This window comes from Zea mays, chromosome 4, assembly GCF_902167145.1.
Source record: "Zea mays cultivar B73 chromosome 4, Zm-B73-REFERENCE-NAM-5.0, whole genome shotgun sequence".
In the NCBI taxonomy this organism is placed as follows: Eukaryota; Viridiplantae; Streptophyta; class Magnoliopsida; order Poales; family Poaceae; genus Zea; species Zea mays.
In genome coordinates this window covers 26,385,222-26,457,310 of record NC_050099.1, presented here as the reverse complement: position 1 = coordinate 26,457,310, position 72,089 = coordinate 26,385,222, and the positions used below count along the sequence as shown (strand labels likewise).

General features: G+C 44.2%; 2 protein-coding genes across 5 annotated transcripts; both read left to right on the top strand.

Moving 5' to 3' along the window:
• The first annotated feature begins 1,101 nt into the window (after nucleotides 1–1,101).
• On the top strand, nucleotides 1,102–2,362 carry LOC109946005 (uncharacterized). The gene has a single exon (XM_020552487.3). The coding sequence runs from the start codon at nucleotides 1,357–1,359 to the stop codon at nucleotides 1,858–1,860; it is 504 nt and encodes a 167-aa protein (XP_020408076.1). The 5' UTR covers nucleotides 1,102–1,356; the 3' UTR covers nucleotides 1,861–2,362.
• Nucleotides 2,363–29,114: 26,752 nt separating this feature from the next.
• LOC100279356 (NOL1/NOP2/sun family protein) lies at nucleotides 29,115–60,326 on the top strand. 4 transcript variants are annotated; one of them, XR_564964.3, is made up of 12 exons: nucleotides 29,115–29,432; nucleotides 30,275–30,599; nucleotides 31,781–31,928; nucleotides 32,141–32,278; nucleotides 32,931–32,993; nucleotides 34,364–34,485; nucleotides 43,109–43,340; nucleotides 50,007–50,210; nucleotides 51,776–51,876; nucleotides 58,419–58,500; nucleotides 58,922–58,986; nucleotides 59,852–60,252. XR_564964.3 is itself a non-coding variant. In NM_001152373.1 (12 exon segments), coding segments are annotated over 12 exon segments (1,758 nt in total). In that variant the 5' UTR covers nucleotides 29,253–29,274; the 3' UTR covers nucleotides 59,967–60,326.
• The last annotated feature ends 11,763 nt before the right edge of the window (nucleotides 60,327–72,089 follow it).

The window sequence follows — 72,089 nt, the reverse complement described above, 5'->3', positions numbered from 1 at the left end:
ATGGGCTCCATCTATCTGTGCTATGTGAATTTCTTATTGGTTGCGTTGGTAATGATGTCATGACTAACGACCGATGGTGCCGCGACGAAACCGAGAGCCTCCTGTGGGCGCGCACACAAGGATGAGCTGCTCGGCACGCGCTGGTGTCATGGTTAATAGTTGTGATCCATTACGAGGCTATACCGATGTACTATCTTTTGTGGACACTCTCTCAGAATGATCACTGCATTTCGTCTCAATATGTCGTGATATTCTCTCAAATCCATCTTCAGTATCTTGTCAGATCCCATCTCATGAATTTGCATCTATCTCCAGTCTGGGAGTTACATGCTTCTCCACCCTTAAAGATCCTCATTCGAATCTCGGGACGAGATTCTTTTTAAGGGGGGAAGGCTGTGACACCCCAGGTGTCAGTTTCGGGTTATGTCAGAAGAATTTTCCTAATCTCGGATGCTCAGTGAAAATTTCTATTTCTCGATCGTGTCTATCTCTGTCTATCAGGCTTTCTCTTGGAAGTTCACCGAATTCAGAGTTAATCGATCGCGAGAAACAACCCATTTCGGAGCGTGTTAAAAACTTTTATCTCTCGAAACGAATGCAAACTCGATGATCAGTCTCGAATTATAAATCTCGTCTAAAGCTCATATTAATCAAACGCTCGACCGTTGCTGGTCGCGCTGTGTCCGAATCCAATTTCTCGATGTTCGATCGACGTCCAACTATTTTAATCCGAGTCCGTACACTCAGACGGGATACTCAATTTGTCGTCCTCTAATCAATTTTATCCGACTCGGCCAAATATATTATGTTCGAACCAAACTCAAAACCCCGTATCGACAGCAATTTTAAAATATCACGATTCGCCTTCTCCGAATAAAAATCCGAAGCCGATCAGAAGTCTGAGAGAAACATTTATTTCTAAAATAGTGCGCGAGGAATTATTTCCGAGCAACGTTCAATTCAGACTCTCGGCCGAATTAATCGCTCAATCGTCCGTTCGTCCGAACTCTAGTCGCTCTGTTTTGCGTACAGACGAAATTCGCAGGAACATTTTTATTCCGCAAAATAAATTAACGCAGCCCGATTTCGTGTTTGGGCCAGCCCAACCCAGCCCAATTAGGCCCATTTGAAACCCTAACCCTAGGGCTTCTCTATAAATACAAACCTCTCTCCCTTGCACTTGGCTTTTATTCACTCCCACCCCTATCTTTTTTCAGCCGCCACCAGCAGGCAGCAGCTTCTCCCTCGCGCGTGTCTTCTTCCCTTGGAGCTGAGCTCCTTCTCCCATGGCGCCTCCACACTCCCAGCCGCCCTCCTCTGCCCAGCAGCCGAGCGCCCAGCTCCCTCCCTGGATCCATGGCGTCCAAGCCCCTGTGCCCTCTCTCCCATGGCGTGAGGCCCCTACTCCCATCTCTCTACCAGCGCCCAGCCATGGTGGTCGCCGACCTCCCTGCTCCCTGCTGTTGCTCGCCTTGCTTGGATGAGAAGCAGCCGAGCGCCCTCCCTGTCCATGGCGTGGAGCAGCAGCTCCCATTCCCCGGCGACATCCTCCTCGCCGTCGTCCATGGCGCCCCTGCGAACCTCCCTGTCCATGGCCACAAATCCTTGCGCCCTTCCTGCGCAGCGCCGCTGCTCCACCCCTCCCTCAGCGCCCCCTCTCTCCCATGGCCGAGCAGCAGCTCTGCTCGCCTCCCCCTCCTTCTTTTTCCCTTGCGCAGCAGCAAGAAGCCCCTGCTCGCAGTCTTGGCGTCCAACTTCGCTGCGCAGCGGTGCCGATCCAAAACAGCAGCCCCGAATCCCCCGCATCGCGTGCTCGCTCGATCTGCGCAGCCCCAACATCGACGCCGTTCACCCCGGTGAGACGACGATGATCTTTGTTTGATTCCACATCGGCATTGTTCTCCGGTGATTAAATTGTGTATATGTGCTGTTTTGTTTTATTTTGTGGAGGCGAGGAACCCCTGGTGTTGCGTGGAGAAGGCAAGTCGTTCAACGCTCGTCGGATGCTCGGAGCGATGCACAAATCGGAATCGCCATCGTCCTTACAAACACCGATTGGGTTTGTTTATGGTGAGCCGATGTATGTCGCTCTCGGTCGACTCGACTAATTATTTTGAATGGATGTGTGTAAAATGTTTCGGTTATGCGCATTGGTAGGATCGCGTTTGCGATTGGAGAACAAGAGGTTATTTGATGTGTGCGAATTGTAGTGAGTCTAATTAGGTTTTGATCGATGATGTGCAAGTGTGATTATGTGTGTGAAAATACTTTTGTATGAATGGAAGCGTGTAGAGAGGAAAATGAAGTAGAAAAGAACTCTAATGTTTTTATATCTTGGTAGGAAAAATATGTGATGTGTGGTTTGATGCGAAAAACTAAGTTACAAAATGCGGGTTAAGTTTTGAGAAATGTATCGATATGCGTTTATGTGAAAAGTATAATTGTTTTATGCATTGTGATGGGATTCATGATTATCTAGGGAGTATATTTATTGATGTGACGAGTAGTTTAGAAAATGCTAGTTGCGTAGAGGATAAATTATTAAAACATGAGTGTCGGAGTTTATATATTAGTGGTCGCGCCACGTTGATTGAAGTGTCTCGAGTGCACGCCACCATATGGTTGTACGCGAGACAAGGTTATGCGCATGGTGAGTTTAGTAAAAATCCATCGGTGTCACTTGTGCTAAGTCGAGGTTTATTTGCGCATAGAAAGTAATAACGTGCTTAATATCTATAAGTCTTAGTCAAAGTAGGAAATTGTGTTTGCTTAATTAGAGAGGTGGTGACATGCCGAAGTAGTCATCGCTTTCTCAATATTTATAAGTCGAATCGAGTCAATGCGTATTTTGTGTTCGTTAAATTATGCCTCGCATATAATGTGTGATTGTGCTCACGGATTCGAGTAGACACTTCAAGCAAGTCAAGTAGGTTTGTGTATGAGTTGTGTAATGGAGTTAATTGTTTTAGGATAATTATAGAAGGTTCGTATGATAAACATGTATGTGTTCATGATTGGGGAGTAAATGCATGGTGATTGTGAGTTGGAGACTAGTAGTTTACGATTCGTATGAATTGGTCAGTGTGCGAATATACTTGTGAATCTGTGGGTTTATAAAAATGTTGTAGTATATGTTGTGTCTCGGATTGCGGCAATAAAAGGCAAGTTGACGTGTACGTTATCTAGCGGCGGTGTCGTTGCTCTAGTTAACCGAATGGTTAGGTAACTTGGTTAAGCTCGTAATCACAGCGAATGGCTTGTTGTGGTCTAAATGTGTATGGTTATGGGCACGGGTAAAAAGTAGTAGTGCTCATGTGGGGTCTAATTGAAACCGCAAATGGTTGGGTGATTATCAGGGAGAATGCGTCGTTGATTGGTTGTAGTAGTTTTAGTGCACTAAATGATTTGATGAAAATTTGTGAGTCTACTTGTTAGTCCTCATTTGATTATTTTAACTCTAACAATTGGTAAGGTGTTAGAATAATTCAAGTCTCTAGAGCAAGGCGATTCTTGAATTATATAGGAGCTGAAATTTGTTGATTGCTGTTTGGGCTGCACGTACTGTTTTCAGTGTGTTGTATGTTTGATGAACTAAATTGTGTTTTCTGTAGATATGTGCTATAGAAAAGTGGTAGATAACCTTATTATATTGCTGGTGTTAAAATTTGACAGCCATAGGTCTGACGGTTTAGGAGTTAGGATTTTTACAAATTCAGTAACTGAATCTGTCCAAATTCTGTACAGATTTCAGAAACTGCATTGTTTGCTCAATTTAATGTTGCAATCTGTTCATGGTCCTTATATGAAAGTTGTAGATGCTTTTCTGATCTTGCTTGTGTTAAAATTTCATAACTATAGGCCTGACGGTTTAAGAGTTATGAATTTTACAAACTGCTTGCTGTGTTCTGTCCACCGTCAGAACAGATTTCGAAAAACTGTAATGTTTGATTTGAATAAACCTGGAATCACTTCTTGGTGATTATAAAAGTTATGTAGTGCTTTTGCCAAGCTTTCCAAAAAGTCTTGGATCACTATTTTTGGTGGTCTGAAGATTTAGTTACATGTGTTTTAAGTGTGAAGACTGAATCTGTCCAGTTTTGGACAGCACAGCCTTCATAGTATGTTTTCCCCTTGATACATGCCAAACCAGCCAGGGATGTTTATAAATAATTTGTAGAACATTTAATTAGCTTTCCAGAAAGTCTAGGATCACTTTGTTTGGATGCCTGAATCTTCAGTTGTGAATTTATGAAGTTGCAAGTCAGAATCTGTCCAAATCTGGACAGTGCTGCTGTAATTGCACTTTTTGACCTTGCTAACAGCTGAATCCTGTGGAGGTAAAAATACCAAAGTTGTAGTTCACTTTGTAAGCTTTCCAGAAAGTCCTAGTTTGCTAGTTTTGGATTAATATTTGAAAAGTTATGATTAAAACAAACAACTGCTGTATTGCTGTCCTAAAATTCTGCTAGTGCTCATTTGATCGTTAGTTCACCCGTTTGGCTAAAAATGTTTGGTTTGCTCTTAAGTAATGTAGACTTGTCATGGTTAAGCTAGAGATGACATGTGTGTCTTGTTTTATATGTTTCTTCTCTAAGTTGATTGTGATATAGGAGTTTCCATAGACATTGATGCCTATGTCCTCTAGTGAACTTGTGTGCTCGATGATGCTTTTGCGCGATCAATAGGAGAACTAATGAAAAGCCGTGTCCAAATAAATAAAATGCGCGTACTTGTGATGTTGTTATTGTGTTGCGTAAATAAACAAACATGTTATCGTCTTTTTAATGGTGTTAATGCTGAACGTCGATAATGTGTAGATAACTAAAGCGAACATGTGGTTGTTACGGTGTCTTCCATTTTATTGTTTAGTTCGCCACTGTGTCCTTGTATGTCTTGTGCTACTTTTGTGCTACTTTCATTATATTCATACATATGCATCTTGCACCTCATATAGGACCGAGAGATGATGATCGAGCAGTGATGTGGTGCCACCCACAAGATGCCGTTGGTGGACGACCTGAAGAATGGACATAATCAGTGGATGCTCGCCAAGCGAGTGCCACCCAGCAAACACTGTCTAAGTGTTAAATTAAAGGCAAGCCCCGGTTTTATGCATAACCTGTTCTATATGCTATTTTACCGCACTTAATGTTTGTAGGATTGTACTGTGCACTTAAGTGTAGGAGTTGATTGAAACCCTAGTTGCATGAACTCAGGATTCCTTTTTGAGATGGATACTAGTATGCTAGGTCGAGTAGCTGCTTTACTAATTAGGATCTCGGTAGAAGTCGAGTGATTTTTCTAGCACTCGCGCGAGGTCAGGAATTGATTGTATCCACTTTGATAACATAATGGTGATGGTCTGTGGACACGGATCCATGGGGATGCGTGGTCTACGAGATGAAATTGGAATAAGGATTAACGTGCGGATACCTGTGTCAAGCGTTTGAACGTACTAAACACATACCGAGAAATATGGTAAATCGGTAAGCCTAGTACCTGATTGAACCTGGCAGTAGATTTACCCCTCATGCGACCTGAGACGTGGTCTCCCATTCCGGTTATGGTGGGTACAAGTGCGGTCACTGCACGACGGCAGTCGGGGTCAGTGAGGCATTGTACGCCAAGGCGGTGAGCCCTGATCTGCTGACGGGGAATCGATGGGGACGGTTGATGTGTGTGGGGACGGAGTGCCCCTGCATGTCGTGTGTTTAGGTTTACCTTGCAAGGATAAAAACTCGATTCGAATCGTCTGCTTCTCGCAGCTAATGAGACTGCTTGATCCATTGTACTGCATTGAGTAATAAGTGGAAATGAGGTGACTGGCAAAAGATGTTGATTGATAAAATGTTTGATACCATGTATGATTAGCTAGGTACACATCTAGTCTAAAGGATTCTACTAAAACTTGAAAAGCTAAAACTTGTTTTTAGACTCAGCTAGTGCTTTTGGCAAACCAAACCCCTCAGCCAAACAGCTGCATGTCTAGAGGTAGAGTAGACTCCTCACACCGGGTAAGTCTAGCTGAGTATTAGTATACTCAGCCTTGCTTGTGGCATAATTTTTGCAGGTACTTCTTAGGTCGATTGGTTGATGGTGTGACTTGGCCTTCATCCCTGCCACCGGGATAGACGGTCGAGTGGGTTATTGCTTCCGCAGGAGAGGACCAGGAGGAGTAGCGTGGCTAGGCTTCGCCATGTTACTCGGTTTTCTCCGTTAGTTATTTCCGCTGCATTAAAATTTATGGTTATTATTTCTGAAACTCCGATAATGTAATCACTAATGATACTTATTAAATTGTGGTATTATGTTTTATTGTATTTCTCTGTGCCTCACCTTCGAGTGAGCTAGTGGTATTCGATCCTGGTAAGTGGCTTTATCGGACTAGATCCGAGGGACTGACGGGTTATTCCTGTTTAAGTGTGTTGCTGCCCTTAAGGGTGCGACTTGGGCACTTAAGCTGGAATAATTCGGGCGGTTCCGCCACACATTCCCTTAGGAACGACTTTTGAGCTTCGGCAATTTTTGAGCTTCGTAAGTCTGTGAAGAAGATATATTCCATTCTGATAGAAGCAAAATCATTACAAGAAATTAAAAATAAATTTACATTGCTTGTTCCTTATTAAAAACAAAATGACATAGAACATAAAAGTATTTCAGAGGCAGGATATCGCTCAATAAATGTGATTTGATTCTGGCACAGTAATGTTGATTGTACGAGCTTCGGATTCCTCCCTGAATTCACGTTGTTGTTGGGAGTGTTGTCGCCCTTCTGGCTGCTGGCTTCGGGAATAGGTAGGTTGCAGTGGTGGTGCCGGTGGGAGCTAAGACCAAGAAGCCTGTGAATGGCTATCCGAAGCAACAGAAGCTGCAGGATGATTGCCCACATATTCTGGTATGTAAGGAGAGTGGCACGAAGCAGTGTGCAAGACCTGCTTCGGCTGATTCTACCGAGCTTCGGCTTCTGCGGTCTCCTTTTGCTTCAGGATAGTGATTTGGCACATTCTTGTAGTATGGCCTTTGTCCTCACCACAAAATAAGCAATAGATTTTCTTGGGTTGATCCCCATATCTTCCTCCGAAGCCCCTGTTGGGGGTCTGCTTCATCGCCGAAGGTCCTATAAGAAGAAACACCTTCAAAAGATGGACACAAAGCCGAAGCATCGATCAGAAAGCTTCGGAGTATATTTCCAGATGCACCGACTTAAAGATGAAATGACCAATCAGCCCATGATAGCTTGTATTATGATTGTAATCATTTGTAAAGGGCAAGAATGTAATTTCTCACAGGTTGCATCCTGTGCCTATAAATAGATGAACAGTACCCATGTACTGTTCACGCTATCTTGTACTTGTTGGTGCGCAACGCCCGGATTTTCACCTTCTATCAAAGCCAAAGCAGTTGAGAACAAGTTCCCAACATTGGCGGCCACCTCCGGTGAACTCACTTCCACTTTTGAGCTCATGGCTTCGTTCAACAATCAAGCTGAAGTTGCTTCGGCTATGAAGCTGGTGCTCCCGATAATAGGTGGTTCATGCTCAGAACCGGCCAACAAAAAGCAGAAGAAGGAGGCTCAGAAAAGGGTACAACATGTTGGGGTGCAGGGACCCTGTTGGGGGCCTTCGGCTTCCGAAGGTCCTCAAAAAACGTAATTTGACTATGTTTTCCAAGAGAAATATGTGAACAGGTACCTTCGAAGTCAGATTGCGAGTATACAAGAGCATGGTTAAGACGAAGCTTGACTGGGACGGCGATCACGACGAAGGATAAGACGATCACGAAGCTATGTGCAGAAGAGCTTCGGCATAACGGCGGGAAAGGGAAACCGACTTAAAGATGAAAAGCCAAATTAGACCTCGAAGAATTACTATAGAGTTATTGATAAATGTAAATGGCATTAATGTAATTTTGCATGGGCTGCGACCCATGCCTATAAATAGGTGAACAGTATTCCCGTACTGTTCACGCTGACTTGGCATTCACTTTTGTGTCATGCCTGTATTCTCATTCCTTCAAGCTGAAGGTACATTTGTAATTTACTATTGTTTACACAAGTAACATAAATGGAAATAGATTAATAATAAGGTTTACAAAAATTATGTTACTTTCTGTCTTTTGTATGAATGTTCTCCATCTTTTATCATGATCATGAAGGTATGTCCTTCATGACCTTCGTCCTAGATTCATTATATCCGAAGGGAAATAATGATCCAAAGGACGAAGGGCTTTGATATTTAACATTTTATGTTGCCTTGTTCTTGATTCATAGCATTTGAGAACAAGTCCCCAACAGACCCTTCATCAAGTCAAAATGGTCCCACATCCCAATCACCTTCTCCTAGGAGGACCTTCAGCTCAAGGATTACCCTCACAATGATGCTATGGTTATATCTTGTGTCATCAAGGGATTTCTGGTCCACAATGTTCTGGTTGATACAGGCAGTGCAGCGGATATCATATTTGTCAAGGCCTTCAGACAGATGCAAGAGCCAGAGGACAAGATTCATGATGCTACACACCCTCTTTGTGGCTTTGGAGGAAGGCAGATTGTAGCACTTGGTAAGATCACAATGCCAGTGACCTTCGGATTTGTCCACAATACAAGGACTGAACAGGTTGTGTTTGATATTGTTGACATAGAATACCCCTACAATGCAATCATCGGTCGTGGGACACTTAATGCTTTCGAAGCAATTCTTCATCCAGCATATCTATGCATGAAGATACCTTCAGAACAAGGAAGCTGCTAGAAAGGCTGAGAGAAATTGGACAGACTCAAAAGCCATCCACAACATAGATGGAGCTGAAGCTTGTGAACAGTACAAGTACAGAAGAGAGAAGGCTGCTTCGGCTAATCAGCCGAAGCCCATGCTTCTATGTGAAGACATAGCAGAGCAGAAGGTATTACTGGGTCTCAGTTATCTGAAGAGCAGGAGAAAACTTTGATAAGGTTTTTATTCAACAACAAAGATGTTTTTGCATGGTCGGCCAATGATCTCTGTGGGGTCAACAGGGACGTCATTGAACATTCACTCAATGTCGATCCATCCTTCAGGCCAAGAAAGCAAAGGCTTCGGAAAATGTCTGACGATAAAGCCGAAGGTGCTCGGAATGAAGTAAAAAGACTTCTCAGTGCTGACGTTATCAGAGAGGTAAAATATCCAGAGTGGCTAGCCAATACTGTTATGGTGAAGAAGGCCAATGGCAAATGGAGAATGTGCATTGACTTCACAGATCTTAACAAGGCTTGTCCAAATGACGAGTTTCCATTACCAAGAATAGACTCTCTTGTAGATGCAGTAGCTTCTTCAGAGCTTATGAGTCTGCTAGATTGCTACTCTGGATATCATCAGATATGGATGAAGAAGGAGGATGAGCCGAAGACTAGCTTCATAACTCCTAGTGGCACCTATTGTTATCTTCAGATGCCTGAGGGGCTCAAGAATGCTGGAGGAAGCTTCAGCAGGATGACAGCCAAGGTCCTTCACTCTCAGATAGGCAGAAATGTGCTAACATACGTTGATGATATCATAGTAAAAAGCACGAAGCAAGAAAATCATATTACTAATTTGCATGAAACATTTGCTAATTTTAGGCAAGCTAGCCTGAAATTAAATCCAGAAAAATGTGTCTTTGGAGTGAAGAAGGGCAAGTTCCTTGGCTGTCTAGTATCAACAAAGGGGATCGAAGCTAACCCAAGCAAGATCGAAGCTATCCTTCGCATGGAGCCGCCAAGCACAAAGAAGGGGGCCCAACGGCTGACAGGAAGACTGGCATCTTTGAATCAATTTATATCTAGATCAGCAGAAAGAAACTTACCATTCTTTGAAGTGCTAAAGTCAGTCGAAGTTTTTCAACGGGGCCCAGCTCAACAGAAAGCCTTCAAAGAGCTGAAGCAATTCTTGATTGATCTAATAACATTAACTCCACCTATGCCAGGGGCTACATTGCTATTGTATGTAGCAGCTTTGCACTCTGCAGTGAGTGCGGCACTTGTACAGGAGAAGCTTGAAGGACAAACTAAAAAGCAAGTCCCAGTATACTTTGTCTCCAAAGTTTTAAGTTTATCAAAGAAAAACTATACAGAATTGGAGAAGGTGTTGAATGCTGTGTTAATGGCCTCCAGGAAGCTTCGGCATTATTTTCAAGCATACCACATAATTGTTCCTTCATCACAGCCTCTGAAGGATATTATGAGGAACAGAGAATCTACTGGAAGGATTGGAAAGTGGGCCACAGAGCTTAATGAATTCACCATTGACTACGTGCATAGATCTTCAATCCAATCCCAAGCGTTAGCAGGCTTCATCGCTGATTGGACGCCAGGGGCTCACGAAGAAGAAATAAACAAAGATACCGAAGCTTGGACAGTGTTTTGTGATGGTTATTGGGGAGCCTTCGGTGCAGGAGCAGCTGCGGTCCTAGTGGCACCTTCAAAAGTCAAAACATGTTATGCAGCCAAATTGGAATTCAGTTGCACAAATAATATTGCTGAGTACGAAGCACTTCTGTTGGGGCTTCGGAAGTTAAGGGCAATGGGAATAAGAAGGGCCATCCTAAAGACTGACTCTCAAGTTATTTCTGGCCATGTGGACAAAAGTAGCAAGGCAAGAGATCTGAAGCTCGAAAGATATCTGGATACAGTTTGAAGGTTGGAGGCTTCTTTTGAAGGTTTTTCTGTCAAGAATATTCCAAGAGGTGAAAATGAGCATGCAGATTTGCTAGCCAAATTGGCTGCTCAGGGGCTCCCTTTACCTTCGGAAGTATTTTTTGAAACAATAAAAGCACCTTCGGTTGAACTCATGGAGAGGGCAGTACTTACTATTTCTCCAGTACACAGTGAAGATTGGAGGACTGAAATTATATCTTTCCTCCAAGGCAATTGTTTTTCAAGTGATGAAGCTTATAACAAGAGAATGGAGGCAAGGACAAGACCATATGTGATAATAGAAGGGGAATTGTATAAACATGGAGTCTGTCCCCACTCCTCAAGTGTTTATCAAGAACTTAAGGTATTGAATTAATGAAAGAGTTACACGCAGATCTGTGTGGATCTCACATTGGGTCTAGGCCCTTGCTGGGAAAAGTTTTTCGACAAGGATTTTACTGGCCGAAGGCAGCTTCGGATGCAGCAGAGCTAGTCCAAAAATGTGAAGGCTGTCCAAAGTGTGAAAGAGACCAGAAGCAACCTTCATCTCTCACTCAGTTAATGGATTGAGGCGAAGCCTTTGGCCACAATAACTTCGGTCACAGTCCAGAAATTCTTCTGGCAAAACATTGTTTGTCGCTTCGGCGTGCCGAAGGCTATCACTGTAGATAATGGAACACAGTTTGATGCCGAAGCTTTCAAGGAATTATGTGATCAGATTGGCACGAAGATTCATTTTGCATCAGTCAGACATCCAGAGTCAAATGGACTTGTCGAAAGAGCAAATGGCATTATAATGACAAGAATAATGAAGTTAATCTTCAATCAGCCCAAAGGAAAGTGGCCAGATGAGTTGATTAAAGTGGTGTGGAGCCACAATACAACAATATCAAGGACAACAGGTTTTACACCATTCAAGTTATTGTTTGGTGACGAAGCTATAACCCCAGAAGAAGCTAAGGCGGGGTCAATAAGAATAGTAGCTTTGGCAGAGGACGAAGCTGATTATTCTGTGGCAAAAGATGCTATAGAAGGAACCAGACTTTAGGCTGTGGAGAATATCAATAAATATCAAGCCGAAACGATAAAATGGTGTGACAGAAAAGTTCGGCTAAAAAACATTAAGCCAGGACATTTGGTACTTCGGAGAGTGGCCAATCCAGACACAGTAGGCAAGTTACAGCTGAAGTGGGAAGGACCCTTTCTGGTGGTATCTTCGTCAAGACCCGATTCTTATAGATTGAAGGATATGGACGGCAACAACATTCCTAGATCTTGGAATGCGGATGAGCTTCGGCGATATTATGTGTAACTTGATGTAATCTTTTTCATTTTTCCTATGGCACCCTTTTCCTTTCCAAAGGGGGAGAAAGGTTTTTAATGGGGCCATAGTTTGTAATTTTTCCTCTTTTATTCAGCTCTACGAGAGCAAAATCCCCCAAAATATGTAAATGTAAAATCTGAGCATGCACCATCGAGTGCAGGGAAAAAGGAAAAATAGGGAAAAGCTCGAAAGTCGTCCCTAAGGGGATGTAGAGCACGACGAAGCTACAAAAAAGTCATTCCTAAGGGAGCGCAGCGTAAGTTTTTCTGCTCAAAAGTCGTTCCTAAGGGAATGCAGAGCCAAATACCGCCGAAACATAAGGCGAAGCGCAAAAAGTCAATGTGAATACCACCGAAATAGAAGGCGAAGAAGTTCAAAAGACATTTCTAAGGGAATGCAGAACTTACACCGAAAAATAAGCGGTGAAGCTGAAAAATAAGCGGCAAAGAGACTTCAGTTATTCTTAAGGGAATGAAAGTTATGGTCGTGGCTTCCTATGTGTGTGTTTGGACATTCATTTGCACGTCACATTACATCATACATTGCATTCATAAACATTCATTTAGGCATACATAGGATCATCATCATATCATACAGACACAGGCATATGCTTCGGCTATAAGGATAAGGCTTCGGCAAAAAGAAAAGAAGCAGTTTCATGCTTCGTTGTGTACGAAAAGAAGGGAAGGTGTTTTTCGCCTTCGGCTCAAAAAATACAAGTTTTGTCCACATCAAAGCAGTTCATACATGGACGAAAAGGTAGAAATATATTACAAGGTATGAACAAATTTTACAGAATAAGTATCTGATTCTTAAATTACAATATTTTTTACAAGGATAATACAAGATTTTTTCTAGAGTTTTTTCCGCAGCAAGGTCTTCAGCTTCATCATCATTAAGCTTCGGATCATTGTTCCTCAGCTTCGTCATCCTGTACATATCAAAGCGGTATGAGAAAAGTGCAAACTTCAAGTAGAAGGTTAAGCAACAGGCGCAAATTTCTTACCGGCTTAAGGTGGCTTCGAGCTTCATCGCAAGCCATGTTTCGCCCGCCCTTCGTCCAGATTTGCGTTATGAATCTATTTCCTATGCTTCGAGCCAAGCTGGGGATATCAGTTAAATCTGCCGGTGATAAGCTGATGTTTGCTCTATTAACAATTTTTCCATGCGTGCAACCAGATTTCATGAAGGCAACAGCTGTGCCCCGAGAAGCTAGCAGGGCACAGAAATCGTCGTGTCCAGCTATAACTTCATCAAGAGCATCAACTTTGCCCTCAATGTGTTCGAAGGTCCCTGACAGGTCTTCAACCGAAGAATTGAATTTCTTGGAGCTGGCTCCAACCGAGTTGAAAACCTGTTTTAGCCGCTGCACGCATCGGTTGCCGAAGTCCAGACATTTGTCTTGAAGCTCTTTCAGTGATTTCTGCAAATTCAAACTCTTTTCGACTTCAGCCTCAAACTTTGCATCAAGTTTCTTCTTTTCCTGTTCGAAGCTTTCCGACTTTGAGAGGAGTTCACTATTCAATTTTGCAATTTTGGCTTCAGCTTCTGCCAGTAAACCCTCCACTGTTTGAAGTTCGAAATCTTTCTTTTCAAGAGCTGCTGCATGACCTTTTATTTTGCTCTCTAAACCTTCAATTATAACCTCATGTTTTTTGTCTTCAAGGTCCTGTTGCATCTTCAAAGCTTTACTTAATAGCATACTATGTACAAAAACAACCTTCGTCAGAAAACTCCTTCGTCGCTAAAACAATGAAAAGCCGAAGAAAAGTTTTTACCTTGAAATTAGAATAGAACAAACTACCGACGATATGTTGTCGTCGGTAGCGGCTGATATCGGCCTCAAGCTTCAGGAAACCAATACTCTTCGACAGAGTACTGATAACCTTCACCCCAGTTCGGTCTCGGAGGCAACCTAAGCTTTCATCGTCAATGCCGCCGAAGAGCAGCGCTCCTGGTTTATAACCACAGGATATAGCATAATCTTTCAAGTCTTCTTTCTCAGCTTCAGATAACTCCTGACCAATTATGTTTTGGAAATTGAAGTCCTTTTCCTCCGAAGTATCTTCGGCTTTCTCCTTTTCTTTTCCAGGCACTGTGGCCAGGGTCTCTTCAGCTGCTGTAGCAGCTTCTTCCGCCGCCATATTCAGGAGCATTTTATCAATATCAGAGAATGTGCTCTCTAGATTTGTAGCTTCGGCAGTTCCAGCTTCAGCAGTTCCAGCCTCGGTGGGTGCAGCTTCGGCAGCAGTAGCGCTCTCGACAGCTGGTGTTTTTGATGCTGAGGCCGGCGGTGGTGTTTTTTCAATGGCTTCAATCACATGAATAATTCTCCATTTTTTGGCCCAGCAGGCTTCTTCGCTGCTGAGGGCTCCTTTTCCTTCTGTAAAAGCTTCGTCAGATGTGGCCCTAGTGGACTTAGCTTGATAGGCAAGGATTCAGTCATTACCTTTAGAATTTCTTCCACTTCGGCAGCAGAAGGTGTTGAAGGAGTCTCTTCTTCTATATCAGTCGCCTTTTGCTTCGGAGCCGCAGCTTTCCTTTTCTTCGGAGCAACTGCCTTCGGCTCAGGACTCAATTTTCTCTTCTTCAGAATTTCTTCATCTTATTTAACCATTCTAGCAGCTTGTCTACCCACGACACTAACAATTCTTTTTTCTTTTTTGCCCCTAGGCACCCTTGTTCAATCGCTCATAATCAGGATATTAAAAATTTAGGGCATCCATCACCCGATTCAACCTTCGCTTCGGTCGGGTGCCGAAGGCTGCAGTCATCAATTGATCTTCTTTTTTCGTATAGTTGCCCAGGATTTTGTTGCACATAACTTCAATTGTGTCCAGTCATTCTTGGCAGGGTTCTTTGAAGTGTTTCTTGAACTTAAAATGATAGGGCAGCCGAATGAGTTCATTCTTCTTCTTCTCACCTTTAAGCTTCAGCATACCCCACTCCCTTAGCGTTGGGAATACTCTGTTGGCTAAGTATTCCTGAACTAAATCTCTAGTACCAATATGTTCAGATACAATTCTAAATTCGCCCACAGCATCTGGGCACGGTGCCCCCGGCGTCATGTTGCATTGAGGCCTAGTCAACCCGAAGGTTAGTTCCAGCGGGCTCTGAACTAGATTCTCCTTTTTCTCATCAATTTTAACATAAAACCATTCAGTTTTCCAACCGGCCAGCCACTTAGTGCGGTAGCTAACCACCGGTGTCTTCATGTCCTTGCGATACACAAAATTATAACAGCCGAAGTTCTCATGCAGTCCATCCTCCCTAGCCTTCGTCTAATAGTGAAGTTTGTGTACTCGGCAGAAGGCTTCGGCAAGCGGTTCGGCTCCTTGGCTTCGGAGAGCCCAGATAAACACGCTGAGCCTAACAATAGCGTTAGGAGTCAGCTGATGAAGATAAATCTCAAAATTTTCCAGCACATCTGCGATCATTCCGTGCAGAGGAAACCTCAACCCTGCTTTGAAGAAGCTCTTAAAAACTACCACTTCATCACTTTCTAGTTTCAGGATAGTCTCTTCCCCACCAAAGCGAATCAACTTCTTCTCGGCTTCACTGAAGTAGCCTAGCTTCGTCATCATGGGCATGTCAGCTTCGAACATAGTCGACTTTCCAAAATCCAAATGGCTAGGCTTAGATGGCATAACGGTGTTATAATCAATCTCTTCTTCACCAATATCACCCTCTTCAATATTTGCCTGCTCGGCTTCAGTAGCAGGTGCACCTTCGTCAGAAGCGCCTTCCGTCGCAACCAGTCCCGACAGCCTCATAACTTTGGAGATTGGAGCAGTTTCAGCAGCTTCGATCCTCTCCGTCGCGTGTAATCCTAGCTGTTGATCGCACCCTGGCCATTTGATGTTGAATTTTTTGCGTTTTGACGAAGTTGACTATTTCTTGTCTTTGCCGAAGCTCCCTCTTGTCATGAAGCTAGAGCAAAGCGATCCTTTGAGAATACGGCGAACAAGCTTTGGCTGTGGTCAAATTTTTCGGCAGCACAACAGTACAATAGCAGTAAATGTTGTGGTAACTTCACACCTACCCGTATGTTTATATAGTGCTGCAGGTGGGAAGGTGAATCGTCAAGCCGCGCGCACCCGCTGAACAGTCACTCATACCCACTGAACGGTGGACCATAATGCCCAAGAAGGTGAATCACCAGATCACGCGTACCCGCTGTATGGTGGGACCCCCTTTCACTCAGAATATTTAAATCGTTTCTCGACAACGAGCTTAAGGAAGGTGTTTTTCGGACCTTCGACATTCCAAAGCCTGAGAATTTTTCATGGGTCGAGCTCGTTACGAAAAACGATCTGGCACCGTGAAGGGGCTACTGTTGGGGGTCTGCTTCATCGCTGAAGATCCCATAAGAAGAAACACCTTCAAAAGATGGACACAAAGCCGAAGCATCAATCAGAAAGCTTCGGAGTATATTTCCAGATGCACCGACTTAAAGATGAAATGACCAATCAGCCCATGATAGCTTGTATTATGATTGTAATCATTTGTAAAGGGCAAGAATGTAATTTCTCACAGGTTGCGTCCTGTGCTTATAAATAGATGAACAGCACCCTTGTACTGTTCACGCTATCTTGTACTTGCTGGTGCGCAACGCCCGGATTTTCACCTTCTATCAAAGCCGAAGCAGTTGATAACAAGTTCCTAACAGCCCCTGGCGCCTCTGTCCCTTGGAGCTGGCGGCCTGAAGGAGCTTTGCTGCTGCCCTAAAGACTGTGAGGTGTACTGTGGCCTCTGAAGATGGCTTCCTTTGTCATCATTCTGACTGGAGCTGTGGATTGATCTAACATGCCTAGGGTGGATTCTTCCTCCGAAGCCCCTGGTCATCTCAGAGAATCTATAAGCTTCCTCCCTTCTTTGGCGAAAGTCATTGTCAGCCCAGATGTACTCATCCATTTTCTGAAGCAGCTTCTCCAGAGTCTATGGTGGCTTCCTAGCGAAGTATTGAGCCATAGGTCCTGGCCGAAGACCCTTGATCATGGCCTCAATGACAATTTCATTGGGCACTGTGGGCGCTTGTGCTCTCAGTCGCAAGAACCTTCGAACATACGCCTGAAGGTATTCCTCATAATCTTACGTGCACTAGAACAACGCCTGAGCTGTTACTGGCTTCGTCTGAAAGCCTTGTAAACTGGTAACCAGCATGTCCTTAAGCTTCTACCACGACGTGATTGTCCCTGGGCGAATGGAAGAATACCATGTCTGGGCTACGTTCTGGACTGCCATGATGAAGGACTTTGCCATAACAGCTGCATTGCCTCTGTATGAGGATATTGTTGCCTTATAGCTCATCAAAAATTGTTTTGGGTCCGAGTGCCCATCGTACATGGGTAGCTGGGGTGGCTTGTAGGATTGTGGCCATGGGATAGCCTGCAATTCTGCTGCCAAGGGAGAAGCATCATCAAAAGTAAATGTATCATGATTAAAATCATCGTACCATCCATCTTTGTTGAATAAGCCCTCTTGACGAAGCTGAGAGCACCTAGAGGGGGGGTGAATAGGTGATCCTGTAAAAACTTGAAACTTAAAGCCACAAACTTGATTAAGTGTTAGCACAATAAAATCAAGTGGCTAAGGAGAGCTCTTATGAACCACAATTGACACAGTGAGAACAAGCACAAGAGACACAGAGATTTATCCTGTGGTTCAGCCAAGTACAACACTTGCCTAGTCCACGTTGTGGCGTCCTAATGGACGAGAGTTGCACTCAACTCCTTTCAAGTGATCCAATGATCAACTTGAATACCACGGTGTTCTTCTTTCTTTACTTTTTCCCGTTTGCGAGGAATCTCCACAACTTGGAGCCTCTCGTCCTTACAATGAGATGATCACAAAGAAGCACAGATGTAAGAGTGGGAAGAGCAACACACACAAATCCACAGCAATACGCGCACACACAGCCAAGACTTGAGCTCAAATGAATAACACAAGGTTCACCACTAACACGGAGCTCAAATCACTAAGAATGCCAATCGAGTGCGCAAAGACGGAGTGTGAATGATCAAGAATGCTTAGAGTGTGCTAGGTGTGCTCCTTCATGCGCCTAGGGGTCCCTTTTATAGCCCCAAGGCAGCTAGGAGCCGTTGAGAGCAATCCAGGAAGGCAATTCTTGCCTTCTGTCGACTGGTGCACCGGACAGTCCGGTGCACCACCGGACAGTCCGGTGCACCACCGGACACTGTACGGTGCAGATCTCTTTCCTATTCTGGCGCAGCCGACCGTTGACGATTTGGAGCCGTTGGCGCACCGGACACTGTTCGGTGCACACCGGACAGTCCGGTGCCCCCATCAGATCGTTGGCCCGGCCACGCGTCACGCGCGGATTGCGCGGCCGACCGTTGGCTCGGCCGACCGTTGGCTCACCGGACAGTCCGGTGCACCACCGGACAGTCCGGTGATTTTTAGTCGTACGCCGCCGTCGAGACCCGAGAGCAGGCAGTTCACCAGACGCTAGCCTGGCGCACCGGACACTGTCCGGTGCACCACCGGACAGTCCGGTGCACCCAGACTGAGCAGAGTCTTGGCTGCTCGAGCCAAGTCTTTTCCATTTGTCTTTTCTCAGATTCTAGCACTTAGACAAATATGTTAGTATACAAAAACCAATGTACTAAGTCTGGAATCATACCTTTGTATTGATCTGCACTTTGTCCACCATTTGACATAGTTTAACACATAACCATTTGTGTTGGACACTTAATCACCAAAATCCTTAGAAATAGCCCAAGGGCACATTTCCCTTTCAATCTCCCCCTTTTTGGTGATTTATGCCAACACAACAAAAAGCAACATATAGAAGTGCAACATTAATGCAAATGAAAACAAGAATTTGTTTTGATTCAAATTTGGCATATTTGGATCATTCTTTGCCACCACTTGGTTTATTTTTGTAAATCAAACACAATTTCCTATCTCTAAGTCAAATTCACTTGTTGAGGCATAGAGAAAGGTATTCCAAGAGAAATTGATCAAAGATTCAAAAACTCCCCCTTTTTCCCATAATCAAACATTTTCCCACAAGAGACCAACTTTTGACAAAAAGAGACACTTAGAGTATTTTGACAAAACAAAAGTTCTAACTATGGCATCAAGCACCAAAACGGGATCATTTTTGGCCCTTTTAACCTCATTGCCTCACCAAAATTATCAATTAAGAGCAAAAGGCAATAAGAGACATGGAGATGAACTTGGAGTAAGTTACCCTCTCATCAGAGTGCAGTGGAAGTCTTTCATGGTCCAAGTCCATCTTTCCCTTTCAATCCACCTTTGAGACTAAATCAAGCAAGCTCAAACACATGGTTAGTCTCAAAGAGTCAAGTTGTAGCACATCACCCCCTAAATATGTGCATAACTTGCAAATGGACTTGTGAGGTCCAGGGAGTGCTTGTACAACTTGAGCACCATAAATAAACAACAATATGCATAAAGGAACATGATCAAAGGCATAAAACACATGTATGCTATAAATCAATCCAAGTTCCGCGAATCTAAGACATTTAGCTCACTACGCAGCCTGCAAAAGGTTGACTCATCTAGAGGCTTGGTAAAGATATCAGCTAGCTGGTTCTCGGTGCTAACATAAAATACTTCCATATCTCCCTTTTACTGGTGGTCTCTCAAAAAGTGATGCCGGATGTCTATGTGCTTTGTGCGACTGTGTTCAACAGGATTGTCTGCCATGCGGATTGCACTCTCATTGTCACATAGGAGTGGGACTTTGCTCAGATTGTAGCCAAAGTCCCTGAGGGTTTGCCTCATCCAAAGTAGTTGCGCGCAACACTGTCCTGCGGCAACATACTCGGCCTCAGCGGTGGATAGGGCAACGGAAGTTTGTTTCTTAGAACTCCAAGACACCAGGGACCTTCCTAAGAATTGGCACGTCCCTGATGTAATCTTCCTATCAACCTTACATCCAGCATAATCAGAGTCTGAATATCCAATTAAGTCAAAGGTAGACCCCTTTGGATACCAGATCCCGAAGCAAGGCGTAGCGACTAAATATCTAAGAATTCGCTTCACGGCCACTAAGTGACACTCCCTTGGATCGGATTGAAATCTAGCACACATGCATACACTAAACATAATATCCGGTCTACTAGCACATAAGTAAAGCAAGGAACCTATCATAGACCGGTATGCTTTTTGATCGACGGACTTACCTCCTTTATTGAGGACGACGTGTCCGTCAGTTCCCATTGGAGTCTTTGCGGGCTTGGCATCCTTCATCCCAAACTGCTTGATCAAGTCTTGCGTGTACTTCGTTTGGGAGATGAAAGTGCCATCCTTGAGTTGCTTCACTTGGAACCCAAGGAAGTAGTTCAACTCGCCCATCATCGACATTTCAAAATTTTGAGTCATCACCCTGCTAAACTCTTCACGAGACTTTTGGTTAGTAGGACCAAATATTATGTCATCGACATAAATTTGGCACACAAATAAGTCACCATCACAAGTCTTAGTGAATAAAGTTGGATCGACTTTCCCAACCTTGAAAGCATTAGCAATTAAAAAGTCTCTAAGGCATTCATACCATGCTCTTGGGGCTTGCTTAAGTCCATAGAGCGCCTTAGAGAGCTTACACACGTGGTCGGGATACCGTTCATCCTCAAAGCCAGGGGTTGCTCTACGTACACCTCCTCCTTGATTGGCTCGTTGAGGAAAGCGCTCTTCACATCCATTTGGAACAACCTGAAAGAATGGTGAGCGGCATAGGCTAACAATATGCGAATTGACTCTAGTCTGGCCACAGGAGCAAAAGTCTCCTCAAAGTCCAAACCTGCGACTTGGGCATAACCTTTTGCCACAAGTCGTGCCTTGTTCCTTGTCACCACCCCGTGCTCATCCTGTTTGTTGCGGAACACCCACTTGGTTCCCACAACGTTTTGCTTGGGACGTGGCACCAATGTCCAAACTTCATTTCTCTTGAAATTGTTGAGCTCCTCCTGCATGGCCAACACCCAGTCCGGATCTAGCAATGCCTCTTCTACCCTGAAAGGCTCAATATGAGAGACAAAAGAGTAATGCTCACAAAAATTAACTAATCTAGAGCGAGTAGTTACTCCCTTGCTAATATCACCCAATATCTGGTCCACGGGATGATTCCTTTGAATCGTCGCTCGAACTTGAGTTGGAGGGGCATGTTGTGCTTCTTCCTCCATAACATGATCATCTTGTGCTCCCCCTTGATCACACGCCTCTTCTTGATGAACCTGTTCATCGTCTTGAGTTGGGGGCTGCACCATTGTTGAGGAAGAAGGTTGATCTTGCTCCTTTTGTTCCTGTGGCCGCACATCTCCAATTGCCATGGTGCGTATTGCGGTTGTTGGAACGTCTTCTTCATCTACATCATCAAGATCAACAACATGCTCTCTTGGAGAGCCATTAGTCTCATCAAATACAACGTTGCTAGAGACTTCAACCAAACCTGATGATTTGCTGAAGACCCTATACGCCTTTGTATTTGAGTCATAACCTAACAAAAACCCTTCTACAGCTTTGGGAGCAAACTTAGAATTTCTACCTTTCTTCACTAGAATATAACATTTGCTCCCAAAAACACGAAAGTATGACACATTGGGTTTGTTACCGGTTAGGAGTTCGTACGACGTCTTCTTGAGGAGGCGATGAAGGTAGACCCGGTTTATGGCGTGGCAAGCCGTGTTCACAGCTTCCGACCAAAACCGCTCGGGGGTCTTGAACTCTCCAAGCATCGTCCTCGCCATGTGAATGAGCATCCTGTTCTTCCTCTCTACCACACCATTTTGCTGTGGTGTGTAGGGAGCGGAGAACTGGTGCTTGATTCCTTCCTCCTCAAGGTATTCCTCCACTTGAAGGTTCTTGAACTCGGACCCGTTGTCGCTCCTTATCTTCTTCACCTTGAGCTCAAATTCGTTTTGAGCCCTCCTTAGAAAGCGCTTAAGGGTCCCTTGGGTTTCTGTTTTATCCTGCAAAAAGAATACCCAAGTGAAGCGGGAAAAATCATCAACTATAACAAGATCATACTTACTTCCTCCTATGCTTAGGTAGGCGACGAGTCCGAAGAGGTCCATATGAAGTAACTCCAGAGGTCTTGATGTGGTCATTACATTCTTGCTGTGATGAGCACTTCCCACCTGTTTACCTGCTTGACAAGTTGCACAAGGTCTATCTTTTTCGAAAGTCACATTTGTTAGTCCTAACACATGTTCTCCCTTTAGAAGTTTGTGAAGGTTCTTCATCCCCACATGTGCTAGACGGCGATGCCACAGCCAGCCCATGCTAGTCTTAGCCATTAAACATGCATCTAGACCGGCCTCCTCATTTGCAAAATCAACTAAATAGAGTTTGCCGTCTAGTACACCCTTAAAAGCTAATGAACCATCACTCCTTCTAAAGACAGACACATCTACATTTGTAAATAAGCAATTATACCCCATATTACATAATTGACTAACAGACAACAAGTTATATCCAAGCGATTCTACTAAAAACACATTAGAAATGGAGTGCTCGGATGAAATTGCTATTTTTCCTAGTCCTTTAACCTTGCCTTGGTTCCCATCACCAAATATGATTGAATCTTGGGAGTCCTTATTCTTGACATAGGAGGTGAACATCTTCTTCTCCCACGTCATGTGGTTTGTGCATCCGCTGTCAATAATCCAGCTTGAGCCCCCGGATGCATAAACCTGCAAGGCAAATTTAGGCTTGGGTCTTAGGTACCCAACTCTTGTTGGGTCCTACAAGGTTAGTGACAATAGCCTTAGGGACCCAAATGCAAGTTTTATCTCCCTTGCATTTTGCCCCTAATTTTCTAGCAATTACTTTCTTATCCTTTCTACAAATTGCAAAGGAAGCATTGCAAGCATGATAAATTGTAGAAGGTTCATTACTTGCTTTCCTAGGTACATGATCAACATTTCTTCTAGGCATATGATGAATAACATTTTTCCTAGGCATATCTCTACTACGCATAAAGGAAGAGCTTGAAGCAATCATGGCATTTGAATCATAAGCATTACAACTCCTATCATGATGAACATTTCTAGAAAATTTCCTATCATAAATAATGCATGATTCTTTTGATTACTACTAGCCATTGGAGCCTTCCCTTTTTCCTTGTTGAAAATGGGAGCTCTTTGGCTTGTTAAGTTCTTGGTTTCCCTTTGAAAGCCAAGACCATCCTTAATAGAGGGGTGTCTACCAATAGTGTAGGCATCCCTTGCAAATTTTAGTTTATCAAAGTCATTCTTGCTAGTCTTAAGTTGGGCATTAAGACTAGCCACTTCATAATTTAATTTGGAAATGGAAATTAAGTGTTCACTACAAGCATCAACGTTAAAACCCTTACACCTATTGCAAATCACAACATGTTCTACAAGAGAGCTTGATTTATTAGCTATTTCTAACTTAGTATTTAAATCATCATTAATACTCTTTAAGCTAGAAATAGATTCATGGCATGTAGATAGTTCACATGAAAGCATTTCATTTCTTTTAACTTCTAGAGCGAGAGAATTTTGTGCACTAACAAATTTATCATGCTCTTCATATAAAAGATCTTCTTGCTTCTCTAACAATCTGTTTTTCTCATTCAAGGCATCAATTAATTCATTGATCTTATCAATTTTAGTTCTATCTAGACCTTTGAATAAACTAGCATAGTCTACTTCATCATCACTAGACTCATCATCACTTGAAGAAGCATATGTAATAGTACTTCTAGTATTTACCTTCTTCTCCTTTGCCATGAGGCATGTGTGATGCTCGTTGGGGAAGAGAGCCGACTTGTTGAAGGCTGAGGTGGCGAGTCCTTCGTTGTCGGAGTCGGATGAGGAGCAATCCGAATCCCACTCCTTTCCAAGGTGTGCCTCGCCCTTCGCCTTTTTGTAGGTCTTCTTTTCCCACTTTCCGCTCTTTCCTTGTTCCTAGTCACTATCATTATCGGGACATTTAGCAATAAAGTGACCAATCTTACCACACTTGAAACAGGAGTGCTTTCCCTTCGCCTTGCTCTTGTTGGGATGCTCCTTGCGACCTTTGAGCGCCGTCTTGAAGCGCTTAATGATGAGAGCCATTTCGTCCTCGTTTAGCCCGGCTGCCTCAACTTGTGCCACCTTGCTAGGTAGCGCCTCCCTGCTACTTGTTGCTTTGAGAGCAACAGTTTGAGGCTCATAGATCGGCATTGGGCCATTCAATGCATCATCAACATATCTTGCCTCCTTGATCATCATTCGCTCGCTTACAAACTTTCCGAGTATTTCCTCGGGCGTCATCTTGATGTACCTAGGATTCTCACGAATAGAATTTACAAGATGAGGATCAAGGACGGTGAAGGACCTTAGCATGAGTCGGACGACGTCGTGGTCCGTCCATCTAGTATTCTCATAGCTTCTTATCTTGTTGACCAGGGTCTTGAGCCTATTGTACTTTTGAGTTGGCTCCTCTCCCCTGATCATCGCGAACCTTCCTAGTTCGCCTTCTACCAACTCCATCTTGGTGAGCATGGTGGCGTCGTTCCCCTCATGAGAGATCTTGAGGGTATCCTAGATCTGCTTGGCGTTGTCCAAGCCGCTCACCTTATTGTATTCTTCCCTGCACAAGGATGCTAAAATAACAGTAGTAGCTTGTGCATTTTTATGGATTTGTTCATTGATAAACATAGAATTATCCGAACTATCAAATTGCATTCCACTTTCTACTATCTCCCATATACTTGGATGAAGAGAGAACAAATGGCTACGCATTTTGCGACTCCAAAATCTGTAGTCCTCTCCATCGAAGTGTGGAGGTTTACCAAGTGGAATGGAAAGCAAATGAGCATTGGAATTATGCGGAATACGAGAATAATCGAAAGAAAAGTTCGAGTTAACTATTTTCTTTTTTTCCTCGTATTCGTCGTCCTTTTGGAAAGAAGAAGACTCGTCGCTGTTGTAGTAGACCACCTTCCTGATCCGCCTCTTCTTCTTCCCGTCCTTCTTCTTTTGACTTGAGCCGGAGTCAGTGGCTTTGTCGTCCCTCAGCTCATTGAAGATGGACTCCTTCTCCTTATCGTTGACCACCATCCCCTTTCCCTTAGGATCAATCTCTTCGGGCGATTAGTCCCTTTCGTGAAAAGAACGGCTCCGATACCAATTGAGAGCACCTAGAGGGGGGGTGAATAGGTGATCCTGTAAAAACTTAAAACTTAAAGCCACAAACTTGATTAAGTGTTAGCACAATAAAATCAAGTGGCTAAGGAGAGCTCTTGTGAACCACAATTGACATAGTGAGAACAAGCACAAGAGACACAGAGATTTATCCCGTGGTTCAGCCAAGTACAACACTTGCCTAATCCACGTTGTGGCGTCCCAATGGACGAGAGTTGCACTCAACTCCTTTCAAGTGATCCAATGATCAACTTGAATACCACGGTGTTCTTCTTTCTTTACTTTTTCCCGTTTGCGAGGAATCTCCACAACTTGGAGCCTCTCGCCCTTACAATGAGATGATCACAAAGAAGCACAGATGTAAGAGTGGGAAGAGCAACACACACAAATCCACAGCAATACGCACACACACAGCCAAGACTTGAGCTCAAATGAATAACACAAGGTTCACCACTAACACAGAGCTCAAATCACTAAGAATGCCAATCGAGTGCGCAAAGACGGAGTGTGAATGATCAAGAATGCTTAGAGTGTGCTAGGTGTGCTCCTTCATGCGCCTAGGGGTCCCTTTTATAGCCCCAAGGCAGCTAGGAGCCGCTGAGAGCAATCCAGGAAGGCAATTCTTGCCTTCTGTCGACTGGTGCACCGAACAGTCCGGTGCACCACCGGACACTGTCCGATGCAGATCTCTTTCCTATTCTGGCGCAGCCGACCGTTGACGATTTGGAGCCGTTGGCGCACCGGACAGTCCGGTGCCCCAATCAGACCGTTGGCCCGGCCACGCGTCACGCGCGGATTGCGCGGCCGACCGTTGGCTCACCGGACAGTCCGATGCACCACCGGACAGTCCAGTGATTTTTAGTCGTACGCCGCCGTCGAGACCCGAGAGCAGGCAGTTCACCAGATGCCAGCCTGGCGCACCGGACACTGTCCGGTGCACCACCGGACAGTCCGGTGCACCCAGACTGAGCAGAGTCTTGGCTGCTCGAGCCAAGTCTTTTCGATTTGTCTTTTCTCAGATTCTAGCACTTAGACAAATATGTTAGTACACAAAAACCAATGTACTAAGTCTGGAATCATACCTTTGTATTGATTTGCACTTTGTCCACCATTTGGCATAGTTTAACACATAACCATTTGTGTTGGACACTTAATCACCAAAATCCTTAGAAATGGCCCAAGGGCACATTTCCCTTTCAGAAGCTCCCTGTGTTGGGGCCTTCGATCTTGATCTTCTTGAGCAAGATGACACACTTCCTCAGTAGTTTCATCGATCTTCCTTTGAAGATCGGCCAGCCGGGCCATCTTCTCCTTTTTCCTTTGCACCTGTTGGTGGATGATTTCCATGTCCCTGATCTCCTGGTCCAACTCCTCCTCCTGGAATGTTGGACTAGTGGCCTTTCTCTTCTGGCTTCGAGCATCTCGGAGAGAGAGTCTCCTGGTTTGTGTCCAGTGGCTGCAGTGCAGCCCCTGGCGCTGTTATCTTCTTTGGCGGCATGACGAAGGTCGATGCTTTGCCGAAGGTTGTGGAAGTGAGTACACCGGAGGTGGGCGCCAATGTTGGAGACTTGTTCTCAAATGCTATGAATTAAGAACAAGGCAACACAAAAATAGGTTAAGGGTTAATGCCCTTCGTCCTTCGAAGCATTATTTCCCCAAGGATATAATGATCTTCGGATGAAGGGTATGAAGGACGTACCTTCATTATCACAACATATATCAATAAAAGACGAAGCATATGAAACATGGAAAATAACATGGATAATCATACGACATCATAATATAGCTTTTATTATATAATTATGAATGAATAAGAACAATATTGATTTACATTTGTACCTTCGGCTTGACAGAAGACAAAAGTACAAGCGTGATGCACAAGCGAGTACAAGTCAGCGTGAATAGTACGAGGGTAATGTTCATCTATTTATAGGCACAGGGCACAACCTGTGTAAAATTACATTCTTGCCCTTTATATTTACTATTAACTTATGGACAACCCAACGAGGACTAGATAGCATTTTCCCCTTTAAGTCGGTTCCTTTTTCTGCCATTGAGCCGAAGCTCCCTTGCGCATAGCTTTGGAGCAACATCAGCCTTCGTCTCGACCATGCTTTTCACATCGTGTACGGTTTTAACCCGAGTCCGAAGGTACCTGTTCATATATTACACTTAGGAAATATTGTTAAATCATGTTTTTGAGGACCTTCGGAAGACGAAGGCCCCCAACACCCATCCTACCATTCAGCTTTGGGGTGTTCTCCATTTAAAGCCTTATATGGCTATGAGCCAGTGTTTGCTGCTGCACCCATGGTGTCTGAAGGAGAGGAGTTTGTTGTGGGCAATTGGGTACATGAGAGAAATACTTACTCAGAGTTCTTGATGCAAAGATTGGCTCCTGCACATAATAGGATGAAGGTGCAAGCTGATAAACATAGAACTGAAAGGGTTTTTCAGGTGGGAGAGATGATATTGCTTAAGTTGGAACCTTAGGTGCAGAATTCTTTAGTGAGTCGACCTTGTCCAAAGCTGGCTTTCAAGTATTTTGGTCCCTTCAAGGTGCTTTAGAAGATTGGGGCAATGACTTATAAGCTTGATTTGCCTGACTCAACCATGATACATCATGTATTTCATGTCTCCTAGCTCAAACCATACAATCCCTCCTATGCTCCAGTCTACTTTGATTTATCTTAGATTGTTGACCTTAATTGTGTGGATGTGTATCCTATCAAGATTGTGGACATGCGCTTGGTCAAGAAGGGAAGTCATCCGGTGGTACAGATAAGCGTTGCCTGGTCCAATCTACGAGCTGACGCCTTAACCTGGGAAGACTATAAGGTGTTGAAGAAGAGATTTCCAAATGCTGTGAATTGGGGATAATCCAACTCTGAGCAGGGGGAAGGTGTTAGCACTGCATGAGTAGTTGGTTTAAGGGTTTAGCAGATTTGTGAGAAGTTGGGCCTTAGCCTTAATAGAGATTAAGAGGGGGATTATGGGCCTTGGTTCTTAGGTCGGTAATCAAGTGTAACCAGTATAAATATGAATCTTGTAATGGAGACGACATTGAGAAATTTGAATAAACAAAACACCACCCCAAAACTTATCTGTGTTTCATGCGTCGCGCAAGAGTCCTCGACGATTCTGCCCTGAATCTCGTTGGAGTTGGTTTGCTCACGCCAGTGGTGGCGCGCCCCCCGGCCACAGGGTGTGATAGGGTTGTAAGCTGTTATTAACCTTGATCTAAAAAATTTGACTCTTGTACCAGAGTAGCACCTATCCTCCATTAACCCCTTTAGACCATCTTCAGCAGTTTACCTATACACATACCTATATTCAAACTATACTCTATAAACAACGATTCAAAACAATGTTTTTAATGACTATATAGATGTAGTGTACCGTAGTTCACCCATATAGTCACATAAGGCTGCCCGCAGTGGTTACTGGACGCCCTACGCTATGGGCGATGCGGTCACAGGATGCAGTAAAAACAAGCTGCAACGGTAGACTCGAAATCCATCCCTACCGTAGAGTTGCTTGTCTCTCACCTCACATCCAGCGTCCTCTCTCTCCTACCCTATCTTCTCTCTCGGGGCAGCGCCAGCAGGTACAGGGCAAGAATTGAAGTGGGGCCGGGCCATCAACGTCTCACGGATCACTGCAGTCAGATGGGGACAGAGAAAAGAGGGTGACAACAAAGGAGTGGGTGGTGGGACCCACAGTGGATATATATTGATAAAAAATGTGGTAGTTTGTATAGAGTAGAGATATAGAGTAGTTGTGGATGCGGGAGTTTGACTACTGTATTTTAAAATATTGATGACTAGGATAGAATATTTCTTTTAGAGTAGAAATTTAGAGTAGTATGAGTGTGGACAGCCTAAACACCTTTTGCACTATTTTACACTGTAGATTATATTATTTATAAAGTATAGATTAAATAAGAGTATGAATACTTGCCAACTCTAGCAGTTAATATGAAAATGCAAACAGACCTGTAAAACACATAACCCATAGTTTGCTTGCTCCACTCGGCTCTTGCCGCCGCCTCTGTTCTCGATTCTCCCGCCTCGTGCTCGCCGTTCCGCGCTTCTTCCCTACCCAGTCCTACATCACCTCCCCGTCCGCCTTTGGCCCGCAACCGGCGGCCCTCGCCGCTGATGGACTCCCACTCCCCCACCTCGGCGGCACCGCCGGCAGCTGCTGAAACGGCGCGGTACACATACAGCCCGAGGCTGCGGTGGCAGCCGGAAGTGGAGGAGTACTTCAACACGGCGTACGGCCGCGACCACTTTGCCCGCATCTCTGAGGCCCTGGCGTGAGTACTGTCCTGCCCACCATTTGCTGCCTCTGGCTGTTCCCCTTCTCTCCTTTGATTGGTTGCTTCTGGTTCTAGGATTCCTGTGTTTTAAATCCAGGTTCTAGGGTTCTTATTAGCTGTAGCTGTGTGATGTAATGTTCATGTTCTACCTGAGTAGCTCCGCAGATTGATAAGGTAGGCCCGAACAGAAAACGCAGGTTCTTTGCATATCCCATGGCCAAGATGCTCGAGTCTTTTACACCAGTCTTCCATTGGTTAGTAACAGAATGGTTCAGAATTAACAAGGATATATGGCATGTTGTCATGAAATATGAAACGCACTACTTTTTGGGATCTAGGCAATGAACAACCTAGATTATTTGGTTTTAAGTATAATATGAAACTCATGCTGTTCAAAACATCCATCACATGAAAATTTGCAGACCTGATGAAACATTTCTGCATTACATGCTTTTCTCAGGTTAAAACAATAAACAAGTCAACTTAGTGCACAGCTAGCGTTTAAAATATTTGGAAGATAAGATGATCACTAGATCAGCACATCAGATGGTTGGTATGAAGAGACTAGTATATATGTATGTGATCAGTCTCTTTGTTCATAGTTATTCAAATGTGCAATGTTATGTTATAGTTAGTTCTCGGTTTCGACTTGCAACATATTTTTTCTGAAGTATGAACTTTTATGTGCTTATCTTAGCCAATCTGTGTTTGCGGTACTGTTCTGAACTCCGGTGCTAATTTTTGTTTTGTGTTTAGGGTACTTATTCTGAAACAGGTGCTAATTTTCAGTTAGTGATGACTGTTACTGTTATATATGACTAGTTATTACTTCCCGGCAGGCATCCTTCTTGTTATTCTTGTATCCGTGTCAATACTCTGAAGTCTTCCACTGATGCTGTCATGCATAAACTGCTGGATTTAGTATGCAAAAATGAGCTCTCTGCTGTAATCAATGGATTGGAGGTTGTTGAACTGAATGGTGGAGACCAATCACAAGAAGGGTGCTCTCTGGTCCACAAGTGCCCCTATGCGGGCCTTGAAAATGTTTTGTTTGTTCAGGGATCAGGACCACATGTGCTGCATTATGGTAGCCAACCAGATCAAGCTGTTAAGGAAGTAGTTGTAAGTCGAAAATGTGCAGAGTCAGTTCTTCGGGGTGCCCAGGTAAATCTTTCTTTTCCTGCATATGTGCCTATATGTAGCAAACGAGTCTAGTGACTAATGAGCGAGAGCCACTCCTAAAATAAGAAAATGATAACCGTCTATGTTTGCCAGGGGTTGTGATCCCAGCAGCTGATATAAATGTACAAGAACTGTTAGACATTTGGTGAAACATGTTCTAAGACTCTAAGTTGTCTCGTATTCACTATCACTTCCCTGTTCCCTCCAAATTATAATATGGGCCATTGGATTGAATCTGCACCATTTAAACTGACACATGTTGACACTGGTCATAACTTCCCTATTTGGCACATTCTGCTAGTCTTGGGAACCTGGTAGTCTTGGTATCTTTTCAGGATCAAATGTCATCTAGATTTTTGGGGACTGGCCCCAGCAGAATAGGAAAGGAAGTGTAAACTTGAATTAATGCCTAACATTGCTGTCCTTTCATGAGCACAACAGCTACATGTTTTTGGTGCATTCTGTGCTTACTTAGTTCATGATATGAGTAAATTATTGTTGTTTTCTGGTGTCACAAGCTTATATGCATGTTATATGGTGAATGCTTGTTATATTCTGCTGTATTTGGTCAAACAGGTTCACTGTGTTTAATGTGTTAACCATCAATTATCAGACTAATTACCTTTTTATTTGGTTGAACCCTGAATATTATAATATTGCATATTTGCATCCTTAACACTCAATTTCCCCACTTCTTTTTATTCAGCAATATTTGTACCCTTTCCTGATCTTGCAGGAATTTCTGAAGGAATTATATAATGTTTAGCCCTTGTTGTTAAACTGGATATCGTGCTGCATAAACTTCATTGTCTAAATTCAAATATGATTTCCCTGTTCTCTTGAGAAAACTCGCTAATTTTACCTTTATGTTTTACTTTATTATTTTAATTTTGAAATACTGCAATGTCCGTGCCACCACACAAGTTCATTGTTGTAAATCTCTGCCTGTGTTTTGATCTTTTCTGTTTGTTGTGTTCAGGTGCATGTCCCTGGTGTCTAAATTCAAATGTGATTTCCCTGTTTTCTTGAGAAAACTTGCTAATTTTACCTTTGTTTTTCTTTATTATTTTAATTTTGAAATACTGCAATATCCGTACCACCACACAAGTTGATTGTTGTAAATCTCTGCTTGTGTTTTGATCTTTTCCGTTTGTTGTGTTCAGGTGTATGTTCCTGGTGTTTTAGCATGTAGTTCACATGTTGAAAAGGGTGATAAGGTTGCAGTGTCAGTCGCTATTGAGCAGCCTGTCAAGGAAGATGGCTGGGCTGTGGGCATAACACGAGGAACCGTTTTACAAGGATTGCAATCAGGCAAGCTTGTTTTCCAGTGGATTCTTTTAGTGTTTTTTATATAGTTGTTAAATTGACTGATTTTGTTTCCCTGTAAGTGTCTATTTTCCCTTGAAATAGATGGTTGAACTTGGTGTAGTACACTAGCACTATTGTTTTAGGTTGTGCTGCAAGGGTTTTTCATTGATAAAAGTGGCATATTCATGGGGCTGTTGATATACACAATGTTGCAGATGCACATTATGAAGAAAGGAAGGGTCTGTACATTGGTCAAGGAACTGCTGCAATGTCAAGATCTGCAATATTTCGTGTTCCTCATGGGATTGCAGTAGAGATGACTGAGAGGGTATACAAGCTCCCATCTTTCAATGGTATACATTTGCATTTTTCTTAATTTGTTGTATAATTTTTAGCAACAAATGTAAGTACCATTCATTAGTTTATACTTTATATGCACTGTGTTGTAGCAATCTACAGATCATTTTTATGCTATCAAATAACTGATAATGTTATTGACAGATATGCATCCTTAAAGTGTTAATATAAAACTTGAGGACAGACTATAAACCCTTGGTTGGCAAACAGCATACACATACTATTATTTCTCTGAATGGTATTTTTATCATGTCAATTCTCAAGTACAACTCATATAACTAGCCAGGCTTTTCTCCTTTGTCCAGCTGTTCTCTCGTGTCAGCTACCTAGGCATTACATCTGGATAAGCTATGCTCTGACCCGTCATCTGAAAATAATAGACAAACATTCCTTAAGCTGTATTAGGGCTTCATTTTTCATCAGAAGCAACCCAAAAGGCACCCATGTAAATTGGTGTGAATGTTGTCAACTCCTTAATTTTATTTCATGCATACCTACTTTTGAATTTTGTCCATCTACTTTTACTGTGAGAAGGATTTTAAAAACAATATTTTGATTGAGTTGATATAAATTGTCAACTAATTTGTCTCATGATCCTTTGTCACATTATTGATTTTAAGCCTAATTAATAATTCGTTTCGTCTCTAGATGTGCTTGAAGGGGAAATATTTCTTCAGAATTTACCAAGTGTTGTGACGGCTCGTGTCCTTGGTATGATTTCTATATCTTTTGGCTGCTAGTTTCAGTTTAATGTTTCATCCAATATTATGACCTTTACCACGCAATTGTTACAAATATCCAACATGGCGTTGATTGTGTTAGTTTAAATCCAGGCAGTATAGTCTGTTTACAAGTCGGGCGACCAGCTGGTCGAGCGAGAGGGGCGACCAGGCGACTAATCGCGATTAGGGCGACGATTAGTCGACCTAATCGGTCCTGGTCGACCTCTGGTCGTCCGTTAGTCGTCCTATAGATTTAAGGACATATGTATATGTATATAACTATATAAACACTGCATTTCTGCAATAATATAGGCATAATTAGTAGCAGACTAGTAGTAATTCAGTAAAAGTGTAAAACTGAATCCATCCAAAGTCCAAATTTCAAACTGAAAGTAATATTGGCATAATTACTTGCAGTAATTCAGTAAAAAGTACTGCATTACCTGCTGGCTGCTACCTAGAGCAGATCGGCATCCAAACAAAATGCATCAGCAGCAGCACAGACGCTGGAGCACTAGAGTACTGGACGCCGCTGGACGGCTGGAGCACTTGGAGGCTGGAGCAGAGACGTCGGCAGAAACCAGAGAGGACAGAGGAGAGGAATAGGGTTTCTGGCGGCTGGGAGGGTTTTTGGAGGGGCGGGCTACTGTAGATGGGCCAAAAACCAGAGTGAAGCCTGGTACCAAAATTGCAACGACAAAAAACGACCAGGAAGCGTTCGACCAGACGACTAATCGCCCAGGTCGACGACTAGTCGGACGACTAGAAACCCTAATCGCGTCGTCCTCCTAATCGCCCTCTTCCAGGCAACCAGCCCGACTAATCGCGATTAATCGCGATTAGTCGGACGACTTGTAAACACTATAGAAAACCAAACGATTACATAGAAGACTGTATTATATTATATGGAATAATTTGAAGCACGGTGCTGAACCTTGGAGAAAATGCACATTTAGTTTGCATTTGTCCACTGCATTGATTGACTTCTAGTCGAAGTCAAAACCTAGTGCTCCTTTGTTTGCAGTTTTAAAAACCAAAACAATTTGTCAAGTTGAAAAGCTACTGCACATAATCTTGCTAGAAATAAATGGTTGAATCCCAGGCTGTCTCAATACTTGTATTCCCTTGCTGACCTTTTTGCCTTTGGTTGGCTTAAATATCACTTGCATGCTTTTGAGGATTTTGTTTCTTTAATTTAATGGTACTACTGATTAACTTTGCTGTGTGGAACATGATTTTTTTGGGGTATATAATTCACAAATATGCATTGGTATACATTCCATATATTCTTACTGCATCACAACAAGATTTCAGCCAATTCTGATATGTATTGCATAAAATTTGTGACCCATTTTATAGATCCCCAGTCAGGAGAGCGAATACTAGATATGTGCGCTGCTCCTGGAGGAAAAACAACAGCAATTGCTATCCTTATGAGGGACGAAGGAGAAGTTGTTGCCCTTGATAGATCTCACAATAAGGTAAACTGTTTTTTTTTTCACATCGAATTCAACATATATCTTGACATGTGTCTATGATCTCGCAATACGGATTATAGCTTCATGAACACATATCCTTTAGTAAGTCATATCAAAATGTTAGCTGAGTGGTGTGTGTAATATTAGCTAGAAGAGGATAAATGGATTAGAAGAATAGGGTACTATATATAGGCTGCACATGGGTTGGGCTCTAGGCCCATAGACACAACACAATCTAACACCCAACTACAATCGAAACTCTAGCCACAATAGATGTTGAAACTGGATCGAAATTCTAAAAATACCAAGGAGGGCAGGCTCTCGGTGAAACATCCCCGATGGCGACGCGCTCACGGACGAAGTGGAGATCAATCTCGACATGATTCGTGCGCTGGTGCTAAATAGGGTTGACAGAGAGGTAGACGACTCTGACGTTGTCATAGTAGACAAGGGCACTTCTAGTGGGTGGGCTATGGAGCTCCTGGAGGAGTTGCTGGAGCTAGCACGCCTCTGCCACCCTGTTGGCCACAACGCGATACTTGCCCTCGACACTCGAGCGGGAAACCACGGGTTGTCGCTTCGACCACTAGGAGATGAGGTTGTCCCCAAGGACCATGACATAATTGGAGGTGGATCGACACATGTCCAGGCATCTCACCCAATTGGTGTCAGTGTAGACAAGGTCATTCGAAGAAGAAAGTCGGAGTAGAAGCCATAATCGAGATTACGTGAAGGTATCGGAGGAGCCGCTTCACAATGGTTAGGTGAGACACATGTTGGACAACATAAGAGATGTTTGGACTCTAGCCTAGTGAAGGTGAGGTACTGGGGCGCTCCTACAAGACTCCGGTAGGCAGTGGGGTCACTAATCGGTGTGCCATCACCTGAGGGAACCTTTGCCTGTGTGCCCACTGGAGAAGCACACGACTTACAGTCCACCATGCCAACATGCTCTAGGATGTCTAGAGTGTACTGGCGCTCCTGAAGGAACATGCCATCTGGGTGGGGCTCGACAACGATGTCCAGGAAGTGGTGAAGTTGGTCTAGATCCTTCATAGAAAATCCATGTTGTAGTGCAAAGATAATGCGATGCAAGAAAGTTGGTTTGGAGGCGATGAGGACAATGTTGTCAACATATAGGAGGTACACCGTATCACTGTCACGCCAGTAAATGAACACCGAGATATTGGACTTGGCCTCAGAGAGACCCAACAAGAGCAAGTAAGAAGCAGACCGACTGTACCGAGCACAAGGTGGCAAGGTGCCTTTTTTAGACCGTATAGTGACTTGTTGAGTTTGCAGGCCATGTCAGGATGAGTGAGTCCACAAAATCTTTAGGCTGGCCAAAATATACAATCTCAATTAGAGTGCCATGGAGAAACACATTCTTTACGCCCAACTGATGGACTAGCCAAGAATGGGATAGTGCAAGGGACAACGGTGTGGACAATGGCCTACTTCACCGCAAGCTTATGGGGGCAATGGTTGAAAGATTTGGGTAACAAGCACATTCAAAGTTGCGAAGGTGATCGTAGGAGGGAGTGATGCTGAAAAGGGAAAAGTAGGGATCGTCTTGGTGGGGAGACAATTAAGCAAGTAGGAGGCGGTGTGACAGGCTCAGCCTAGTAACGAGCAGGAACTAGCACCTGAAACGACAAGGAGTGCATAATGTTGTTAGTAGTGCGAATCATGTGCTCAACCTTGCCGTTCTGGGGAGAGGTGTACGGACAAGACATCCATAACTGAACACCATGGAAAAGGAAGAAGGCATGACAAGACATCAGTAACATCTGGACGTGACATGGAGCTTCCTTCCATGTGATATCTGATCAGTCACAATTGGCATCTACTACACGTGTCACTTGTTAAGGCCCATAAAGCCCATATATTCTTGTCTGCCTATATATATGCTACAGTACCCGAGGGGGTAATCATCTCGCCTAATCCAGGTTAGTGACATGGTAACAGAGCAGGTTAGGGTTAGGGTTTACATCTAATCCGTCCCTGATTTATTTTCTTTGGCGCCGTCGCGTCGCTGCTGTGCCGTCCGCCCATCGCGGCCAGCCTTCCAGCCGTCCGCCCTACCGCCGTCGCAGTTCCATCCTCAGCCGCCGTCGGCCTCCATCCGCCATCCTCAGCCGCCGTTGCGGCCGACTTTTCCCGCTTCTTCTGCCGCTGTCGCGGCGGATCTGGGCGGCCTCCGTCCGCCATCTGCAGCCGCCGTCGTGGTTTCCTGCTGCAGGCCGGCTTTTCCCGCTTCCTCTGCCGCTGTCGCAGCGGATCTGGGCGGCCTCCGTCAGCCGCCGCCGTGGTTTCCTGCCACCATCGCAGCTTTTCCTTCATTCCCGCGGGCCGCGGATCTGAGCTATTGTGCCGTCCGTCGTCCGCACCTCATCCGCCGTCCGCCTGCTGCCTGCTGCGCTCTGCCTCAGCCGTCTTCCACCTGTTGCCTGCTGCGCCGCACTGCGCCCTGCCTCAGCCGCCGCCCACCTGTTGCCTACCTGCCTGCTGCGCCGCACTACCTCAGCCGCTGTCCGCCTGCTGGCTGCTGCGCCCTGTCGCACCTCTGCCGTTGTCTGCCTGCTGCCTGCTGCACGCCGCAAGAGCTGCGGAACCAGATCTGCGCCGTCGTTTTCAGTGCCGTCCATCGCCTCCGCAGATCTGGATCTGCGCCGTCCCTGCTTCTGAGCCGGTGGCTGCCATTGCGGGCAGAGTCATCAGGACAACAACCGCTGTCCAACTCGGCTTCCGCGCCCAGGACCTCCGTCAACTCGTACTCGGGCTGCTGTCAGCTGCGGCTCCTCTGGTTTGTTTGGTTTCCGGTCTCCTATTCCCTGATTTTCATTGAATTCAATATGGCGACAAATGCTATTGTGGTCAATATCACTCTTGATGGCAAAAATTATCCGGAGTGGGCTTTCTGTGTTGAGACTGCACTCAGGGGACATGGATTACTCTTTCATTTGACTGATGTGGCACCCGTTCTTGCGGATGATCGTCGCAATGCTGCTGATATCAAAACATGGCAGCTTAATGATGGTAAAGTGATGGCTGCTATGGTAAACAACGTCAAATCGTCTATGATTATGAGTTTGTCTAAATTTAAAACTGCTAAAGCCATCTGGTCTCATTTGAAGGAGCGTTTTGTTCAGGACAGTGATGCTCTATTACACACTCTCATGCAGCAGACACATGTTATTGAGCAAAATGATATGGGTATTGATGAGTACTACTCAGCCTTTGATCGCCTGATGAGTGTTTTGACATCTATGGTGCCTGCTTGTACTGCTGATCCGTGTCCGGCTCATAAGTTCATTGAGAAGTTCTTCACTTACAGATTTGTTATGGGCGTTCGGGCTGAGTTTGATTCTCTTCGTGCTCGTTTACTTCAGGGTTCTGACACTCACAATGGCTAAGGCGTTGTCTGATTTACTTGCTGAAGAGACTTGTCTTAATTCTCTGTCTTCTACTGGTAGTAATACTCACAGTGTGTTGGCTGCTGCCCAGAAACCTAAGAGTGTTTTTAAGCCTTGTGATCATTGTGACAAGACCAATCATCGATCTGAGCTTTGCTTTGTCAAGTTTCCTGAGAAGTTGACTGATTTCCGTGCACGACGTGCTGCTCGTGGTCGTGGTCCAGGACCATGTACTAGAGGCTCAGTTGCTGTTGCTACCACTTCGTCTGCTTGTACTTCAGAGTCGGCCTGAGTACTTGATTTAGGAGCCTCCTTTCATGTCACATCTGATCAGTCAAAGTTGGCCTCTACTACACCTGTCACAGATGGTGCTTCAGTGCAGTCAACTGATGGTACTGTATGCCACATTACTCATAAGGGTTCTCTTTGTGAACCACACTTTACAGTACCTAATATTTTCTTTGTTCCTGAGCTATCTATGGACCTTCTTTCAGTAGGTCAAATTACAGATCATAGCCCATAAAGCCCATATATTCTTGTCTGCCTATATATATGCTACAGTACCCGAGGGGGTAATCATCTCGCCTAATCCAGGTTAGTGACATCACTGATGGTGTTTCTATTCAGACTGCTGGTGGTACTTTATGCCCCGTCACTCACCATAGTTCTCTTTCCAATTCTCATTTTACTGTCCCCAATAATTTCTTGCACCTATGTTATCCATGGATCTTCTTTCAGTGGGACAAATTACAGACCACAATTGTTTTGTTGGATTTGATGACTCGTCTTGTTTTGTACAAGATCGTCGCACATGGGATGTGATTGGGACTGGCCGTCATTGTAAAGCTGCTCCTCGTCTGTACATCTTGGATACCTTACACCTTCCTTCATCTACTGCCTCTTCGAGTCATGTGCTCTTTGCTGCATTGGCATTTGCTGCGTCATTTGCCCAATGACACCATCATCTTGGTCATCTATGTGGATCTCGTTTGTGTACTCTAATAAAATCTGGTTGCTTAGGTCATACATCTGTTGAGTCTAGTTTCCAGTGTAAAGGTTGTCATCTTGGAAAATAAATACAACTTCCATATTTCCCTAGTGACTCATTCTGCTAGACCTTTTGATTTGATTCACTCAGATGTTTGGGGACCTGCACCTTTTGTTTCAAAAGGTGGTCATAAATATTATGTCATTTTTATTGATGATCATTCTCGTTATACTTGGATTTACTTTATGAAACGTCGCTGTGAGTTGTTTTGCATTTACAAATCTTTTACTTCCATGATTCACACGTAGTTTTCTGCTTCCATTAAATTTTTTCGTCAGACTCTGGTGGTGAATTTTTATCTAATAATTTTCGACATTTCTTGACTTCGAAGGGTATACTTGCTCAACTTTCTTGTCCTGGTGCTCATGCACAAAATGGCTTCGCTGAACGCAAACATTGACATGTCAAAGAGACTGCACACACTTTGTTGATATCATCTTTTGTTCCTTCACAGTTTTGGGGTGAAGCTATTTCTACGGCGGTTTGTCTCATTAATAGACAACCATCGTCAAAACTCTCTGGCAAAACACCTGGTGAAGTTCTTTTTGGGACTTCACGATATGATCATCTTCGAGTTTTTGGATGCACATGTTATCTTGTTAGCACCCTGCGAACGAACTAAATTGACTGCTCAATCTGTTGAGTGTGTTTTTCTTTGCTACAGTCCCGAATGTCAAGGCTATCGATGTTATGATCCGTCTTCTCATCGCATTCATATTTCACGAGACGTGAGTTTTCATGAACATAACCGTTCCACAACTGTCGTGGTTTCTGGAACCAGGGAACACTGAGATTTGTGTTCGGCAGGGGTGTTAGCGCACTCACTCTGAATGGTGAGCTACGGGAGGCTCGAGGGTGGATCTGAGGCGAGTTGGTTATACTGGTTCAGGCCGGGGCCCTAGTCCAGTGCGGTGTTAACAATAGTATTGCTTGAAACGTGTTACAACTGGGTGCTGGTGTGAAGTTGTGGAGATATCCGATCATGCTTGGATGGGGGTTGTCTTGCCCTTTTATAGCCCAAGGGTAGACGTTACAATGCAGACTAGTATTGTGCTGGGGTGGAGTTCGACCTCTTGCTTCTGGGCCTTGTAGCCACTACGGTCTCGTCTGTTGGGTCGTGCTTCTGGGCCTCGTAGCCCTTATGGAGTTGTCTGCCGAGGCGTGCGCTGTCGTACCCCTGGTATGGCATTGTGTCTCGTTCGCCTTCCGATGGGTTCCTGTAGCTACCCTTATTTAGACGTGGCGGTGTTTGGTGGGTTCTGTTGAGTCAGCTCATGGCGTGGCTTAGGGATGTCTTCAGTATAACTTCGTCTTCCGTCATCCCCTTAGCGTCACCTTTCATCATGCGTAGGTGCACGTCTGGTATGGCGTATTGCCTCATCCCCTCTGGCGTATGGGTCACTGTCGAGACCCCGATGCTGAGGTCTTTACTGCCAGGGTCGTCTGGTCCCACTGGTCAGCAGGGATACGTATCCGACGTCGTGCTTGACAGAGATCGTACCGCTTCCACAGTCTGGGTATCGCTCGGTGATGTCCCATCGTGCTAATGTGGCTTGATAATACTAGGTCGGCTCTTCCTGAGAGCCGACTGTTGTGTTGTTGGGTTGCCCGGTGGGCCGGTTGGTCGGCAGCCTCGCTTCGCTGGGTTGCTCGACGGACAGGTTAGTCGGCAGCTTCGCCTCGCTGGGTTGCTCGGCGGGCAGGTTGGTCGGCAGCCCCGCCTCGCAGGGTTGGTCGGCAGCCCCGCCTCGCTGGGTTGGTCGGCAGCCCCGCCTCACTGGGTTGGTCGGCGGATACATGTTTGGTGGGCAGGCCGGTCGGCTTGGCGGTCCGTCCCCGGGTGGCTTTTTGGACCTTCCCGCTGAGCTGCTTGGCAGGCGGGCCGCCCGGTTCATGGGCCGTCTTTGGGAGGCCTTCGGGCCTTCTTTGGGTACCCCTGTTCCCAGGTGCCCAACAACAACTCGTTCACCAGCTCCTCATATTTTCCCAAAGAATCCACCTCCTTCCTATGTCTTCCCCCCATTCCTGTTTCTTCATCTGTGCCACAATCTTCTCCTATAACCACATCAAATGTTCTTATTCCCATTACACCACCACTCACTTCCACATCATCTTCATCTTACTCCTCTAAACCACCAGTCACCCAAACCTATATACGTCGTTCCTGCTCTATTGTCACAGATAGTCCTGATGCAGAACCTGTTGCAGATACTTGTACTAACAATATTGAGTCACTTGCTGTTTTTAATCAAGGATATTGTCTTCGTGACCGTGGAAACATTGAACCTCCAGATCGTTATGGTTTTCCACGGGCTGCTACAGTAATTGTTGAACCATCTACTTATCATGAGGCTTCTAGTATCCTTGAGTGACAGCTTGCTATGCTTGAGGAATTGGCTGCTCTTGAACGCACGGGCATGTGGGATATTGTTCCTTTACCATCTAATGTTGTACCCATCACATGTAAATGGGTCTTTCGAGTTAAGACAAAGTCAAATGGTTCCATTGAGCGCTACAAAGCTCGTCTCGTGGCTTGTGGTTTCCAACAAACTCAAGGGCTTGATTATGATGAGACTTTTGCACCAGTTGCTCATATGACTACTGTTCGTACATTAATTACTGTTGCAACCTCATCCTCTTGGACTATCTCTCAGATGGATGTCAAAAATGCTTTTCTTCATGGTGATCTGTATAAAGAAGTTTATATGCATCCACCTCCTGGCGTTGATGCACCCTCAGGGCATGTTTGTCGCTTTCAACGTGCCTTATATGGTCTGAAACAGGCCCCTCCTGCCTGCCTGGTTGAGAGATTCAATTCTGTAATCAAGGATGCTGGTTTCTCTTCTAGTGATCATGATCTAACATTATTTATTCATACATCCCCAAAAGGTCGTACTATACTATTATTATATGTGGATGACATGTTGATTACAGGTGATGATTTTGAGCATATTTCTCAAGTCAAGAAGCACCTTAGCAAAGAATTTCAGATGTCTGATTTGGGTATTGAGGTCCTACAGACCAGAAAAGGATTTTATTTATCACAGTCCAAGTACATCCAAGATCTTTTTCATCGTTCTGGTATAGACCTTGTTGGATCCTGACCTCACGCACGCATCTTCGGCGGAGGGCGGTGTGGCGAGCGCCGGGGCGGAGGGCTGCGCGGTTGCAATGACCGGGAGTGTGAGGGAGAAGTGTGGAGAGAGTGAGAGAGAGGGGTGAGAGGGAGGAGCTGCGGCTAGGAGAGAAGCTGCTCCGCTGCTAGGAGAGAGGGAGAAGTAGTAGGGAGAGAGGGAGGCGACTGGGAGTGGGATGGGAGCGGGTGAAATGTGGGTAACCTAATTTTAATGGGCCAAGTGGGCTGATTTGGGCTGGTTAGACTATTCTTTTTCTTTTCTTTATCTATTTTCTCTCCTTTATTAATATTTTTGTCCTACATATTTTCTTAAATATCAATATTTTCCTATTTTTAACTATAATTAAGGTGCCGCCTCGCCTTACGCTTTATCGCTTAAAAGATAAAAATGGGGTCACTTGCCTTACCGCTTTAACAACTATGCTTGGTGTATCTTGTGACAGTCCAACACCTCTTTTATGTGATAACATGTGTGCTATACAAATTGCTCATGATCCTGTGAAGCATGAACTTACTAAACATATTGGTGTTGATGCATCATTCACGGTCTCATTGTCATCAAAAGACTATTGATCTTCAATATGTGCCTTCAGAATCTCAATTGGCTGATTTCTTCACCAAAGCGCAAACAAGAGCTCAACATCATTTTCACTTGATCAAACTCAATGCTTCGTATCCTCCATTTCCACCTTGAGTTTGAGGGTGGGGGGGGGGGGTTTAAGGCCCATCGCCCGTCCTATTGCTATGGCCTGCTGGCCTCTATATATAATCTCCACAATACCTATGGACTAATCATCCTTTGTCATATCCAAAGGTAACAACTTCATTCGTTTAATGCAATGGATGCAGTCTTTTTTTTCCGGATCACACGTGAGAGCTGTGTATCATTATATTAAGAAGGCAATAACCTATGCAACCCACTGACACACCCGACTAGGTCATATTAAATGAGTACGGTTCTTTTTGATGCTTGATAAAACAAAACGATATGTAACTGTGCTTCTCTAACATGGAAGTAGACTACAGGTGATGGATATTCTGAAGTTGGCTTCTGAGATGGACTTGAGTTGTATTAAAGCTTATAAACTTGATGCTCTCAAATCTGTACGGAAAACTGATGAAGCAAGAAGCCTTGGCATGGCTGATAATCACAGTGAAGCAATTGAAACACCAACAGAGGACCCTTGCCATGCCACAGTAGGTGGGAGATCTACCAGTGTAGACGAAGACAGCTCAACAACAACAGTGGTGTTTTCTGGTAAGTAGAATGCAGATTTGCACCTTTTTTATGCTATTGATATTATGTCAGCTTACACATTACACTTGCGAGTTCCTGTGATCCTTTCGTTCACTTGATGGATTGCATGCACATTCAATAGCTTATTTAAGTACTCCACAATTCAGTGCGAGGAACTATGCCTAAATTGTTTAGGTACCACTTATTTCCTCTATTCAGAACTACATGACATTTTAAATTTAAGTGGTCAAAATTCCTCAAGTTGGATCACTCATGTGTACAATACTATTCATATTGATGCCCTAAAAAGTATCGCTATTGGATTTTTATCTAGGAGATGCTTAAAAAGTTATGTTTTTGATGATTAAATATCATCATCAATCATCATCAACAATAGTCTTTTAGTCCCAAGCAAGTTGGGGTAGACTAGAGTTGAAACTCAACAAGATGTCACCAAAAGGAGAAAGAGAGAGAAAGGGGAGGGGAAAAGCTTTTGAGAGCACTAAAACGAAAAAGGCATAATCACGGTTCGGGCACGTGGATAGCTTCTTTTCAAGCACTTCTATCCAAACACAACTCCATTGGGATATTCCATTCCTTCAAGTCCCTTTTGATTGCCTCCTCCCTTGTCAAGTTTGGTCGACCTCTACCTCTCTTCACATTATTGTCCCGTCTTATGATGCCTCTATGCACCTGTGCCTCTGGGGGTCTTCGGTGGACATGCCCAAACCATCTCAACCGATGTTGAATAAGCTTTTCTTCAATTAGCGCTACTCCTAGTCGATCACGTATGTCATCGTTTCTCACTCGGTCCAATCTTGTGTGCCCACATATCCAACACAACATACACATCTCTACGACACTTAGTTGTTGGATATGTCGGCTCTTAGTAGGCCAACACTCAGCCCCATATAACATAGCAGGCCTAATCGCTGCCTTTCAACTTCTGTGGCACTCTCTTGTCTCATAGGACTCCCGATGCTTGATGCCATTTCATCCACCCCGCTTTGATTCTATAGCTAATATCTTCATCAATATCACCATCTCTCTGTAGCATCGATCCCAAATAACAGAAGGTATCCTTTGGTACTACCTGGCCTCCCAAACTTTTCTCGAAAACGCGCAGGAGAACTGCACCCCTTTATAAATTAAGAAGATGGAATAAAGAGGTCTAAAGTAGACCATACATCAGCAGGCCTCCTCACGGGGGCCAGAAAATAGCATACAAAAAAGCATTTATCATGTGAAAGAAAAAATCAACACACCACCCTAGGGAGCAGCTGCAGAGGCAGCCAAAGAACATAGACCTTTCGCCCCAGCTGCTTCCCAATGACTTCTCTCCTCATCTGCCAAAGCAAGGATATAGGTGAGGCAAGGAGACTCTCCATCAAAGACACATTTGTTCCGATGGATCCAAATAGTCCAAGCACCCAGGATGATAAGGGAGTTAAGTCCTTTTTCTGGTAACACCTAAGACCACATCTAAAACCTCCTCCCACCAATTCAAGAAGGAGGTGACCGCCGGCTGGGGGGCAAGGGAGTGTAGCCCACATTTCCGGAAAAGCTGGTACCAAAAGATTCTCGAGAAGGAGCAAGCCACCAGAAGATTATCTAGAGTTTCTTCAGCTTGGTCACATAGAAGACATTTCTCAGGGTGGTTTAGGCCTCTTTTAGCTAATCGATCTGCTGTCCAGCATCTATTATGGACAGCAAGCTAAATGAAAAATCGACACTTTGGTGGAGCCCAAGTTTTCCAAACCCTTGTGTAGTGCCCAAAAGAAACTGAACCCATGAACAGTCCATTATAAGCGGATTTTGCAGAGTACTTTCCATCTGGGGCAATACTGAAAATATGTCTGTCTTCAATTCCAGGCTGCAACTCAATGGCTGAAAGCATCTCCCATAGCTGGAGGTAATCAATCAACACACCGACTGAGAGAGCCCCTTTTATATCAGCAATCCACTTCCTGTTAGTCAAAGCTTCACTCACAGTTCTGTTGTTCATAGTCCGCTTAGGAATTGTAGCTAGGAGCTTAGGCGCCAGGTCTGCAATTTTTTTATCGTGTAACCATTTGTCTTTCTAGAATTTGGTATAGACCCCATCACCAACTTCAGTGAGCACGACCTCATTAAAGAAGGATGTGGCCTTTTTTGGAATTTTAATTGGGAGACCAACCCAGGGCCTGGAGGGGTCTGTTTTAGACAACCAGAGCCATCTCATTCGAAGGGCCCAACAAAGCTCTGTTAAACTGGAGATACCCAGCCCACCAAGCTGAAGGGGCGGCAAACCTTTCTCCATGCCACAAGGCAGTGCCCCCCTTTCACCTCTTTTTGACCTCTCCATAGGAAACCTTTTCTTATTCTGTCAATGGCATCTAAACCCCATTGTGGGATATCCACTGCCATTGCTATATAAACCGTCATGCTGGTAAGCACATGCTGAACTTGGATTCTTCTCCCTGACTTACATCTCCATCCTCACTAATTGTAGTACCAAAGTCACATCTCATATATTCAGTTTTGGTCCTGCTAATTCTAAATCCTTTTGACTCTAGGGTCTGACGCCATAACTCTAGCTTTCTATTTACTCCTTCCCGGCTTTCATCTACTAGAACTACATCGTCAGCGAAAAGCATACACCAAGGGATATCTCCTTGTATATCTCTCGTGACATCATCTATCACTAAGGCAAATAGATAAGGGCTCAAAGCTGAACCTTGACGTAGTCCTATGTTAATCGGGAAAACATTTGTATCACCATCAGTTGTTCGGACGCTAGTCACAACCTTGTCATACATGTACTTGATGAGCGTAACATACTTTGTTGGGACTTTATGCTTATCCAATGCCCACCACATGAGATTCCTAGGTATTTTATCATAGGCCTTTTCCAAGTCGATAAAAACCATGTGCAAGTTCTTCTGCTCCTTATATCGCTCCATGACCTACCTTATTAAGAAAATTGCTTCCATGGTTGACCTTGCAGGCATGAATCTAAATTGGTTCATGGTGATATGCGTCATTCCTCTCAGGCGATGCTCAATAACTCTCTCCCATAGCTTCATAGTGTGGCTCATGAGCTTAATATCTCGATAGTTGGTACAACTTTGAATATATCCCTTGTTCTTGAAGATTGATACTAATGTACTCCTCCACTCACCGGGCATCCTGTTTGATCGAAAAATATGGTTGAACAACTTGGTTAGCCAAACGATAGCACTATCCCCAAGGCATTTCCACACCTCTATCGGGATACCATCCAAGCCCATCGCCTTGCCCCCTTTCATCCTCTTTAAAGCTTCTTTGACCTCTGATTCTTGGATCCTGCGTACAAAGCATTTATTTAAATCATCGAAGGAGTCGTCCAATTGGGTGTCCATAGTCTCATTCTCACCATTGAAAAGATTGTCAAAATACCTCTGCCACCTCTGTTTGATGTCTTGTCCTTTCACCAAGAGTTGATCCATCTCATCCTTAATGCATTTAACTTGGTTGAGGTCCCTCGTCTCCCTTTCCTGAATCCTAGCTATCTTATAGACATCTTTCTCCCCTTTTTTTGTACTTAGTCTTTGGTAAAGATCATCATAGGCTCGACCCTTTGCCTCACTCACAGCTCGCTTTGTAGTCTTCTTTGCCACCTTATACCTCTCTATGTTGAACGCGCTCCTGTCATGGAACAAGCTCCTGTAACATTCTTTCTTCTCCTTTATGGCCTTTTGAACATCCTCGGTCCACCACCAAGTATCCTTAGATTCACCGCCGCTCACTTTGGTCACTCTAAACACCTCTGACGCCACCTTCCTAATACAAGTTGCCATCTTCACCCACATGATGTTTGCATCTTCTTCTTCGGACCAAGCGCCCTCCACAAAAACTCTTTCCCTAAAAACTTTGGATCTCTCCCCTTTGAGTTCCCACCACTTTGTCCTCGCAATTTTGACTTGTTTAACCCTATGGGTACTGATCCGAAAACGGAAGTTAGCCACCACAAGATTATGTTGGGGCACAACACTCTCTCGAAGTATCACCTTACAATCCAAACAAGCTTGGTTATCTTTTCTCCTTGTGAGCACGAAGTCGATCTGGCTCGAACGATGGCCACTGCTAAAAGTCACCAAATGAGAATCTCTGTTTCTGAAGAAAGTGTTGGCTATCACTAGGTTGTAGGCTACAGCAAAGTCCAAAATATCCTCTTCTTGATTCCTACTACCATACCCGAAACCTCCATGAGCCAGCTCATAACCTACATTTTTTGAACCTACATGACCGTTGAGATCTATGAAAAGGTTCTCATTGGTGGGTACCGTTCTGACCATGTCATCTAAGTCTTCCCAGAACTTCCTCTTTTCGCTCTCACTGAGACCAACCTAAGGGGCATATGCACTTATAATGTTCAAGACTACATCCCCAAAACTAGTTTGACTAGGATAATCCTATCTCCCTGCCTTTTGACGTCCACCACTCCATCCTTGAGGGTCTTATCAATCAGGATACCTACTCCATTTTTGTTTGCCACTGTTCCTGAGTACCAAAGTTTGAAACCAGTGTTCTCCACCTTAGCCTTTTGCCCTTTCCATTTTGTCTCCTGGACACATAGGATACTAACACGCCTTCTTCTCGCTGCATCGACTAACTCTCTTAGCTTACCTGTAAGGGACCCTACGTTCCAACTACCTACACGGATCCTAGTCGGCTCAACTAGCTTCCTTATCCCTCGCACCCGTTGAGGCAGATGCGAAGACCCTCACATTTGTCACTACACTCGGGCGCCGATGTAGCGCGCCACTAAGGAAGCGACGACCTGATCCTTGCTCACTTGACACCGCATCCAGATCACGACACGGCGCGCCACCAACGGGGTGGCATCCTGGCTCTTTCCCATTTAACGCCATACCCGGGTTCCGATATGGCGCGTCGCTAAGAGGGTTACACCCCAACGGTTTTCTATTGGGTTTCATCTCCATTTTGAGTGGCTAAGTTTTTATAGCTGACTCACCACGTCTAACGCAACCCTCCTCCTTGTACCTGGACTTGGGACCAGGCTATGTTGAACCAACATATGCTGAGACAACATAGGCGGAGTTGATGATTAAATATATACAACAAAAATTGATGGTCAAAGTGCCTTATTTGAGAAAAAAGGAAAACTCGACTGGTGGGGGTGGGGGATGACACCCCCTGGGAGGTACCAAACCCTAGCTGGCCAAGAAACTAGTTGACCAGTTTTCATGGAGGTATCCACATTTCACTACCAACTGAACAAAATCATGCTATTGCTTCGATCTCAGATTTCTTGTTGGAGACCGTATCTTGTCCAAAGCATCACATTCTTTAACAGAGGGAGTAGCAAGGTTTTCAAATCATCCGATAAATCACGATTAATCATCCTGGTCGGTTGCATGATCTTGATTAGGGACTCCGAGCCGATTAGGATGTCTGATCATCTAATCGTCCGAGTACTCGTCACCTAATCGTGACTGATCGTCTATTTTGGTAGCTACTCGACCAGGAATATGGAAAGACATCTGATTCTGACTGGGTCCAAAGAACTGGCGTCTCGTTTCCATCCTGGTGCCCTATTGATTGGGGTTATTAAAGGAACTGATTACCTGATTGGCTAGGCTTTCCGAATCCCAATTTCCTTTCCTAATTTCATCTCTGTGTCTCTTATCCTTCCTGGCCGCCGGCCGGCTGCTCTTTCTTTTGCTTCCTGGCGTCTCCTCCATTCCTCCTCTCTTCCCTGAGAAAAACGCCGGCTTCTGGCGCTTCCTCCATTCCTCCTCCTCCCTGACCAACTCCTGTGGTGCTGACGCTTCCCTGATCAAGAACGCCGGCTCCTCCAGTCCTCTTTGACAAACTCCCGCGACTCCTCTGTGATCAAGAATTGAGGAAGATGAAGGTACCGTGATCCCTGTCCCTGATCAAGCTTTGGTTTGAGTTTGGTATGAGTGTAGCAGTACACCATGGATGAAGCATTCAGTTTACCAGTTTGGTTTGAGTTTGATACTTTGATTATCTACTGCTATAGTTTTGTAGTCCTAGGTCTGCTGTTTGAAGTATATTATATACTCCCTTCGTTCTTTTTTATTTGTCGCTGTTTAGTGCAAAAATGAACTAGCGAACGACAAATATTTAAGAACGGAGGTAGTAGTATATAACTGTACACTATAGTGTATATAACTATATATTATTATATATGTCCTGATTAGTACAGGACATTTAGGACGACTAGGTGGCCGACCTATCACCGACTAATCGTCCTGGTCGACGTCCTAATCGTGATTACTCGCCTAATCGGTCACCATCAACGACCAGGCGACTTGAAAACCATGGGAAGTAGAGATTATTACTTCCAATTGCAAATATAAATTATTTTAGAATTTTTATTATCCAAATGCTTACAGCTTCAACAATGGATATATAAAAAGTTACGTAGATTCACCAATATATTCTTGGTGTTATTAGATTCATCATGAAAACACTTTCATAGTATCTGATTCTTTCTATTTAAAATAATCACAGAGTATGCTTGTTGAATTATTTGAAACAGTTTTGATGTCCTAAACAACTTATATTTTATGAGAGAGTGGTATCATCATCACAGCCTCCAAGCTAGATGCTAGATCACTCGTTCACTCTAGATGAAGTGTATTCCTGATACAGAAACTGAACATTCTTTTTTGGTAGATAACAAAAACCTAAATTCCAAAAGATACATTAGCAAGGCAGAACTCAGGAAGAATTTAAGGCAGATGAAGAATGGACCTGGAAGAAATAATTGCTCTGGTGGTAGAGTTGAAAAGTCAAAAGGATTTTGTCCTAACAGCTTTGATCGTGTCCTCCTTGATGCTCCATGTTCTGCGCTTGGCTTGAGACCTCGGCTCTTTGCTGGTGAGGTAAGTTCCACCTAATTTAGTTACATTGTTGATTACCAATTCATCAATGCTATAAAAAAGACTTAACTTTGTTACGGATAAAGAGACTCAACTGGATGATTGTATTGAGGTCCAAAGGGGACTATATAAGTATACATGAGGGACATAGGAGGAAAACCCCAGGCTAGGAGATTACAATAATTCCCTTGACTACTATACCTTAACATCCCCTCTCAAATGCAACGTGAATGCAATGTCGTTGCATTGGGGAGTTGACACTATGCACTAGACTTGAAAAATAAAAGAGACGAATTACGCACTAAACTTGAAAAATAAAAGTGACGAATTACATCCAAAATCCAAAACAGTAGATGTCGTCAAAGCATGCAACTCTTGAACAATGTTGATGTAGAAAAAAATCTCCACAGGTGGGTACTGTCTTCACAACCTGCCATTCAGCAAATACCTCAAGTCTTCACAAAACAGTTCTTCAACTCTTCAAATATATACCTTGCTTTGGAGACTTTGAACTTGACAAGAATAAAGAGATGTGTCAAATCAAGCCAAAGGAAGAGCAGAGAGATCACTGGTGCAAGATGGCAAACAGGACAAAATGGTGATGTGACAAATAAACAGCCATTAATCATGATGTAGCAAAATTGTTATGGAAGAGAGTCAAGAGACTGAGGGCATAGTCGCATCAATGATGATGAGGATTAGCTAAATTATCGGGACTGAGCTAACCATGAAACAAAATAAAAAAGGCTGGATCTGATAATTTTTGTGGACTCTCATGGTTGGACGAACTAGAGATGTGCAACTGGACTTGGATGGACACACATGCAATTAAGAAAAGGAATTTAGAAAATAGGCCTCAACATACTATAGACTTATAGAGTAGCAAAATATAGGTGATAGCAATAGTAGAAGATTGAAAGTGCACGCTGAAGCAGTGGTAGAAGAATGAAAGCACACACTAATACCATGACACGAGTAAAGAGAGACTGAACTGGATGATTATATTGAGGCCAAAATGGGACTATATAGACTACATGAGAGACACAGGAGGAAAACCCTAGACTAGGAGATTACACTAATACCCTTGACTATTATACCTTAACAAATTTTGTTTTTGAATCAGTTAAAATAATGGGCTCATAGTTGATTGCAAGCATGTGCTATAAATTTTATTTTGAGAAGAATATGGTGATTAGATAATAGATAGTGCTACTCTTTTGCCCACATAGATAGCACCTGATACCGAGAGTGTGAGAGCATGGAAGCAGTTTATAATATTCAGCTAGTGTGGTAATCTTAAAATGATCATATAAATTTCACATTCTCATATGCTAATGTATCTTTTGGGATTTAATTTGTTCTATCTATCTATTGTCACCTGGATTTTTGAAACTCCTGAATATATGTTTTGTTTCTTGGCAACTTTTTGGACCTGAGCTTGACATGCTATCCATTCCAGTTAATAGCTAGATGTGCTTTTTATCCTGTTACCTTGAGTATTTGCTTGTACCAGTTAATAACATCAAATATTTATTTTGATTTTTAGACCCATTATTATGACAGGAAACTCTAGAATCGCTGAAAAAACATTCGAAGTATCAGAGGAAAATGTTTGATCAAGCTGTCAAGCTAGTTCGTCCTGGTGGGGTGATTGTTTATTCAACGTGAGTTTCTGTCCAACTCCATACTTCACCTGAGGTAGAAGATTAAAAAGAATTTGCACATGTAGTTATTTTAGCTGGCAGCTGGATGACCAACATTTCAACTTACAGCTGTTCCAAGGTTGCATTAGGCACTATGTGCTCTCTAGGTGGTGATCCACTGCTTAGAGCCTAAGTGAGCCTAGGCGTTTTAAGGTAATAAGTGTTAGAAACTGCAGATATGCTGTTGCTTGGCATAATTGCCGGCCAACTTTGTATAGGAAGTATTGCCATAGATAGATAGAGAGATATGAGGGGAGCATTACAATCTCTTTGAGGGCTTATTTGGTGACCAAGAAATTGGAGGGGATCCATGGGGGAGGAATCCCCTTGCTATTTTTGAATAGCAAGGGGATTTCTCCCAAACCAGCCCTGATTGAGGATAGTTTCCTGTTTTAGGATGTTTCCTTTGGTGTAATAGGTTTCCTTTAGCCTCTCACCTTCCTCCCTTATATGTATGTAACAATATTGTCTCTCATCAATCATTCAATATTTTTCCTAAATCATCTCTCATGGTATCATTATGGCCCTTTATTTTCCCTCTACTTTAATATATGGGTGCGCAGTCCTCCTGCGCTCTTTCGAGAAAAAAAAAATCTCTCATGGTATCGGATGCCTAGTATCTGTTCCTGCCCTCCCTTCCGTTCCAGCGCGCCTATCTTCTTTCAGGTGCTACTCCAACCTCCCCATGGCTAACCATCCTGTGCTTCAGCCCGTCGACCCTGTTCTCTCCCAGGGCATCGATGTCCTCCACCCTACCGATCCCACGATCGTAGATTGGGAGCGCGTGACCCTCGCTGCCTGCAACGCCGCCTTGGCCCGCATGGAAGCCGCCGATCAGGAAGCCGCCGCTGCTCAACGCGAACGAGACACTGCAGACGCTCGTGTCCGCGCGGCTCTTGCTCGTGCCGCCCAAGAACGCACGACGACCATCTCCCACCTCCCCGACGCCGACGATGCCACGTCCTTCCGCTACCTCCGATGGTGGCATCCCTCAAGTCGATGCCTCGACTCCTCTCACTGTAGCTCTGCTCCAACATGAAGCTGCCACCCTCCTCAACTTGCACGCCTAGGCCTCCTCAACTTGCACGCCCAGGTCGTCGCCGTACAGAACATCTGCTCCCTCGTGCCACTCCTCGACGTCAACTCTACCTTCTATGCCCGGTGGTGTGAATCCTTCCTCCTGACTCTCACATTATTGTTGGCAACGGTAATCTCATCCATGTCACTTCCACTGACACAACTCATCTTCCTCATAAAAGATTTGATTTCTGTTCGCCAATTTACCACCGATAACAGTTGTTCCGTCGAATTTGATCCGTTTGGTTGCTCTGTGAAGGATCTTCCCACTCGACACAAGATCATCAGATGTAACAACTCCGGACCACTCTACCCTCTGCAACTTCCAGCTTCTGCACTCCTTGCATCCACTCCTATGTTGTGGCATCAGCGGCTTCGACACCCCGATCAAGCCATCCTGTCTCACCTAGCACAATCATCAGCTATCTATTGTAATAAAAATACTAGCAATCATCTTTGCCATGCCTGTCAGCTAGGCTGTCATGTTCGCCTCCCGTTTCATACATCCTCCTCTCGTGTCACTCGTAATTTTCAGTTAATTCATTGTGATCTCTGGACATCACCTATAACCATTGTTTCTGGCCACAAATATTACCTCGTTATTTTGGATGATTGTTCCCATTATTTGTAGATGTTTCCCTTGTGCCTCAAATATGACACCCTCACCAATTTCTTTGCCTACGTTCGCACGCAATTTGGTGTCACCATCCAAGGCGTCCAGTGCGATAATGGCTGCAAATTCGACAACCTACGCGCCCGCACATTCGTCTCCTCACATGGAGTCCACCTACGCATGTCCTGCCCCTACACTTCTGCTCAGAATGGGAAGGTCGAGCGCACCATTTGCTCCATTAACAATGTCATTCGCTCCCTGCTCAGTCTAGTATTCCCCCCAGGTTCTGAGCCGCGGCTCTAGGCACCGCAACCTATCTTAACATATTACCCACCAAAACCCTTGCTCTCTCCACACCTCACTTCGCCTTGTTTGGCAAAACCCCATCCTATGAGCACTTTTGTGTTTTTGGTTGCAAATGTTATCCTAATCTTTCCGCTACCGCTCCACATAAACTTTCCCCTCGCTCAGCCCTTTGTGTCTTTCTCGGTTATTCCCCTCACCACAAAGGGTATCTTTGCCTTGATCGTTACTCCAACCACATAATCATCTCCTGTCATGTTGTCTTTGATGAAACCTCATTTCCCTTTTCTGAGGACAACACCCCATCCACACCTGCGACATTCGATTTTCTAGATGATTTTCCTAACATGGTTACAGTTCCCTTTGAACTGTCACCTATCTCTTCTTTTTCAGGTACTCCAGTGGTCCCCTCGCCTCTTGGGCGCCCTGCTCCGACGACTACTTTGCCGGTCCTCCAACCACCATTGGTCTAGTCACCTGTCAAGCTGGCTGGTACTCTAGGTCCTTCAGCCACCCAGCCATCGGCCTCCTCGTCATCTGCAACATCTACTTCTGGGACACCTCCTGTAGCTTCTTTTGGGATGCCTGCACCGTGTCCGACATCGACTGCTTCCCTTGCACCGCTCCCTGCCGGTCCTGCCGGTCACTTCTGTGGGCGGGTATATTCCCGTCGCCCACCCCTTGCTCCCACGTCGTCGTCCAGTTCTCCAACAGCCTCTGCACCTACCATTCATGTTGGTGTAGTTCCTGTTGCTCCTGTGGTCAACCAGCATGACATGATCACCCGTGGCAAGAGTGGTTTTTGGTTTCCAACATTATTTGAATCCTCAGCATTGTCTCCTATCCCGAGGACATATCATGTCGTGCTTGCTGATCCCAATTGGCGCTTAGTCATGGAACAAGAATTTTCTGCTCTTATTGGCAACCATACTTGGGATCTTCTTCGTCGCCCACCACACTCTAATACTGTGACTGGCAAATGGGTCTTCAAACACAGGTTCAAAGTTGATGGTTCTCTAGAACGCTACAAGACACACTGGGTTCTTCGAGGGTTTACTCAGCGTCTCGATATTGACTTTTCAGAAATTTTCAGCCTTGTGGTCAAGCCTGCTACAGTTCAGACAGTTCTTTCTTTGGCGCTCTTGCATAGATGGCCAATTCATCAACTAGATGTCAACAATGCCTTTCTCCAGGGGACTCTGTCAGAAACTCTCTACTGTGTTCAACCCACTGGTTTTGAAGACTCTACTCACCTTGATTATGTGTGTCGTCTCAATCGGTCATTATATGGGCTTAAACATGCTCCTTTTGCTTGGTACAACAGATTCGCCTCTCATCTTCTTCAACTTGGATTTGATGAGGCAAAGACTGACACATCTTTATTCGTCTACCACAAGGGTGCTGACACTATTTATCTCCTCCTATATGTGGACAACATTGTCTTGACTGCCTCCTCCATGCCTCTACTACGACGTACCATCACTACACTTCAACATGAATTTTCACTAAAAGATCTTGGACAGCTCCACCACTTCCTTGGTATGCATGTTCAGCATTATGCCTCTGGTCTCTTTCTTTCCCAGTGCTAGTATATGATAGAGATACTTGAGCGTGCTGGTATGAGTGACTGCAGGCCTTGTGTGACTCCTGTTGATATCAACCCCAAACTCTCAGTTGTTGGCGACCCTGTCATAGATCCAACGGATTTTCGCAGTATTGCTAGAGCTCTGCAGTACCTCACTTTCACCTGTCCAGATATTGCATATGCACAAGTCTGTCTACACATGCATGACCCACGGGAACCGCATTTGGCTTCCCTTAAGTGTATCCTGCGCTATGTTAGAGGCACCCTTCATTTGGGACTTCACATACGCCCTTCCCCTCGGTCCGAGCTTGTGGTTTATTTTGATGCTGATTGGGCCGGCTGTCCAGATACTCGGAAGTCCACCTCAGGCTACGCTGTCTTCGTTGGCAACAATCTCATCTCCTGGTCTTCCAAGCGCCAGAACACGGTCTCTCGTTCCAGTGCCGAAGCCGAATACCGCGTTGTTGCTAATGCGATTGCTGAAGCCTCTTGTCTACGTCCCTCGGTGGTTTATTTTGGTGCTGATTGGGTCGGCTGTCCAGATACTCGGAAGTCAACCTCAGGTTACGCCGTCTTCGTTGGCAACAGTCTCATCTCCTGGTCTTCCAAGCGCCAGAACACGGTCTCTCGTTCCAGTGCCGAAGCCGAATACCGCGTTGTTGCTAATGCGGTTGCTGAAGCCTCTTGTCTACGTCAGTTGTTGGCCGAGCTGCACGCTCCCCTCCCCAAGACTTCCTTGGTGTACTGTGACAACACAACACCATTTATATGTCCTCTAATCCTATTCAACATCAGTGTACCAAGCATGTGGAAATTGACCGTCACTTCGTCCGGGAGGTGTCCCTCGGTGATGTTCGTGTGCTTCATGTTCCAACGACATCCTAATTCGTAGATATTAAGTTGCATGCACCAACCAGTTCAACCGAAAAGCTTAAGCTGATAGGAGGTGAACAATTCATTTATATTATATTCCAACACTCCCTCTCACGTCGAGCCTCTCTTGGGTCTCAGACGTGGAATAGGAGCTTGCAACAATTATTTTATTAAATTGCGCTAGCCAGGATTCGAACTCATGACCTCTGCTTCTGATACCATATTAAGTTGTATGCACCAACCAGTTGAACCCAAAAGCTTAAACTGATAGGAGGAGGTGGACAATTCACTTATATTATATTCGAACAATAGATATTTTCACTAAAGGATTGCCTTCGCGGCTTCGCCAGTGTTAACTGAATTCTGGGACAGTCTCAACGTCCGCTCCACGGACGCTAACACTGCGGTTGGGGGGGGGGTTAGAAACTGTAGATATGCTGTCACCTGGCATAATTGCCGGCCACCTTTTGTATAGGAAGTTTTGCCATAGATAGATAGAGAGATATGAGGGGAGGATTACAATCTCTTTGATTGAGGGCATTTTCCTGTTTTAGGATGTTTCCTTTAGCCTCTCACCTTCCTCCCCTATATGTAACAATATTGTCTCTCATCAATCATTCAATATTCTTCCCAAATCCTCTCTCAATAAGGTGTTTTTCTAGGCATTATATATATACTTGTATTATCTTCTAAAAGAGACAAATAGCAGAATAGTGGGTTAACAGTTCAGTTAGTCAATGGATCCTTTTTTGTACTCTTGTTTTTGGCCACCATAAGGAGGCCTCTTGATGTCTGTATTGGTCCACTTGGACCTCAATCTCTTTCTTCTTAATATAATGAAGCGTAGTTCTGCGTTTTCAGAAAAAAAAAGATAGACAGAAAGGCCCAAGAGTCCAGCCCACCTCCCACTCTAATCTTATCAATTTGCTTGCTCCGTCCTCCTAGTTCCAGCCACAGCCGCACTCGACCCGTGCCTGTTACCTGTACCTCACTGCGTCCGTGCTCGTTGCCCACTGCCTCTGCTCCTCTAGGCTCCACTTGTTGCCCGTCGCCTCTGCACGCCCTCCTCCGACCGTCACCTCCTGACCGCACCCGTGGCCCATGCTCCTCCCAGCCGCACCCCAGCCTCCGCCCACCACCCGCGGTCTCCTGGGAGTGCCCACGGCCCACCCTCCTGGCCGTGCCTGCCGTGAGCTTCTTCCCGGCACACTCTGCCTCCGTCGCCACCTGTCATCCTTCCCTCATGCAGCGTGGCCTTGGATCTGGGGACATGCTGCCTATCTTCTGTCTTACCCCTTAGGCAAGGTGGTGCCCCTCTGCCTAGCGTTTAAGCGCACCTAGGCGATCGCCTAATAACGCCTTTTGGAACACTGGCTGTTGCTTATTGGATGTGGTTTTTTTTCTCGAACACAGGAGAAGGAGAGGTACGCATCATTATGTTAAAAAGTGAATTGGGGTGGTGTGTGTGTGTTGGGGGGGGGGGGGTGGGTAGGTGGGTATTAAAGCCCCATACAGATCACACACCTACCAGAAAATACAATTCACGTGCCTATAAACACTTACTGGACGTGGCTAGGAGCTCCTAAAGCCACCTAATTTGTCCTATCCAGACTCCAGAGATTGAACATAAAGGACAGGACCAGGTACAACAGTGGAGCTAGTGATTTATCATCAGAAAATCATTGTAGTTGCTGCATAAATACCAGTCATAACTATGTAGTCAAGAAATTTAACATTAGTCAAGAAATCAACTATAATTCATATATTGCAGGACTATCCTTGATTGCTATTCGATTGAAGAACTTGATTTGTAATCCTAGTTTATGTACATATGGTTAATTTACAATGTTATCCTATCTAGTATCTGCATATCATACAATACGAACTGGTATAGTGGTAAGTGTGATTACCAATTCAAAGGACAAACAACAAAACTCAGTGAATAGTTTGTTAGTGCTCAATCCTTTCTTCTCTGCATTGCCGATGTATTATAAAGCAGAGCTTAGTGAATAATGTTTATTAGTGCTCGTGTCTTTCTTTTCTGCATTGCAGGTGTACTATAAATCCAGGGGAGAATGAGGCTTTGGTGAGATATGCATTGGATACCTACAAATTTCTTTCACTAGTATCACAGGCAAGTTCCATCATTTGCAACATTTTTTTGCTTGATAATGGATCAGTGGATTAATTTGATTAATTTGTACATTGTTCATTTTTTTACCAATATTATCTTAAACTACATCAGGAAGTAGGTTGCAAAATAAGAAAGTAGTTCATAAAGCCATACACTATAGAATGCCATGTTATATATACCTGCTTAGGTTTTTCGAACTGTGCGATGAGGTTGAGATGCAAAGGAACTTGATTTGGTAGTGTATATTGATAATATGTCACTTCAAAGTTCAGATATCAAATCTTGTAATCTTGCACATCATGGCTCTGGTCTTCACATTATTATTCAAAAGATGGACGCAAGATTTTCCAGACTACTAAAATTGATAATTTACAAGACTTTTGACTGCATTTTCCACATCATCTTCATTCTACTATTTCAGTACCCGAAAGTTGGAGGGCCTGGTATTGTTGGTTCGTGCGAGCTGTTCAACAAGACATATACTGAGTAAGATTATCGTTTTCACCTTGTCAGAAATTCAACAGCTGAGCCTGTTATTCAGATAATTCTTGGACAGTCCATTTCATTTATTGGTAGCTATTGGCAACTCCCCTAAAACTGGAACAGGACTGTTCCAATACTTGCTGGGTAATCTGGTGTTTTTCAGGCCAGAAACTGATCAGTTAGTTCTTGAGGTGCATGTAACGTTTCCTTATGTCCAAATTCAAATAATTTGGGTGCTGTACCATATATGTTATATGTGGCATTGGAAATTGGGTAACTTCTTTATCGAGTGAAACTAGCAAGTGGTTTAGATTGATCACGTCAAATTGGAGGGACTATTGGGCCAAATTCTCATACGGTTTTTTGTCAGTATATATGTTATATACTGGAACATTGAAAAAGTTTTTTTTTCTTCCTGGTGGTGATTTTACATGTTTTTTGTCACTTCTTATATCATTGGCTGGGAGGCAAATAATCAGTTGTTTATGTATATAATGCTTAGTGAGGCATATTAGTTAGGATTAAGTCCTAATTTGCCTCCTTAACTCTTGTGTTTGTTTAATCTTAACCTCCAACTACAATTCTGGGTGAGCCAAGTAGTTGAGGTTCCAAGCATACTCAATTTGTAGTTTGGGGCTTAATTTACACAGGTACAAGCGCTTTTTTGGTGGGGCGTGGGGTGGGGGTGGGGTGGGCAACATGGACTTAATCCTGTTAGTTATAACTTGTAAGATATTTATTCAGCTGTGAGACTTTTCTTTTCATGATGCATCTTACTGAAAGTTGTCCTTCCAACTCTGACAAAACTTTCAAATGCACCTTACTGAAAAGTTGTTTTTCCTTCTCTGAAAAATTCATGCCCTTGCAGGGAATGGTTGAGAGAGGATGAAGCTGACCTTGTTCAGAGGTTTGATCCGTCATCATCAGTGGATACCATTGGTTTCTTCATCGCGAAATTTGATGTTGGAGAGAAAGATGAATAAACAAACGTGACTGAAATTCCAATGTTTGGCATTCACAACTTACGCTAGGGATATCAGCATTGAATTTTCTGCAATCAGATGGCTCACGTATACCCATGGAGTGGAATGCAGCGTGCCCCCTGAAATTTTGTTTGCCAGTGTTTGATATTTTCTTTTGTTCGAAGAACATTGTTCATTATGGTGAAATGATGGGGCAAATTAGATTCAAGCTCCTGTAGTCCCGTTTCCAAGAAAAAAGTTACCGGGTACCCGTATCCGTCCGGGTGTACCGGGTATTTTCTGGGTATTGGTCCTCCCATTCCGTCCTGTATCTAGGGAGCATTTAACCGGGTAGCACCAGCAAAATTGTCCTGATTTAATATTCGATATTTGGTTTGGCTATCCGGCCCGTTTTCATCCCTAGGTGAATAGATAATCTGGAAAAATCATAGCTTAAAACAAACATGTACCTCAAATTATAAGTTAGCTAAAAAACTAGATCCAAGAGAGTGAGAAGGGAGAAGCTCTTGCACTCGTTGCTCTTCAAGATTGTGAAATTATAAATAGAGCAATAACACAAGTGAAGATCAAAAACATAAAATAAGGGAGGGAAAATAAATTGCAAAAGATCAAGAACATAAGACATGTAATCATGGATCTCAAATTATAAGTTAGCTCAAAAACTAGATCCACGAGAGTGAGAGAAGGAAGAAGTAGAGATGGCAATGAGTACCCGCGACCCGATACCTGATGGGTATTTACTCTATTAGGGTATGTATGTGGGCTAAATATTCTACCTGTGGGTCTGTTATTGGGCAAAAATCTTCACCCAATGGGTAAACGGGTATTAGAACGTTCCGCCTTCACCCATACCCGTTAACCCATGGGTATAAAATACCCAATATAAACTTAGCCCAAGCATGAACTTGGACTTTAGTCATCCATCTTTTTTACTATTTAACAAACCATAATGTCATAGAAGGCTTAACGACAATTTAATGACCATGTAATGGAACATGTAATGTGCTATGTACTACTATCCTAGTGTTACTATTTTATCCAATTATCTTTGGTGTGTTGAATGGATGGTTAAATGATGCTAGAAAATTTTGTAATGGTATTTATATGGATATACTTGACATTTGTATAGTATAATATTTTGATACATGTTTAATTTTCGTGGGTACAGGTGACCCGATGGGTGACCCATACCCACATGGGTATGGGTATGGGGGTAAATCCATACCCACCAGTGTATATGGGTGACCCGGTGGGATTATTTTTGTGTCGTGGGTATGTGTATGGGGTAGTAATACCCGGTGGGTATTTACCCATTGCCATCTCTAGGAAGAAGTTCTTGCACTTGATTACTCATCAAGATTGCGAAATTATAAATAGAGCAATAACATATGTAAAGATCAAGAACATAAAATAAGGGAGAAATAACAAATTGCAAAAGATCAAACACATAAGACACATGTAATTTTTCTTGTGGTTCGGTCAAGTCTCAAATGCTTGCCTACTCCATATTATGGTGTTCCAAAGAACGATGGTTGCACTCAACCCTTCTCAAGTGATCTAATGATCAACTTGAGTCCATGGTTCTTGAAAGGGAATTAGGCTTACACCTAGTTCCTAAATGATTTTGGTGGTTGAATTGCCCAACACAAATAATTGGACTAACTGGTTTGCACTAGTGTACAAGTTATACAGGTGCCAAAGGTTCACTCTTAGTCAATAAAAAGACCAAGTATTAGGTTCAACAAAGGAGCAAAGGGATAACCGAAGTGTGCCCTGGTCTGGCGCACCGGACTGTCCGGTGTGCCACCGGACAGTGTCCGGTGCACCAGGGGACTTCACGCTGAACTCCTCACCTTCGGGAAAATCCAGAGGCGCTCCACTATAATTCACCGGACAGTGTCCGGTGCCCCAAGGAAGAGCGGCTCTGGAACTCGCCAGTCTCGGGAATTCGCTCCGCTATAATTCACCGGACTGTCCGGTGAGCCAGCGGAGCAACGACTACTTCGCGCCAACGGTCACCTGCAAGCACATTTAATGCGCGCCAGAAGCGCGCAGAAGTCAGGCACGCGCAAGACGGTGCACCGGACAATCTACAGTACTTGTCCGGTGTACACCGGACAGCCAGGCGAGCCCAGAAGTCAGAAGCTCCAACGGTCGAATCCCAACGGCCTGGTGACGTGGCTGACGCACCGGACTGTCCGGTGCACCATGCGACAGACAGCCTCCACCAAACGGCTAGTTTGGTGGTTGGGGCTATAAATACCCCCAACCACCCCACATTCAAGTCATCCAAGTTTTCCCACTTCAACTACTTACAAGAGCTCTAACATTCAATTCTAAACACACCCAAGTGATCAAATCCTCTCCAAACTCCACACAACGCCCTAGTGATTAGTGAGAGAGATTTGCTTGTGTTCTTTCGAGCTCTTGCGTTTGGATCGCTTTCTTCTTTCTTTGATTCTTCATTGCGATCAAACTCACTTGTAATTGAGGCAAGAGACACCAATCTTGTGGTGGTCCTTGTGGGAACTTTGTGTTCCAAGCATTTGAGAAGAGAAAGCTCACTCGGTCCGAGGGACCGTTTGAGAGAGGGAAAGGGTTGAAAGAGACCCGGTCTTTGTGACCACCTCAACGGGGAGTAGGTTTGCGAGAACCGAACCTCGGTAAAACAAATCCACGTGTCTCACTCCTTATTCGCTTGCGATTTGTTTTGCACCCTCTCTCGCGGACTCAATTATATTTCTAACGCTAACCCGACTTGTAGTTGTGATTATTTTTGAGAATTTCAGTTTCGCCCTATTCACCCCCCCTCTAGGCGACTTTCAATTGGTATCAAAGCCCGGTGCTTTATTAGAGCCTAACCGCTCGAAGTGATGTCGGGAGAACTCGCCAAGAAGGAGATGGAGACCGGCGAAAAGCCCGCTACAAGCCACGGGAAGGCTTCATCAGGAGAGTCCCACAACAAGGAGAAGAAGAAGGAGAAGAAGACTTATTCTCACAAATCGCATCGGAGTGGCGACAAAATAAAGAAGATGAGGAAGGTGGTCTACTACGAGACCGACACTTCATCACCTTCTACCTCCGGCTCCGACGCGCCCTCCATAACTTCTAAGCGCCATGAGCGCAAGAAGTTTAGTAAGATCCCCTTACATTATCCTCGTACTTCTAGACATTCTCCATTACTTTTCGTTCCATTAGGCAAACCGCCAACCTTTGACGGTGAAGATTATGCTAGGTGGAGTGATTTAATGAAATTTCATCTAACCTCACTCCACAAAAGTATATGGAATGTTGTTGAGTTTGGAGCACAGGTACCATCCGTAGGGGATGAGGATTATGATGAGGACGAGGTGGCCCAAATCGAGCACTTCGACTCCCAAGCCACAACCATACTCCTCGCCTCTCTAAGTAGGGAGGAGTACAACAAGGTGCGAGGACTAAAAAGCGCCAAGGAAGTTTGGGACGTGCTCAAGACGGCGCACGAGGGTGATGAACTCACCAAGATCACCAAGCGGGAAACGATCGAGGGGGAGCTCGGTCGCTTCCGTCTTCGCCAAGGGGAGGAGCCACAAGATATGTACAACCGGCTCAAGACCTTGGTGAATCAAGTGCGCAACCTCGGGAGCAAGAAATGGGATGACCTCGAGGTGGTTAAGGTTATTTTAAGATCACTTATATTCCTTAACCCTACTCAAGTACAATTAATTCGTGGCAATCCAAGATATACACTAATGACTCCCGAGGAAGTAATCGGAAATTTTGTGAGCTTTGAATTTATGATCAAGGGCTCACGGAAGATCAACGAGCTTGACGGTCCTTCTACGTCCGAAGCTCAACCGGTCGCATTCAAAGCGACGGAAGAGAAGAAGGAGGAGTCTACACCGAGTAGAACACCCATCGACACCTCCAAGCTCGACAACGAGGAGATGGCGCTTGTCATCAAAAGCTTTCGCCAAATCCTCAAGCAAAGGAGGGGGAAGGATTACAAGCCCCGCTCCAAGAAGGTTTGCTACAAGTGTGGTAAGCCCGGTCACTTTATCGCAAAATGTCCTATTTCTAGTGACAGCGACAGTGACAGGGGCGATGACAAGAAGGGGAGAAGAAAAGAAAAGAAGAGGTACTACAAGAAGAAGGGCGGCGATGCCCATGTTTGTCGTGAGTGGGACTCCGACGAAAGCTCTAGCGACTCCTCCGACGACGAGGACGCCGCCAACATCGCCGTCACCAAGGGCCTTCTCTTCCCCAACGTCGGCCACAAGTGCCTCATGGCAAAGGACGGCAAAAAGAAGAAGGTTAAATCTAAATCCTCCACTAGATATGAGTCCTCTAGTGATGAAAATGCTAGTGATGAGGAAAATAATTTATGTACTCTTTTTGCCAACTTAAACATGCAACAAAAAGAGAAATTAAATGAATTGATTAGTGCCATCCATGAGAAGGATGACCTCTTGGACACCCAATAGGACTTCCTAATCAAGGAAAATAAAAAGCATGTTAAGGTTAAAAATGCTTATGCTCTAGAAGTTGAAAAATGTGAAAAATTATCTAGTGAGCTAAGTACTTGCCATGAGACTATAGACAACCTTAGAAATGAGAATTCTAATTTGTTAGCTAAGGTTGATTCTATTGCTTGTAATGTTTCAATTCCCAATCTTAGAAATGATGATTTACTTGCTAAGATTGAAGAATTAAACATGTCTCTTGCTAGCCTTAGGATTGAGAATGAAAAATTGCTTGCTAAGGCTAAGGATTTTGATGTTTGCAATGCTACTATTTCCGACCTTAAAACTAAAAATGATATATTGCATGCTAAGATTGTAGAATTAAAATCTTGCAAACCCTCTACATCTACCGTTGAGCACACTTCTATTTGTACTAGATGTAGAGATGTTGATGTTAATGCTATTCATGATCACATGGCTTTAATTAAACAGCAAAATGATCATATAGCAAAACTAGATGCTAAGATTGCCGAGCATAACTTAGAAAACGAAAAATTTAAATTTGTTAGAAGTATGCTCTATAGTGGGAGACACCCTGGCATTAAGGATGGCATTGGCTTCCAACAGGGAGGCAATGTCAAACTTAGTGCCCCTCCTAAGAAATTGTCCAACTTTGTTAAGGGCAAGGCTCCCATGCCTCAGGATAACGAGGGTTACATTTTGTACCCTGCCGGCTACCCTGAGAGCAAAATTAGGAGAATTCACTCTAGGAAGTCTCACTCTGGTCCTAATCATGCTTTTATGTATAAGAGTGAGACATCTAGTTCTAGGCAACAATCCCATGTCAAGTTGCCTAAGAAGAAAACTCCTAGTGCATCAAATGACTATGACATCTCATTTAAAACTTTTGATGCATCTTGTGTTTTGACTAACAAATCCGGCAAGGTAGTTGCCAAATATGTTGGGGGCAAGCACAAGGGGTCAAAGACTTGTGTTTGGGTACCCAAAGTTCTTGTTTCTAATGCCAAAGGACCCAAAACCATTTGGGTACCTAAAGTAAAGAACTAAACTTGTTTTGTAGGTTTATGCATCCGGGGGCTCAAGCTGGGTAATTGACAGCGGGTGCACAAACCACATGACAGGGGAGAAGAAGATGTTCTCCTCCTACGAGAAAAACCAAGATTCCCAACGAGCTATCACATTCGGGGATGGAAATCAAGGTTTGGTCAAAGGATTGGGTAAAATTGCTATATCACCTGACCATTCTATTTCCAATGTTTTTCTTGTAGATTCTTTAGATTACAACTTGCTTTCTGTATCTCAATTATGCAAAATGGGCTACAACTGTTTATTCACTGATGTATGTGTCACTGTCTTTAGAAGAAGTGATGATTCAATAGCATTTAAGGGAGTGTTAGAGGGTCAGCTATACTTAGTGAATTTTGATAGAGCTGAACTCGACAGTTGCTTAATTGCTAAGACTAACATGGGCTGGCTCTGGCATCGCCGACTAGCACATGTTGGGATGAAGAATCTTCATAAGCTTCTAAAGGGAGAGCACATTTTAGGATTAACCAATGTTAATTTTGAGAAAAACATGGTTTGTAGCGCATGCCAAGCAGGAAAGCAAGTTGGTGCCCATAATCCAAAACATCATGACGACCGACAGGCCACTGGAGCTCCTACACATGGATCTATTCGGCCCGATCGCTTACATAAGCATCGGTGGGAGTAAGTACTGTCTAGTTATTGTGGATGATTATTCTCGCTTCACTTGGGTGTTCTTTTTGAAGGAAAAATCTCACACCCAAGAGACCTTAAAGGGATTCTTGAGACGGGCTCAAAATGAGTTCGGCTTGAGGATCAAGAAAATTAGAAGCGACAATGGGACGGAGTTCAAGAACTCACAAATCGAAGGCTTCCTTGAGGAGGAGAGCATCAAGCATGAGTTCTCTTCTCCCTACACCCCACAACAAAATGGTGTAGTGGAGAGGAAGAATCGAACTCTATTGGACATGGCAAGAACCATGCTTGATGAGTATAAGACTTCAGATCGGTTTTGGGCTGAGGCGGTCAACACCGCCTGCTACGCCATCAACCGGTTATATCTACACCGAATCCTCAAGAAGACATCATACAAACTCCTAACCGGTAAAAAGCCAAATATTTCATATTTTAGAGTCTTTGGTAGCAAATGCTTTATACTTGTTAAAAGAGGTAGAAAATCTAAATTTGCTCCTAAGACTGTAGAAGGCTTTTTACTAGGATATGATTCAAACACAAGGGCATATAGAGTCTTTAACAAGTCCTCTGGACAAGTTGAAGTTTCTTGTGATGTTGTGTTTGATGAGACTAACGGCTCTCAAGTAGAGCAAGTTGATCTTGATGAGATAGGTGATGAAGAGGCTCCGTGCATCGCGCTAAGGAACATGTCTATTGGGGATGTGTGTCCTAAAGAATCCAAAGAGCCTCCAAATGCACAAGATCAACCATCCTCCTCCACGCAAGCATCTCGACCAACTCAAAATGAGGATGAAGCTCAAGTTGATGAAGTAGAAGATCAAGCAAATGAGCCACCTCAAGATGACGGCAATGATCAAGGGGGAGATGCAAATGATCAAGACAAGAGGATGAAGAACAAAGGCCGCCACACCCAAGAGTCCACCAAGCAATCCAACGAGATCACCCCGTCGACACCATCCTCGGCGACATCCATAAGGGGGTAACCACTAGATCTCGTGTTGCACATTTTTGTGAGCATTACTCTTTTGTTTCCTCTATTGAGCCACACAGGGTAGAGGAAGCACTTCAAGATTCGGATTGGGTGGTGGCAATGCAAGAGGAGCTCAACAACTTCACTAGGAATGAGGTATGGCATTTAGTTCCACGTCCTAATCAAAATGTTGTAGGAACCAAATGGGTCTTCCGCAACAAGCAAGATGAGCATGGTGTGGTGACAAGGAACAAAGCTCGACTTGTGGCCAAGGGATACTCCCAAGTCGAAGGTTTGGATTTCGGTGAAACCTATGCACCCGTAGCTAGGCTTGAGTCAATTCATATATTATTAGCCTATGCTACTTACCATGGCTTCAAGCTTTACCAAATGGATGTGAAGAGCGCCTTCCTCAATGGACCAATCAAGGAAGAGGTCTATGTTGAGCAACCTCCCGGCTTTGAAGATAGTGAGTACCCTAACCATGTGTATAAACTCTCTAAGGCGCTTTATGGGCTTAAGCAAGCCCCACGAGCATGGTATGAATGCCTTAGGGATTTCCTTATCACTAATGGATTCAAAGTCGGAAAGGCCGATCCTACACTCTTCACTAAAACTCTTGAAAATGACTTGTTTGTATGCCAAATTTATGTTGATGATATTATATTTGGGTCTACTAACGAGTCTACATGTGAAGAATTTAGTAGGATCATGACACAAAAATTCGAGATGTCTATGATGGGGGAGTTGAAGTATTTCTTAGGATTTCAAGTAAAGCAACTCCAAGAGGGCACCTTCCTAAGCCAAACGAAGTATACTCAAGATATTCTAAGCAAGTTTGGAATGAAGGATGCCAAACCCATCAAGACACCCATGGGAACTAATGAGCATCTCGACCTCGACGAAGGAGGTAAATCCGTCGATCAAAAGGTATACCGGTCGATGATAGGTTCTTTACTCTATTTATGTGCATCTCGACCGGATATTATGCTTTCCGTATGCATGTGTGCAAGATTCCAAGCCGACCCTAAGGAAGCTCACCTTACGGCCGTAAAACGAATCTTGAGATATTTAGTTTATACTCCTAAGTTTGGGCTTTGGTATCCTAGGGGATCCACATTTGATTTGATTGGTTATTCGGATGCCGATTGGGCGGGGTGTAAAATCAATAGAAAGAGCACATCCGGGACTTGCCAGTTCTTGGGAAGATCCTTGGTGTCTTGGGCTTCAAAGAAGCAAAATTCCGTAGCTCTTTCTACCGCCGAAGCCGAGTACATTGCCGCAGGCCATTGTTGCGCGCAACTACTTTGGATGAGGCAAACCCTTAGGGACTACGGTTACAAACTAACCAAAGTCCCTCTTCTATGTGATAATGAGAGTGCAATCCGCATGGCGGATAATCCCGTTGAGCATAGCCGCACTAAACACATAGCCATTCGGTATCACTTTTTAAGGGATCACCAACAAAAGGGAGATATCGAGATTTCATATATTAACACTAAAGATCAATTAGCCAATATCTTTACCAAGCCTCTTGATGAACAAACTTTTAACAAACTTAGGCATGAGCTAAATATTCTTGATTCTCGGAACTTCTTTTGTTAAATTGCACACACAACTCATTCATATACCTTTGATCATGTCTCTTTCATATGCTATGACTAATGTGTTTTCAAGTCTATTTCAAACCAAGTCATAGGTATATTGAAAGGGAATTGGAGTCTTCGGCGAAGACAAAGGCTTCCACTCCGTAACTCATCCTTCGCCGTCGCTCCGCGCCACTCTCCATCTTTAGGGGAGAGAACATGAGTCCAAAGCAAAAGGACTTCGTCTTTGGTATAATCTTCACTCATTTATTTATGACCAAAGAGGGAGAAAATAATTCTAAGGGCTCTAATGACTCCGTTTTTGGCGATTCATGCCAAAGGGGGAGAAAGTATTAGCCCAAAGCAAAAGGACCGCACCACCACCTAATTTTAAAAAGAGTTTTTCAATTGATATGATTCTCAATTGCTAAATTTAAAATTGGTATCTTATTGAGTTCAAAAGGGGGAGAAAATAGCTTTTCAAAATTGATATATCAAAAACCCTCTTGAACACTAAGAGGAGAATTTTATTTAGGGGGAGTTTTGTTTAGTCAAAGGAAAAACATTTGAAACAGGGGGAGAAAATTTCAAATCTAGTAAATGCTTCTCAAAATTCTTATTCATTTACCTTTGACTATTTGCAAAAGACTTTGAAAAGAATTTCCAAAGAAATTGCAAAAACAAAACATGTGGTGCAAGCGTGGTCCAAAATGTTAAAAATTGAAGAAACATTCCATGCATATCTTATAAGTATTCATATTGGCTCAATTCCAAGTAACCTTTGCACTTACATTATGCAAGCTAGTTCAATTATGCACTTCTATATTTGCTTTGGTTTGTGTTGGCATCAATCACCAAAAAGGGGGAGATTGAAAGGGAATTAGGCTTACACCTAGTTCCTAAATGATTTTGGTGGTTGAATTGCCCAACACAAATAATTGGACTAACTGGTTTGCACTAGTGTACAAGTTATATAGGTGCCAAAGGTTCACACTTAGCCAATAAAAAGACCAAGTATTGGGTTCAACAAAGGAGCAAAGGGATAACCGAAGTGTGCCCTGGTCTGGCGCACCGGACTGTCCGGTGCACCACCGGACAGTGTCCGGTGCACCAAGGGACTTCACGCTGAACTCCTCACCTTCGGGAAAATCCAGAGGCGCTCCACTATAATTCACCGGACTGTCCGGTGTACACCGGACAGTGTCCGGTGCCCCAAGGAAGAGCGGCTCTGGAACTCGCCAGTCTCGGGAATTCGCTCCGCTATAATTCACCGGACTGTCCGGTGAGCCAGCGGAGCAACGGCTACTTCGCGCCAACGATCACCTGCAGGCACATTTAATGCGCACCAGAAGCGCGCAGAAGTCAGGCACGCGCGAGACGGTGCACCGGACAATCTACAATACTTGTCCGGTGTACACCGGACAGCCAGGCGGGCCCAGAAGTCAGAAGCTCCAACGGTCGAATCCCAACGGCCTGGTGACGTGGCTGGCGCACCGGACATGTCCGGTGCACCATGCGACAGACAGCCTCCACCAAACGGCTAGTCCAAGTTTTCGCACTTCAACTACTTACAAGAGCTCTAGCATTCAATTCTAGACACACCCAAGTGATCAAATCCTCTCCAAACTCCACACAACGCCCTAGTGATTAGTGAGAGAGATTTGCTTGTGTTCTTTCGAGCTCTTGCGCTTGGATCGCTTTCTTCTTTCTTTGATTCTTCATTGCGATCAAACTCACTTGTAATTGAGGCAAGAGACACCAATCTTGTGGTGGTCCTTGTGGGAACTTTGTGTTCCAAGCATTTGAGAAGAGAAAGCTCACTCGGTCCGAGGGACCGTTTGAGAGAGGGAAAGGGTTGAAAGAGACCCGGTCTTTGTGACCACCTCAACGGGGAGTAGGTTTGCGAGAACCGAACCTCGGTAAAACAAATCCACGTGTCTCACTCCTTATTCGCTTGCGATTTGTTTTGCACCCTCTCTCGCGGACTCAATTATATTTCTAACGCTAACCCGGCTTGTAGTTGTGATTATTTTTGAGAATTTCAGTTTCGCCCTATTCACCCCCCTCTAGGCGATTTTCAGTTCTTCCTTATACTTTCTTCTCGTCAGGATCTCCATATATTGGAGTCTTTTGCAGCCACACACAAGTTTATGGGAGCAACATCTCCAATAGCAACAAGAGAGAGAAGAAGAACACACACACAAGAGTAAGAACGTAGCACACATAACAAGAATGCAGATCTCGAAAGCACTCTCTAACAAGAATGTCTATATCTACTCAAGAAGGTTGCTCGAATCTCTCTAGAATGACATATGTGTTGTGACAGAGTATGGGAGTAATCACTTGCTCTTGCGGTGCTTAGGTGCCTGTGGAGGGTGGCTATGTGGTCTATTTATAGCACCAAAAAGCCAAGAGGGCCGTTGCAAGAAAGCTAGAAACTTGTCTTCTGCAGGGCCACAGACCGGTCCGGTGTACCACCGGACCCCAACGTTCGGCCGCAATCAGCGCGATCTGCTCTGGGCCTTCCTTCGACTGGCCACCAGACCGCCATGTGTCAGTCGCACGTTGAAGTAGTTGTTGCAGCCAAAGTAATCGTTGGAGATCGAGGTCCCACGAACCACCAGACCGTGAACAGTAAGGTCCAGTTATTTTTAGCCAAAAATCCCGAATGTGAAGAGTTCTCGTACAGTGGGTCTAGTGCACATGAACCCGGTCCGGTGCTCCAGGTCGCCGAGTTCTACCTGAAGCGCTCTTTGGAGAAGTGATCCATTGGCGCACGAACCCAGTCAGGTGCGTCAGGCATTGATCACCTTCTAAAGTGCTCTCTGCCCACTCGGTCCGTTGCGACATAGGGAGCAAAATTTAAGTTCTTTTTCGCTAAAACTTCTTTACCTCGAATTGGCTAGTCTTGGGAGCTTTTATATGACTTAGGAAAACTTAAGTCGAGCATGCCTAAATGCTTGCCTAATCGACGTGGTGTCCCAACTTGAATACCCCTCTCAAGTGATCTAAAGATCAACTTGAATACCATGGTTCTTCCTTATATCTCAATACAAATCCCCTCGCAAGGATCTCCACAAGTTGGAGTCTCTTGTAGCCATACACAACATGAATGAGTTACAATTTAGAACAACACAGGGGAGATGTAGAACACACACAAGGGCAAAGCACAACCCCCGCAAAGTTACGAAACAAATGCACAACGAAAGAACAACACTATCTCACAACAGACGATGCTCGAATCGCTTCAGGGAGTCTCACAAATGCGTAGGAGTGATGTATGTGCTCTTGATATTCTTGGGTATTGAAGGAGGTCGAAATGGCAGTAATTTTATAGCCCGAAATTGTCCCATAGTTGTTGCACCTTCCTTCAAAAAGCTGT

Excerpts from the sequence above, each read along its gene's own strand:
- LOC109946005 (XM_020552487.3), top strand. The coding sequence starts at position 1,357 with ATGGCGTCCAAGCCCCTGTGCCCTCTCTCCCATGGCGTGAGGCCCCTA.